Source organism: Vanellus vanellus (assembly GCF_965231255.1).
Source record: "Vanellus vanellus genome assembly, chromosome: 5".
In the NCBI taxonomy this organism is placed as follows: Eukaryota; Metazoa; Chordata; class Aves; order Charadriiformes; family Charadriidae; genus Vanellus; species Vanellus vanellus.
The window spans coordinates 53,132,206-53,188,593 of NC_138910.1; the positions used below are offsets into that span (position 1 = coordinate 53,132,206).

At 47.0% G+C, this 56,388-nt stretch overlaps 1 protein-coding gene across 1 annotated transcript; it reads left to right on the forward strand.

The window, feature by feature from the left end:
- Positions 1-32,743: 32,743 nt before the first annotated feature.
- On the forward strand, positions 32,744-43,408 carry GORAB (golgin, RAB6 interacting; the record flags this gene model as incomplete). The annotated part of the gene is made up of 6 exons (XM_082484022.1): positions 32,744-32,888; positions 33,119-33,274; positions 34,290-34,650; positions 37,041-37,142; positions 38,978-39,118; positions 41,739-43,408. 6 exons carry the CDS (start codon positions 32,744-32,746, stop codon positions 42,208-42,210), a joined length of 1,377 nt encoding a protein of 458 aa, XP_082340148.1. The 3' UTR covers positions 42,211-43,408.
- Positions 43,409-56,388: the final 12,980 nt, after the last annotated feature.

The window sequence follows — 56,388 nt, forward strand, 5'->3', positions numbered from 1 at the left end:
CTGACTCCCTTCGCTTTGGTGCTTTGGCTGGATCTCCAAACCACTTGAAAGGTGCCAGGGCTGTTGGTTGTTTCTGCCTCTGAGTCAGTGGAGGCAAGTGGGAGCCTTGAGGTTAGGGCAGAGCCTGTGAGTCACGGCTGCTGGAGCTGCCAGGGCAGCAGCTGGGTGCCAAGATACCTCTTGACAGAAAAGAGAACAAACTGCACTTGGCACTGAGAGAAAACCTGAGCAGGGCCAGGCCAAGAGGCTGCTTAGGGGATGGGAGGGGACAGTTGTGTTCCTCCCTGAAGGCTGGTGACTGAGGGAGATCTCGGTGCCTGGACAGTCCTGGTCTGTGTTGGTGTGCAAAAGGGCTTCCACCTCCTCTTCCTTCCCATTGACCTGCTGCCTTGGGCAGGCGGATGCATGGGGACCTGCTCCATTCATGGGGCTGGCCCTTCCCCAGGCAGGGTAAGCCAGTGTTTTGGAGAGAAATGGGATGTGGGGGAAGGTTTTACAGCAATGGTGGTTATTTTCTTCCTTTGGCCAGAAGCTCTTGTGCCATGGGAAGCCCGAGTAACTCCACAAGACATGATGTGCAATGAATAATCCAGCAGAGAGCAACAGTGCCTGAAAGCAGGGACTGGCCTTGCTGGTGCCAGAGCTGATGCTGTGGAGAGGTGTGAAGGTCTGCGTGGAGGTGGTTCAGGACCAAGCAGTGGGCGAATGTCTTGAGTGCTGAGGGTGGGTTGTGGATGGGATGAAGGCAGAAACCAGCCCCTGGGGCTAGTATTTGCTCTGGGAGACTTGATGGCCCCCAGAACTGGGGCCCCCACATGGGCCTTAAGCATGTGTTGGAAAGCTCCTTGTGGAGAGTTGGTCCCAAATATCCCTTGTTATATCAAAAGGGTTTCAGATGGAGGTTCCCAAGCTAGGCTGAAGAGGAGCATCATAAGCTTCATCCCCAGTGTGGCACCCACTGCTTGGTGTGTTGGGGAACTTGAATCCATCTTGCTGGACCATGGCACAGTCTTATTCCTTACCCTGGGGAGCCCTTCTCTGCCTACTGCCCTGCAACCCCCCACCCAAGAGATGTGTCGTGTCATCTGCAGCTCCCAGAACATGGGATGGATCTGCTCATGCCTTGGCCTTCAGCATCTGTGATTTATGCTCTGGGCAGGAGGCCTGTCACTGAGAGCACAGCTTGGCCATGATCCCTGGGCTGGGAGCAGACCGAGCGTCTCAGCCATGCCGAGTCTGACCTCAAGCTGACGGATGCCAGCTCCAGCGCTGTGTTTGTGAGACTTCAGTGTTGTGTTCCCCTAAATCCTCCTGAGCATGGGGAGGGGGTGCAGGATGTGATGGGACAGCTGCTGTGAATTAGTCCCCTCTGCTAAATTGCCTCTGAGCCCTCCCCGAAAGGCAAGCTGCAAACCCCTCTGAGTTTATGATCTGTGAGTTCATGCAGCCTCCATTAATTTTATGAGTAGATTTTCCTATATCTACTCTCATATATCAGCCACGGGAGCAGGAGGTGGTGGTGGCGGCGGAGGAGCATGACGTAAGCTTGGTCTGACACACATCACTGCTGGGAGGGAGGGCAGTCATGAGTGCCCAGCATCAATGTGAGCATCAGTCCTGCCTCTGTCAGTCTTCCCACCTTCTCCCACTGATGCAGGGAAGCTTTGGGGCTCCCCATGCAGCAGGTGACACTTCTGATGTCCCTGTGGAGGAAGAGCAGCTTGTTGTCTGAGGAGCCCTGGGAAGGCGCACTTGATACTATAGGGTGAGGGCTGTTGTGTCTGGTGTTCCATCCTGCAGGATGGGGGACTAAGGAAACCTCCATCCCTGCTCAAATCAGGATGAGAAATGAGAAAAGACCATAAATCATTCAGGAAAGCAATAGAGTTGGTAACCCAAAAGGCTCCAAGTCCCAGAGCACAGATAGCTGAGCTAAGCCTCCTCTGAGCAGATCCAGCTTCTGGTCAATAGAAGTGGTGTGACTTGTCCACCATGTGTTTGATGCTGCTTTAAAGAGACCTGTGTATGGTAGGAAGCTGGGATGATGAGATGGGTTTGGGGTGCCCACAGGAAGTGTGAGCTGGGGACCCTCCACAGGAGCTTGGTTTACCTTCCTTGGAAAAACTCTGGATCCTTCCCCAGAGGCTTGAAGGTGGCTGAGGCTCTGCCTGTGACCAGTGCAAGCCCCCAGCCACAATGGTGCTGGGGTGAGCAAGGGTCCATAGGACCTTCCTGAGGAGGGGATATGGTGTTACCAATCCAAAGGCTTGGGAAGGAAAGGGCTCCAGCCCTCCACCTTCAGGTGGCTGAGCAGGCAAGGGACAGCTTGGAGTGTCTGGGGCACAGCCCTGAGCACGCTGTTGCTGTAAGCAGGGTGGAGGGAATGGGGTGGCCATGCAGGAAACACATTTGATGTGTTAAGGTTAAAGTTCCAGTGGGTAGAAAAATGCCCCTTTTCTGCTTTAATTTGCCCAGCCTAGGGAGTGTAGGTGCCTCTTATACAGAAAGTGTTAACCATCCCCAGAGCCCCTGGGGGAAAGGGGCTGCATGGGCAGAATGAAAGTGGGATGCAAACCCCCCAGACCTCCCTATAAATTTGCGGGGCAATTGGCAGCATTGCACTTGCTATGAAACACAAGGAGGAGCTAAGTCCTCGCACAGGGGAGAGCTTTGGGAGAAGGGTGCAAGGGAGCCTGTTGGAAACCCTGGTTGTATTTCAGGCTCAGGTTCTCCTTTGCTTTCTCTTGGGGACCAGCTGCTTGTGTGGCTCCAGCCCAGGTGGGACTTGTTTCCCCCCTCCTGGGGAGGAGTGGCTGGGGATGCAGGTGTGGGACTCCCCTGATGTGAGTCCTGTGCCCTGGGAACTGCCCAAAAAGTCCTTGTCTGAAGCCTTGATTCCTCAAGTCACTCTGTGTCTGAGCAGGCTAATCCACTGGTAAATGCAGTTTAAGGTTTTTGGCAGTACGTTGTGCCCGCTGAGTTGTTGTGAGGGGACTGTCTTGCCATGGGGCTGCCAGGAGCTTGGGGTGGGCTGGGGCTGGGCTGTGCAATGGGGCAGGTTTTGGGGCTGCATCCACAGCACTGGGAGAAGGCGCTTGGCTTTGCTCTGCAGCATTTGCCCATGCCACCTCTGAGGTGGTGGAGAGCCTTCTCCATACTGCTGGAGCAGAGTGTGTGTGGCAGAGATGAGGTTGGCTCTTTCCTAGGGGTGTCAGAGATTATTTTTTTTTCCAGCAGCACTGTTTCCACTGATTACCAGGGCCACTTTCAGCAACATTTTTTGATGATCCAGTCATTCTTTTTGAACAAAACCTGACCATTTTTGTTCATCTTGCCAGCGCTTTGTATCTGTTTCCCGATTGGCAACACTTGGGAATTTTTTAGCAACTTTATGTTGAAAGACTTTGGGGATTTTTTTTTTTTCCAGGATCAATTTTGCAGTGGAAAAATCCCATTTTTCATCTACCTCCATGCATTGACTCTGACAGAGCACCCTCTCCCAAACCAACAGTAACCAAACCACAAAAATTGTTCTCAAAGAAGCAATCAAAAAGGAAAGAAAAAGACCGACCAGGATCTCTTTCTTTCTATATTCTGAGAAAGCATGTGAATTATCCTGCTTCCAATTCTTCCCAGAACATCGTAGTAATGTTACAAATTTAGTCATAAAGCTGCGGTTGAATTATAGTTATCATTGTAAAACAATAATAACTATGCAGATACTTATTATGGTGCATTAAGTTACAATGATAGTAAATCTGTCATAATAACCATGGCAACTCTCTTAGCCGCGCAGTAGGGATCCTGCGATGTTATTGATAAAATCTGCTGAACTCGGCTGTCTTACCCTCCGCAGAGCCGTTGTACCATTTTATTGGAAATGGTGATTAAATGATGCAAACCATATCTCCCCCGGCAGTCATTTGTTCTCTTCGTTTGCGTGAAGCCCTAAAGACAAGGCATTACATGCTCTGTCATTTAACACATGGGACCAGTGATAATTGCGGACTCCGGGTGAGACTCGCCTCTCCAGGAGAGCGGTTTGTAGGATGGGCTCAGGCCGAAAAGAATGGGGCAGTGGGTAGGTTTGGCTCAACGAGTGCTTTTTTGGGGGATGGCTGGTGTTTGGCTGGGCTGCATGGGTTTTCTGGTTTTCTTGTATCTCTCATGCTTTGGGTGCTGGGGTGGGCTTTGGGGCCAGCTGCTGGCCCAGGGGTGGTTCTGTGGGAGGGCTGGTGCCTACACCTGAAACTGGGGAGATGTGTCATGCCCCCCCCTCCCCTGAAACAGCACAGGTGCAACCACTTGGTCTGGAAGATTCTGAGCCATCCTTCAGGCTGGAGATGGTTAATGGTGCTGGGTTGCCCAGGCCAAAGCTGGGAGCGTGCTGGAGGCAGGTCGGTGGTGATGGGCTGACTCAGGCTGTGGTCAGGCTCGAGTGCCCAGTGCAGAGGCATTGTGTGGCTGCTGCTCTGACATGTTTTATGGCCCTGTGTCATCTTACTCCGGGTCCTGTCCAGCCCTACCACTGCCAGAATAACCCACAAGAAAGGCTGTTCTCATGAATTTCCCTGACTTGTTTTCGGGTGAGGGAAGATCACACTTCTTTGGATGGCTCTGGGAGCCAAACCACAGCGGCTCCTTCCGAGTTTCCATCGATCTCGTGCATGTGCAGTCTTATACAAATGTGCGGGGCGATGCCAGGGTGGGCACCGGTTTGCCTAGGCAGGGATGTGCATGGAGACATCAACAGCTTCCAGCACCTCCTGGTTGCATCTGTCCCAGCTGTGACAGCTCAGAGACCCACCTGCAGTCTCTCCTGCTCTGTCCCATGTCAGAGTGGAGCCATTTTTATCCTAGAACAGCCTTCAGTTTTGTTAATCTGGTTTCCTCAGGACTGCGTGCTTGCTGTCTGCTTTTGGAGGCTTATTTCAGATGACCGTAGCAGAGGGCTGCAGTTTGCAGAGATGTGGGAGCCAGCGACTCTCTGGGGTGGCAGGAGGCTGCCTCCGTGCAGGGCAAGGGGGCTCTTGAGCCCAGCTCAGCTAGATTAGCCAGCGGAGAAGCCACATGTCTGTTCTGGGCTCCGCTTGAGCTGTGGCACGGCTGGCTATAAAGCTCGGACGTGCACCGGCATGTGCTGGCTGCTGTGCCCATGGGTGATGTGGGCTGCCTGGGGCTGAGGACCCAGGGGTGAGGGCAGGCTCCATCCTGTCCCCCCCTTCCCCCGCCACGCTGAGCTGGCTCTTGCTCCCCCGTCCTCCTCTCTGCCAGCGCTGCCAAAAATGGGCATGTTTCTCCTTTTGTCATTTTTCCATTGTAACGTTTCATGCTGGTTTAGGAAAAAAGGCTAATAATTTATCACCGTAATAAGGATTTTCTGGCTGAAGAAAAGCCCATTAAGGTCTTGCTGAGTATAGGAACCCTAGTTCTGTTGTGAGTGTTTATATTTTCTAATTACTCACAGATGACTCCAATTGTGTCGGTGTGCGGCTGGGTATCGGACTGTAAGTGCTAGCTGGTTTCTGCCCCATTTGTTTACTGGCTACTCCATGCAAGTCTGCCATGGTTGGGAAGAAAGTTAAAGAATTTGTCTGGAAAGAAGATGCTGGGATGTGCCAACCTTACCAAGCTGCAGTGGTCCTGCAGGGTGCTTTTGGTGTTTGTTCCTCTTTAGCTACCCTTTTTTGCCCCAGGAAGGGATTGTCCAGGATCTGCTGCTGCCTGAGCGCAGCTGGTACAGGCCAGTGAAGTTGCAATGAAATGAGGCGACCTCAGCTCTCACCAGGGAGAGAGCTGGCACTTCTGAGTAACACTTACCCTTTAAAACAGAGCAATTAAAAAAAAAAAATCCTTGAGGAAAACATCTTGTTCATTTTTTTTGGTTCCGAGTATTCAACCAAACTCACCCTAGGCTTGAAAATTGTGCTGGTGGGGCATTTTCAGTACTTCAGTGATTTTATTTAAACACTAAGTTGGGGGAAGTGTGTCTTGGTGTAAGATGGCTTGATCCATCCTTACACTGGGGAGTTTCCCAGCTCTATGGGAAATCCATCTGGATCCCTGTAGGTACCAGCAGAGCAAGTGCGCTCAGATCAAAGGTGCATTGATGTTGCTGGGTGGGAGTGGGAACAGCTCCCATGGGATATTGGGATGCTCTCCACATGCAAGCATCACACCTGCCTTTGCTCATGCAGGTGAGCGTGGGATTCAAGAGGTCTGCATAAGGCGTGCTGAGCAGAGGTAAAGGCTGGCAAAGGATGGTCCGGCAGGATGGATGTTGAATCCTTATCGCTCATGTTCTACAGACAGCGCCTATCTTCCCTTCTGAGTTGCACTGCGCTCCGCTCCCAAAGTTTCTCTGCAAATTTTGCTTTTGACTGCTGGAATCTTTTCAATTTCGTGTAAGGATCTGTGGACAGATTTTTATCTTTGGTTGTTGCTGATTGGAATCAGTACAATTACATGAACATATGTTTTATAGGTTGCGTATTAACACTATTAAATGGCAATCTGGTATTTACTGTAAGTTATAGTAACTGTTACTGATTACTATTACAACAAATACTGACATAATTATTGAATGAAGGCCATTTTAAATTGCAAACTCCCTGTATATGCCACTGTGCAATACTTCTCTCTATTACTGAACTGAGCAAAGGGACTTCAAGTACCCAGACTCCTTGATGTATTTATGTGGCTAAAGGCATGATGAATTTCATCTGTTGCAAAATCGGAGCTCTCATTTTAAAATAACTGGGATCTCCAGGTTGCCAGCTCTGCTCAGTACCTTCTTTCCTCCTTATCTTGAGTATCGAGAAACCCCCAAATACCCAACACACCTTTCACAGTGCCTGAACCCAACCAATATTGTGTAGTTTGGGGGTTTGTTGTTTTTCCTGTTTTGCCTGAGTCTGCAGACACTGTCTCAAGGGCTTTCAGTTCTCAAGGTAGCTTTCCACTGCATGGCAAGGACAAGGACAGATGTGCCATGGATAGGGAATATTGCCACAGAACATGATGGCCTCATCCTGTCATTGCCATGGGACTGTTTTAAGGTTGGGATCATCCTTGAGGTAAAACGTGTGAAAATGGGGATTGCTGTGGTGTGGCACTTCTCTGTAGTAGTACCCTTGGAGCAGCCTCAATGAGATGGTGCTTTCCATCTGGTCTGATGGGGAGGCAGGTCAGGGAAACTGGAAAGGTTTGGTACGTCAGGAGAGCAGACACTTGGGAGCTTGTTAAATTGGGGAAGGGGGGAAGAATATTGGTTTTATAAAAAGGAACTCTAAATGACTCAGGATGCAATAAAAGCTCCGTTTCCAGCTGAGTAGGTTGGGTTACACTTTGGGTTGCGGAGCTGGGGGAAAAAAAATAATCCTGTGCCTCTTGTTTGGATGTGTGTGCAGGGATGGGGCATGACCTTCTCCTGGGCTCACGAGGGCTTAGAGTGAGATGAGATCCGAGGGCTGGAGCTGCTCTCAGGATCTCTCCTGGTCCATCCGCATGCGGGATGGCAGCAGTGCAGCCTCTGATGGCTGTTTATTAAGGAATGTGCCTTTGATGATATAGGGCACCTGGGAGCACTAAATAATGACTTATAATGGGCCATATAAAAATAAAGACTCATTTTGTTCTGGCTTTGGCTCACAAATGGAAGTTATCATCTTTCTGGCTCTCCGAAGGGGCTGGGAAGCCTTTGCTGTCTTAGCAGTATGAAACTTTGGGTTGCAGGACAGGAAACGAGGGGGGCTCGGGTCTTGTTTGCTGGGACTACAAAGCCTTGAATCTCTGTTTTGAAAAACTTTCTTCCTTGCTGGCTCTCTTGGGGGAAGATGGGTCGCGATGATGAGTCTCCTGACTGTTCTGCTGAAGTTGCCTGGCAGGGACCGGTGGTGGGACAGCCATTGCAGGTAACTCGGTCACAGCTTCAGTAGCTGTATGGGGCTGCTCTGCTGGGGAGCTTGGGAAATCCACTTCTCCCCGTGGTTTTCCTGGCTGTGCGATAGAGCAGATGACTGAGGCAAGCACCATCCATCCAAGTATCCCGTCCATTAGGGCAGCTTGCCCAAAAGGTAAGGAGCACTAAGGCTTTGATTGTCTAGCAGAGACCTTCCCTGTAGGTTTGGCATCTTTAGGTTGCTGTGATAACCACCTTTGGGTGTCCTTGGCCAGCTGCAGGGGGCAAGTGCTGTGTGGAGAGGCAGCTCAGGCTGGTGAGGGGGTAATGGAGGAGCAGCCCTTGCTGTCATGGGAAGGCATCTCTGCTTCACCTGCAGGTTTAGGAAATCTTTTTGGACCAAATGAACCACAAAGGGGAAAAGGTCCAGCACAGCAGCATCCTTAGGATGTCCCCATCCCGGCCCAGGGAAGGAGCCTCCAGCTTCTAAGGTCTGACCAACCCAAGATGCATTAAAACCACAGCTTGTTTTGTGCATGCTAGTGCTGTAGACTCGTAGCTTGCTGTGCTTGTCCTGCATTTCCAGTCTGCTTTCCCAAGAAAATGAGACTGTTGCAAACAGCTTTCTGCCTGTTTTTCCCTTTTCCACCTTATAATTTGCTTCCAGATTTGACCTGCCTGACAGCGAGGCAGAGGTTTAAGCTTTCTATGAGGTGGTGAGCAGGGTGATGCTGGGGATGTCCCTATCAAGGGCAGGCTGGTGTGGGAGCTTGGCATCCATCAAACACCAAATCTCGAGAGCTTGTGCCCTGTGGTTTCAAGCCCTGGGTGCTGCTGGCTGTTGGGAAGTAATGTTGGGCTGCTCTTCCTCAAGCAAAACGCAGCCCAGGGCATCCACATAAGCCACAGGGCTCTGGAGGTGCTGTTTCCTCTCAAGGTGAAAAAAAAAGTTGCTGAATCAAGGGGACTTTACCGCCTTTAAGAAGGAGCTGCTTCCCTGCCTGCACCTTCTTCTCTTGAGAAGCATTAAGGTGTATGGGATAGACCTGCAGGAGAAGAGGACCTGCTGGCTCGGCTGAGGGATGCCGCAGGGTTAGCGTATCACCTGCCAGCCCTGAGAGCTTGCTAATAAAATATTTTTTTACATCTAATAGGAGCAAAGAAAGGCAAATGGTCCATGAGAAGAGTCCCACAGCATATACTATTGGAATAACAGATGGAAATATTATATTTTTTGAAACGTTCTTGCTGCAGAGCTGCCTCTTTGAAGTGTATTTGAGCAGAACACACCGTGCCAAGAACAGGGGGAGAAATTATTCGTGTCAGCAGAGCTGGGAGCTCGCGTGTCGCAGATGCTGCAGAGCCCCAGCACGCTGGGCCACTTGCCCTTGCCAGGGAGGAGATGAGGGTCCGGCAGGACCCATCCTCTGCAGGCAACTCCACTGGTTGTGCCCAGGTGAGATGGCAAATATGGGGCTTTCCAGAGATGTTAATCTCTGAGCATGGTGCCAATGGCCTGTGCTCACTAGTAGCGCTGCCTGATTATGTTTGCGCTTATACTTCCCCCTCACACAGAGTGATAAATGTCTTTGTGAGGAGGGGAAGGGGAGAGGATTAAAGCTTTGTGGGATCTTTCTCCAAAAAGCATAAGAGCACAGCTTTTCCTTCCACCTGATGCTCTTGTTCTTGGAATGAAACATTTCATATTCAGTCAATTTGAGGGAAGTTGAAGAGGGAGTGGGGCACCCACAGGGCCCTGCACAGGAATGTGGCATTAAATCGGAGGCTGTGAGGAAGAGATGAAGGAAATGGTGATGGAGGCAGGTTGCAAGCGCCCAGCACCATGAAGGGAATGGGCGGAGAGCTCTTCAACTGGGGAAGTGCCCCGTCACCCAGTTCCCACTGGGGTGGCTCTGTAGGGCTGGGGGACACCCAACACCAAGCACCTGAGCTGAGGGAGCAGCATCGTGTGCCCAGCTAGCCAGAAAGAGGTTTGGGTTGAAAGAAGCTTCCTCCAAAATGTGCAAGGAGGGAAGAAAACAAAGTCAGGCAGAGTGACAAGGCTCTCGTCTCTGTTTATGGGATCCCTTTGGGTGAATAAATACCGTTTTGCTCTGCGGAAGCTTTTTTCAAGACTTGGCTGCAGAGGAAGGTGGCTCTTGGTGCCAGACTGGTGGGTTTGCTCCAGAGATGCTGTTAGAGAGCTCCAGCCTTGGATGGCCCTGATCTTGATGCAGGTGTCCTGGGAGGGTTATCGTGTGAACCCACCATCATCCTGCTCTCAGGTGTGTGCTTGGTGTGCCTGCTGTCCTGGGCCTGGCTTGGCAGTGGGCACTGCTGGTAGAAGAGCAGCTGTGTCTCCTGTGCCTGGTCAGGAGAGAAATGGGGTCCAGGGGTGGGAGAGAAACAGTGCAGTGACTTTTCTTGGGCATGTTGAGCGGACAAGCACTCATCTCCAGGATGGTGGGAAGCAAGGAAGGCTGAAGCCCTGGGGAGAAGCTGTAACAGCCCTGTCTGGTACACAGTGAACCCACACTTAAACCAGAGGCACCTTTGCTCCTGCTGGCCAGCATGTGGGCTTGCTGGAGCAAGGAGAGCTTTCAGGTGCTAACTTTATTCAGAGCAGTCCCCTGGGGTTGCAGGGTAAATACATAGAGTTTCAAGGCAGAAGCAGTCCTGACACTTTGCAACTTCTGCTATTCCAGCCTCCTGCCACTCTCTCTGAGGATGGTCATGTGCGCTGTGTGTGGAGAAGCTGCATTGCTCTGGCTTGTCCCCAGATCAGCCTGGACAAGAGGGACACTGGCACTCCCCAGAAATGTTTCTGTCCTTCTGAGCAGACAGATGTGACTGTCCTTAGAGGTGACATGTGCTATGGGTGAATGGAAGACTGTAGGTCCTGAAGGATGCTGTGCCTCCCAGGGGTTAGCAGGAGAGGCTGGCTTTGCACTGGTGGGTTCCCTGAGTTGGTCTGGCTGTACAACATCAGGACAAGCATACGCAAGTCCTATCTGTCATGCAGCTTCAACATGTTTTATCTTCACAGCATGGAGCGGCGCTAGCTGCTGGGGGCCGTCTTCTGACAGCAGGCTGCAATGCCATCCCGTACCTGTTTGATCTCATGGTGCAAAGACGTGTGTGTTATGAGCTTGTGATAAAGTTCCTGTGATAAAGCAGTGAAGATGTGACAGCTCCAGACAGGCCTCCACCCCATCCCACACTCTGGAATACAGATGTTGGCTGTGCCACTGCACACGCTGCCGAGGGATGTTCCCAGCAGAGCTGCACTGAGAAGAGCATTTAAGACTTGCAGAGGTATTTGGAAATTTGGTTCTTTTCTGATGGGAAGTGAAGATTGTGATGCTCTAGGGCTCTCCCTGAAAGGAAGCAGAGCATGAGAGCTGCTTGTGGAGTTGCCCTGGCATGGCAGCCACGGGCCCTGGGTCCTTCTTATCCTTCCAGAGGATGGGCAGAGGAGCCTGGAGAGAACAGACAGTTTTCCATTCGTGGCCTGGGCTATGCTGCTTTTTAGCAAAGGTTCTGCTACTTCAGCAAGGGGGATTGATTTGGATGAGGCTGCAGAGTGTGCATTTGCTGAGGGCTTCTCCTTCCAGCTCTGACTTGCCTTCCCCCTAAGGGATGGGGAAACTGAGGCACAGGGACTCACCGATGTCTCTGCACTGCCAGCAGGCACAGAGCGAGGTCACCCATGTCCTGCCTTGGCCCACGCAGAGGAGTGAGGGGATGTGGCTGTGCTCTGAAGGAGCCCTGGTATCCCTGTGCGCTCTGTTGAGCTCTCAGGCAGCCGGAGCCGTATTCGCTTCCACTGGCCTGATGGCAGTTCCGCTCCTAATAAGTTAATCTGATGGGTTTTGTCATGAGCAAAACAAGAAATCACGTTTTTAATAATAAAAAAGGGTCCTGCATCTTGTTAACATCTGGAGTTCAATCATTTCTGTGCTCAAAACTGTGGAATGCTTCAGCACAATATAAATCTTGCCACTTGCTGTACATGGGCTCCAGATGGGGAGGGAGAGTTCATGTTCACTTGTAACCCATCTGGGTGCTGGCAGCTCTGAGTGGAGCCACCACAGCATGCGGCTCCCCTGGTCCCACGTGGGGGGATAGCAGTGAACCTCCCAAATAGGCTCTGGCACCGCGTTCGGCGCTGGGTGTTTGCATTTGGTGTGGCAGGGTTGTGTTGTGGCACTCCCATACCCACAGTGCCCATCTGAAGAGGGGTGAGGTCTCTCCACCACCCAAAATCTTGTGATGCTGAAGGTTTCCCGCTGCCATGGGGCCATGGAGCCACAGCCCAATGGACCCATGGGACCAAAGCAGAGACCAAGATGGACATCTCCGCTGGGCGATGCACAAACTGCTCCCAGGAGCCAGTGGCAGGGCTGGAGCTGTGTCCCCTCCTGATGGCACCTGTAGCCATCAGATGGGACAGCCTGTGGTCAGGGTGATGGGACCCTGAGCCCCATGGGCTTGCATGGCCTGTGGGCATTACCACCTTATTTTTCATCACTAATAAATATATTAAACCCTAGAGCAGATCTGTGGGATGCCCGGCTGTTAACCTAATGTGAGGCTGAGAATGAGGTATTTATCTTCACTCTGCTCTTCCACCAGGTTACAATCTGGACCAGTTTCTTCCCTTTTGCACAGCGACTATTTAATTTCCATAATAGTCTTCTGAGGTGGGCTTTTTTGAAGATACGAGAATAGCCATCACACCATGAATGTTTTTAATGAAAGCAGGAGAATTTATTCTCTCTAGAAGTTTTCTTTAATTTTCATTAAACTTGAAAATTGCATTTTTTGGTTAAAACCAAGATTTTTGCAGCTCAAGGCCAAAACTTGGGTGTTTTTTTTCTAGATTTTTTTGACATTTCAGACAAGCCAGGCAAATTTCCACAAAAAGGTTTTCTGTTTTGTTTTTTTTTTTATTTTATTTTAAAAAGTTGCCTTTCACTGAAAAATGACCTGCTAAAAACTGTTTAGATGGAAATTTTTCCAGCAGCTGTAGTCAGGGCACTGATGTGAGAAAGGCAGTAGCAGAGCTGCAGGCAAGAATAGGAAATGTGTGCTCGGATGGTCGGGGAAGCTCCGTGCTGCTTGTGGTTTTGTCAGTGTTATAGGTGGAGCACGGCGGTTCAGTTTCTCCGTGTTTCTCAGTGCTTCTGGTCAAACAACTCTGGGCAGAGTTAAGATGAGGGGAAGGAGAGGAGGGAGGCTGGGGGTGATGCACGACGAGTGTGGGTCCATGGCTGTCCTGAAATGGCAGAGTTTTGTGGCTGCAGGGGTGGATCTGGCCTCCCTGGTTTTGGGAATGTCCAGAGTGGAGGTGTTATCATTGCATTAATAGATGTTGCAGGGCTTGTGCCACGGGTGAGCTAGAGGTTGGGTTTTCCCTTGAAGGTGGCTTTCTATGGCAACATGAAGTTTTACAAGCCCTGACGCACAGCACGTGTGCCTAAATCTCTTTTCGGGAAAGCCACTGGAAGTGTTTTTTTTTTTTTAAGGCACACGTGCACTTCAGGACCCTGTTCACAAAAGTACGTGAGCTCTTTCTGTTAAAAACCTTGTGTGCCTGAATAAGTTCTGAGGGTCTGGGTTTTACCAGCTGGTATCTAAGTCTTATCTGTTCCTTTAGGCATTCAGAGATCTTTAAAGCGGCTGGCCCTCAGTTCCCAGTGGCTTCAAAGCAGACTAGAGATGTGCCTGCCTCCTTTCTTAAATAGAGATGCTTTCCTGAACAAGGGCTAGATCAATGTTCTCGGTGTGGCTTTGACAGATGACCTACCACTCTGACAACCCCCTTCCCCCAGTTTCCATCACTCCCGTATTTCTGGGGAAATACAGAGTCCAGGCATATGAAAATCATTTTTCATTTTTATCAGTTTGGCTGGAAAACTCAATCTGTTCCTACGCGAGGGCCAATGCGAATTCAGCGCCGCTTGTAGGCAGCTCTTGGTCAAGAGGACAACGGTGATGTGAGGGTCTCAGGGCTGGATGGGTGCACGTGCTCCATCCTGATGGCTGGGAACTCTGCTTTGTTTTTTGGGTGGTATGAAGAGTGTTTTGGGATCTGTGTGGGCTGAGATAACCCGTGGTTTTTAAGCAATGTGTTTTCCTGTGTCAGGGCAAGTCTGCAGAGGAAGCTTTTGAGATCTGCTTTCAGGTGTGGAGCTGTTCTCACCTGGGGCACTTTAATTCAGGTTGATTGATGCCAGAGTGATGGTAAGGAGGGTATGTGTGTCCCTGCCACGAGTGGAAGGGGGATGCCAGGGCTTTGGCATGAACCTGGTGGAGATGGCTCTAGAGATGTGTGAGGAGGCAGATGTTGGTTGCCAACAGAGCCGGACTGGTATGCTGGTAAACACTTGGCCTTTGAAACTCCTTTTCCCCCCCTAGAAGGCTTGACTTGTGGCAAAATGAATGTTTCCATGTAAAATGTCAGTCCTCTTTTTGAAGAGCTCCAGTTTTAACTGGGAAGCCAAAAAGAATCAAACTGGAAATGAAAGGACTTGGGCTGGGAAACATTAGATTCCCAGAAATTTAAAAAAAAAAAAAAAAATCCTGAATTGTTTTGGTTTCACTTCCCAGCTTTTTTTTACCCTGGGAAATGAACTACCCCTCGTTTGACAGGAGGAGAGACTGACAGGCAAAATAAATCCATGGCAATCTCTGCCAAGCTGATCTAGGGGAAATATTCCTTCCTGACCCTAAAATCAGAGTTCTGGTAGCCCCAAATGCTACCAGGATGGTCACCCAACCACCGAGGGGGTTCCCCAGCACTCCAGGACTCCCAGTAAACCCCCTTAGCACCTTAGCTAAGACCCCCAGGAGGGAACCAGGAGAAGATGGATTAGAAATCATCTCCCTTGGATCAAAGCACTCTGGTGTCCATCAGGCTTAAGATGCAGGCATTAAAGTTTTATCTGCGGCTCCTGCAGTATGGGTTTGCTGATGCTGATTGAGCTCTGGCTCTTCCATGGACCAATAACCAGGTGAGGAGGAAGGGTCCCGGCTTCTTCCCTGGATCTCGTAAGTGAGATGCAGAAGGCAACTCTCTCGGTTTGCTTTTCCCCTTGTCTATGGTTGAATATCTGTTGATGTTGTTTGCTAAACAAGAGCGCCAGTGGCAGAGGAATTAGAAGAAATCCCTTCTTAATTGGAAACAGTGAGTTTGTGTATTTTTTCAGTTGTCTATTTTGGGCCTTGTAAAATTAAAGTTATTAACTGTAATGCAGTGGTTTCCAGATTCCCACAGCCCTTTACAATAGCAGGGAAATTCATCCCAGGTCACTGGGAGCCTTTAATGAATACATTAAGGCTTATTATTAAAATAAAGTACTTGCAGCTTTATGGGAGACATCTGGCAAGGATGCTTGTCTCTCAGAAGGCAGCAAGGCTCCCCGAGTGTCCTCTCCCGGCGTGCACTGCGTCTGCCCCGGCAGAGGCTTTCAGGAGCAGTGCCCCGCACCAGAATTCCCACTGGCGAGTCTGGGAGGCAGTGAGGACCATTGGTGTATGTGGAGAGCAGTTGTGCCAGACCTGCCCCCGTGATAGCTCCGTTGATCTGTTTCTAGAGCTCAGCAGACCCTCGCTGGTGCTGCAGGTACTGGTGTGAGCCCTGCCAGGATGCTTGTGCTCAGTGGAGCAGTTGTAGTGGGGCAGAACTGCTTCATTCACCAGATAATGTGATGTGCAGGCAGAGCCGAGCTTGGGCTAACCCCAGGCGAGGAGAAGAGGAGACTGGGCAGAGACAACTGACCTGGATGCAGGCAGGTCAGCTTGGAGCCAGCTGTTGGACAGCTGTGCTTGCCCAAAGTGCTGAGCTAGCACGGCGCCGCATTGGATATGCGGCTTTGCATCGCATCGTGCGAGCTCACTGGTGTGGGTGCACCCATGCAACACCTCCATGCCGCATGGATATATCCTGAAACAACAACTCGGCGTTGCACGGAAAGCCAGGAGCCAAATCCCCAGAGCTTAGTGCCATAAAGCTCCCTGGCCCGGCACTGATGGGAGTAGGTAACTTGCAGCCAGGGCGTTCGCGTGCCGATGAGAACAAACCGCAGCCGGCAAGGCTGCGAAGGGGTCTGGAACAGCGTGCGATCTTATCGCTGCTTTATCTCTATCCAGGCTTGATCCTGGCAGAAAGCAGGGCCACGTGGCAGTAATTGTGTTAGGAAAACAAACTAATCTCTGAAGGGACAGAGAGCAGCTGTTGGGCTATCGGTGCTATCGGGGGAAATGGATGTGGTCTGCCAGTTTGCAGCGCGGGGCTGCTTCCCTGCTGGGGCCAGGCAGGGGGTAGAGGGGGCAAAAAGGGAATAAAAATAAGGTTGGGCTGCTAGGAAGGGCTGAAGGAGCGTTTGTCATGGTGTGACCAGCCCAACATTACCTGCCCTGCTTTGCCGAGAAGCCCTTGGCTTTGCCAGAAGGTTTGTGAAATGTGGACTGGTGGATCAGGCTTAGGAATGGGGACAGCTGGGTCTAACCTTGGCAGACTGCTCTTCAGCATCTGCCCTGATGTCTCCTCTGTGCTCCTTGTCTAGTTAGGCAGCAGGTTTGTGGATCTGCATCTTAATGTGTTTCGTACAAGTCTTGCTCTGTGCCCCAGGCACACCCCAAAACCCACTGCTGACCCCGGGCTGGGCTCACCCTCCTTCCCCACCCCATACTACTTCTTCAGCCTGGTCTGGCAGCTCCAGACAGGCTCTCACTGGCAGAGCATCACCACGGCATGGAGGGGCCGGACCCTGAAGGTGTGCTCAGGAGATGGGAGAGGCTCTTGGTTATGTGTGTGGAGACTGGGTTGCAGCAGGAGGAGCCTCCCTGTGCACCCCCTCCCCAAATTTGCAAGGGAGAGGAAAGGCGTGCTGGTCAGGCTGGTTTCAAGCTGGTTATCTTCTGTGAAGCTGATGGCAAGAAATTAATTACAACGATTCTGTATGTGTTGTGCTTGGCCCTCCCCACACCTCTCTGTCCCTGGGTCTCCAGCCTGGGACCTCGGGCACTGCTGTGCAGTAAAACACTACCACAAGATGGGTATCCCCTCCACATCCTCAGCATGAGCATCTTGGAGGTGGTGGAAGCGGGGAGGAAAGTAAAAGGCAGAGGCAGGTCAGCGCCACAGGTTACGCATAAGCCCCCCCCCCTCCCGACAAGCCAAATGAAGCCCCTGGTTTAGAAAAACCCCAAACTTGGGGAAGGTTAAAATCCAGCTCTGAAGTGTCTGGCTCCAACCCAACACAAACATTATTGTTGTTTCTGGATTATGTAGTTTAACAGAAAAGAAAATCCTATCATTAAGTAATGCCAACAAGATACACACTTGTGTCTTGTATTTAGTCTGTCCTATGAACTCTACTAAGGCTCCCATCAAGACAGACTTTAAAAAAAAAAAAGACCAAGCCCAGAATTACACAGCTCCCCAAAGTTTTCCTGAAAATAAATTTTTGCCGTGTTCCTCCCCAGCAGTTAATTAAGACTTCTATTAAATGCTGACAGATGCTTGATAATGTTATATATTGCAGCAGGCTCTGTTCGTGGTGTTATAATTATGGCAGTAAAACAGTTTCCATTCTAGCCTTTCTTTTCATAAGCTAATAACTTTTGAAAACATTCACTTTTCAGGTTGAAATTTTTGCATGCCTGACCCTTACCCAGTGGGGAATTTTTTTGGAAACTCTGAGCAAAATCCATCTAGTCTTTTTTGAGTTACAGACTAGAGGGGGAGAAAAAAAAATGCACACTTTTTTTCAGTGGGAAGACAGGTGGGGGGGAAAAAAGGTAATGACATGATTTTGCTAAATAGATGGATAGCAAAAGCACGTGATACCTGATGCTTGCTTTGGGAATCGATGGGGTAGGCTTTGCAGAGTGCCTGGGGCATGTCCCATCCAAAAAAAAAAAATCCTATCTCTGATTTAAAAGCCCTGGTGAAGCCAATGGCAGAGCCTTAAGAGAATTTGGTTGTCACCCAAGAGAAGTGACTTTTGGTTGCAGGTTAAAAATAGAGGTTGGTAATTAATAACTTTTTCCTTCTGGCAGCATTTTTGAGGTACTGACAGTATTTCTCATCTCTCATGGGGATGAAGAGTCAGTCCTGAAAAATTTTGTGAACTAAAAAACCAAAGGGTAATATCCTTTTAGGTCAATGAAAATATTTTTCTTTGATAATTTCAAGCTTCCTGTTTTGATAGTATTTTTTTTTTTCCTACAAGCAGCCTAATTCTGAAGAGAAAAGACCTTTTCAACTAAAAACCCTGGGATGTGTCACTGAAGGAAATGTAAAAGCCAAACATTTGTACAATTTGGAAATGCGTGTCAATTTTTTTTCAAGTTGAAACAACTGTTCGAACCACCCTCGCCTGCGAAAAGTTAAATAGGCATTTTCCCACCAGCCCCCTCTCCCCTTTCTGAGCCACTCACACTGGGAGTTTCCCAGCTGGCCCATGTTAGATGGTGGATAAGGCACAGCGATGGGGCAAATGCGATGGAAGTGCATTGGCAGCAGCAACTTTGAACCACTCTGAAACCTCTCTGGACTCTTCATTTGAATTGTCCCATGGCAAAAGCCCTGGATGGCTCTGAGACTTTTTTCCTCCTTCCCAGTCACCACCACTGGGGTCCCTCAGGAGGAGCTTCAAAGGCACGTGGATCCGTTGAAGATACAGATGAATGTCTACTGCAACCTTCAAAAGCATCTAGGGTGATTAATAGTCTATCTCCCGATGGGGCCTTTAACCACACTGGACAATGGGATTTAGGTTCTTAAGTTGTTTCCGTGCTTTTGAAGAATACTTGTAGCCCTCATCAGGGCTTCTCAGTTGACAGCAGTGATAAAGGAAGGACATGCGAGAGTGGGGTTGGACAGCAGTACATCTGGAGAGCAATGCTTCTGCAGCATCATGTCACTTGGTGCGCTGGGCTGGTTTTCAGACAGAGCTAAAAGGTGTCCTGGAAAAGGATGTGGGGGATGAATGGAGGCATAGATCTGCTCAAGAGGAGGGGTTTATCCCTGAGAGATGGCAAGTGCACTTTGGCAATGCTAATGGGTGATAAAGCAGAAGCAAATCAGCCATTCTCAGTCTCCTTGTATTTAGAAGTGGATCAAGAGGACATCTAGACTGCAAACGCATGGCAGTTACACATTAGTTTTTTCCTCCTCTGTAAAATAGGGCATTGACTGCTAAACTCAGTTGCGTGCTGATATGCTGTTTCACGTTCCCCAGTGACGGATGCAGGGCATTTCCAAAGATCAGCCTGGTTTTCTGCAGTTCCTTTCCTAAGCCTCTGCAGAAGAGATAACTGGTTATGCCCAGTTATGCTCTGGCACAGCAGCCAGAGGTGGGTCTGCAGCCTGTGCCACCCCACAGCTGGCTTTCCCCTCCACTGTGGCCCTGCACCGGGGGTGCAGAGGGACCGGTGCCCTCCCTGACGTGCTGTGCGCAACCCCTGGCCAGCCCAGCTGCTTTTTTTGGCATGACAGGCGCTCTCTTGGCTCTGGCAAAAAAAGCTGTGTCTTGACACTGATGTAATCAAAATCCAAATATCGCTGAAGGAAGCTTGTCTCCAAACGTGCCCGGCTCTGGAGACAGCATCCCCAGTGCAAGCCGGCTGCCCGAGGCACCACCAAGGAGGGTTGCATGGGTAGTGTGGAATAAGTCGGCTCAAAGCGATGGCTTGTGGGCATGCCACTGCGACCTAGAAAGGAGATTGGGGCTGGAGAAATTTGCCTTGGCTGTCAGACCCAAGGGTTGTCACTGACCTGGACCCTTTGTCTTTAGGATTTGCTCCCTGGGGCTTTCCCAAAGGTCTGCCTTGTCGAGGTAGCGGGTAGCAGAAGGGACACGTGCCCCAAGTGCTACCCAAATACCCTCTCTGGGGTGGCTCCAGCAACTCCAAGGACCCCCTAAGACAGAGGCGATGGAAATCTTGCACTGGGTAGCAGACCTAGTGTGTGTCCTTGCTAAGGACTGGAGCCAAGGGGGGATGTAGGCTGCTAGGTAGGATTCGGGCCAAATGCAATCCAAGAAGGAAGAAAAGAGAAAAATGTTCCACTGATAGAAAATCTTGGAAATGCCCAGAACTGCTGTCTGTGAGTACTGAGTTGCACAAAAATGGGATGAGCAAAGAGGGATCAGCAGGTAGGAAGTGATATCAGGACTGGCGAGAAATTTTGAAAAGACTTGTGAACACTGCAAAAGCATTGGGTAAAAATACCACAGGCGTGGGATGGTGGAAAGGAGGACCTGCAAAAGGAAGAATGTCAGAAATGTCACATTAGGTGTAATCAAAGGTTTCTGGTGTTCATCCTCAGGCAGCAGCAACTCCTTGGAGATGAAGCATCGGGGATGGAGCATGTAAACTGTGATCTCTCTTGTGTATGTGCTCCGAAGGATGGGTTCTCTAGAGCCAAGGGTTGCACCTAGGCTGTAATTTTCAGGCAGTTCTCAAAAGATCAGCCTTCCTCAAGTGTGAGTCCATTCCTCCTTCATCCCTCCAAGCCATCCTCTGGTGTCAGATACAATGGAACACTGTGTCTGCAGGAAAGAGTCCATGTTTTTTGTGCCCCTGGCAGTGGCGCGGTGTTAATTTTCAGCTTCTTACCCTAAATTCCCAACAGAAGTGGAGGAAGGAAACTTCAACGAGTGCTGTTCTTGATAGGTCCATGTCACTGGTCTCAGTGTGCTCACAAGGGGTTTATCGCTGGGTGCCTCCCTGCTGCAGCAGCGTCCGGGCGCTGGGCTGCTTGCGAATTGCTTGCTGAGCATCTTTCGAGTACGAGCTGGTGCTGTGCCGTGCAGTTGGGTTTGGACTTCCCTGCTCTCCAGCTAACCTGCTCCCTCCACCCCGATTGCTTTTCCAGACTGCGGCGATAATCGAATGTGCAGAGGTAGCAGGGCACGGATCTGTGTCTGAGCCCCGCTCGCCTTCAGTACCCTGGCGTGCTTTTGGGGGAGGGAAGAGGAGAAGCAGGGGGATGGCTTTTATCCCCTTTTAAAAAGCAGGAACATGGCATGTGCATTAGGCTTTCTTCTCTGGAGAGCATTTCTGCATTTTGCCTCTCGGAGCCGTCTCTCGAGGAGCGCACACCCCGCACCCCTCCCCGCACATTCCTGCACAAACCCCTTTTGTTCACTGCCCTCAGCCAATATACAGGCAGCAACAGCAGCCCAGATGTTCCCTATCAAACTCAGAGCCATGCCAACAAACTTTGGCACACATGAAAGTGTGCTGAGGAATGGGCCTCCGCAAATACCATTTATTTCCCCCAACCCCCCCCACCCTCCCATTCCTGCAAGTATTTTTAAACACTAATGGCTTCCACGCCGCGACAGCCGGCGGGGGGCTGCCAAGCCGGGCTCTGGGGGCGTCCGGCAAATTAGCGGTTCAGGTATCCCCGGCGCCTCGTCGGGGCTGTGCTAACCTTGAGCCCCTGCCTTCTATTTTCCCTGATGGCTTTCCAAGGACAGGGCCAAGCCAGCAGTGTTTTCCCATGGGCGATGCTCTGTTGGAGGCAGCGACTCGCAGCCCAGCCGATGGGGAGAACGCAGGCAATGCTTTGGGGGGGATTTGTGGTAAATCTGTTTTCTCCTAGCACCGTCAGGGCTGGTTTGTGATGACCTAGAAAAGCATAGTTAAAGATGCCGTGGGGGCTGAGTGGCCCCTTTAGGCTCAGTGTTGCCATAAACCCAGTGCTTGGTAGGTGCGTGGGAGAGCTAGTTGGGTTTTGGCCAGTGTGGGATGTAGTTTTTGGTTGTCTGTTTCTCAAGACCTTCCCTGCAGGCAATTCCTGCTGCCATTGTGCACCTCTGTGCCCTGGGTCATGGAGCAGACGGGGCCACCATGCTGCCCAGGAGCACTGTTGGTACCACGAGCTGCTAGAGGTCACCCAGTGCACACCAGGGCAAACCAGGAGCCAAAGAACATCATGGCCAGGACTCGGCACAACAGACTGGAATCGAGTTGGCTTTGTCCATGTGTGGATGGGTGAGAACACAACTGAAAACCTTCCTCTGTCTGTACAAGCAACAAATCTTCTTCTGCTGAGTAAAACACAATCTTGAGGCTGTGCATGCATGTGCTTCAATGGAAGAGCTCCCCATTGCACCCTGGCGTGTAACTGTGGTTAAAAGCCACGGCAGGCAGGAGCTGCCACCTATATATGCTCCTGTGCAGGCTCAGCTCTGCCCCTTGCTGCAGAGGTTTCTCCTCCCATCTCAAACAGCAGAGACATGTCCCACCTTCTCCAGCTCTACCACTGAACCCCATGTGGTCTCTGCCAGACTTGGTGCCCGCCAACCTGGCTGCAGAGAGATGGGCTTAGGCAGATGGCAAATGCCACCCCTCACCCAAGCCTGCGCTCGCTGAAGCAAGAAAACACCATTTCTGCTTAGAAGATCCATTCTTGTCTGATTTAAACAAGAGAAGCCCGTTTGTTTCAGCACCAGGGCTCTTCAAAGAGAGCCTGAACACCTTTTGTTTCCCCTCTGCTGTAATGGCAGCAATGCCTTTTTTCATTCCTCTCTCACATTGTAAAGACTAAAGCATTTTTGCTCAAATTTAAAAAAAAAAAAAAATCTCCCATCTGGATGAAGACCAGACCTTGCAAAGTTTCCACAGAGGGTGGCGAACTTCTCTCCCCAGCAGTGGGCTTATCTGAGATCATCTCCTCAAGGAGCGCGCCAAGATTTCCATACTGGAAAAAGACCCTTCTTGGAGGGTTTTGCACAAGAAGGGATGGCACGAGTCATCGCATGGTGAATTTTGGCTAAGAAAGGAGGAGGTAGACAAGGTCCCAGGGGAGGGAGAACAGCTACATTTCCAGCCTGGAGTTGAATGGAGATGAAGCAACGATTGCAGAGAGGTTCAGAGAAACAGCCCAATGTGCACACAATAGCCAGGACTGCAGAAGGGAGAGCAAATGGGTTTGCACAATCCAAGTGCAGGAGACAGCTCTGGCTACAAAAACACACTCTGACGGCAGCAACGGCAGCCGCTGCGGAGGAGCCTGACTGGGTGAACTGGGCAGCATGCTGGTCTGGATGAGGGCAGGGGATGTTTTCAGAGGCACATACACACAGCCCCAGGCTTGTGCCTCTTGCAACAGTGGCAGTGATCCTCAAAAGACAAAGTCAGCTGCGTCCTCTGTGTCCTTGTCCTGGCCATAGACCTCGGAAAATAAATGTAACCTTGGAAAAAGGGTTAAGATAAAGAGGTAGTGGAAGAAAAATGGTCTGAGCTGATGAAAGCCCCCGCGCGCGCTCGCTCTCTCTCTGAGAGGAGAAAGAAGGGGAAAGAGAGATCGTGGTTATACTTTTACAAAGGATTTGTAGGGACTATTTCTAGAAAGCAGGAGAAATTGAGCACCAGTCCCTGGTCCCCCATCATTAAGGAGGGAAGGCAGCAAAATGAATTTGCCATTAAAATAGCACTAATAATAATAAAATCTCCATAGCTCCTAAATTATCCTATTTTAAAATAAAAGAAAATAAAAAAATTAAGAGGTAGTTGCCATTTCACATGTGGTCTGGTTTAAATCCTGGGAGCAACGTGGCTCCTGAGATCTAACCTGTTGGAGCAGATCCCTGCTGTGTTCAAAGGCAATGGCGAACCCTTGAATTTGCTTTCAAACTTGGGCTGGGGTTGCGAAGGTTTTTTGAAGCCTTGAGCAAGAGGAAGATCTCTTTTCATGACCAAGCAGTCTGTGGGAAAAATATATTGGTAGATTTGCATGAAGGGAACGGTTTGGGATGTGAGGCGAGTCTCTCCAGATGTTTGTTGGATTGTTTTGTGGCTTATGCAGAAAGTCTGCAATCTTTGGGGCTTTATATAAAACCTGGAGGACAAAGGTCCTCTCTGTAAGCACAGACGCGGTCAGATTCCCCCAAATGAGGCCGATTTCAACAGTTGATCTTCATTTAACACTCCCAAGCCAGATGAAAAATTGCAGCCTGAATCTGACCATGTGTACTTAAGAGGGTTTTCTAGTTGCTGGTGCACAGGTGTTGCTACAGGGAGGATGCAGACGTACCCTGATATATGCTGGCTAAATAATCTTACTTTTCTGACTTGGACAATCCATATTGGATTAAAGGGTAGTGCTGGCTTGTTCTCAGCTGCAAAACTCAGGATATCTGTTTGGCCTCTTCGGCTCATCTTCAGTTTCTCTGTTTGCGAGTGCATTGCTCACTGAGCACGCGGACAGGGACTGCAGAGCCTTTTTTCCTGCTAGGAGGGGAATCTGGAAACGATTACAAGCTGCTCATGCTTAATCACTCGGGTAAATCTTAAATGCCTGTCTTAATATTTTGCAGGACTGAAGATGGCATCTGAATTTTTGCAGTGCGCAGGTTACACAGAAGAGCACGCTGACTTTGACAGTTTTGCTCTGTGCATGTTTCAGGGGTTGCTGGACCTGAGGACCCCACAGCTTCTCTGAAATTCAGGTGTAATTTCAAAGAAAACCTAAAATGCAAAGAAAAAGAAAAACAACCAAGTGCTTGCCTGATATTCGTTTGGTCATGTTCATATGAACCTTTGCTGAACCTGACCATTTGTACCTCGAACTGAACTGCAAGAGTATTAAATTAGTTTAAAAAAAAAAAAAAAGTAGTCCCCTGTGAGAATGAAGGCAACCAAAATAACTCACAAATCTGGGCTGAAGTCAGTCAATGACAAGACAAAACAATAGAAGTGCTTCTTTCCTTCCTTAAATATTGAAATGTTTCACTTCACCATTTTCAGGCTGAAGCAGTTTGCTTTAATGAAGATCATTTAGTTTGAAGCCTTTTTTTTTTCCATTTTCAAATGAACCTAATTTAAAAGGAAGAGTTATGGGGTTTAGTTTGACTTTAAAAAAAAAAAAAAAAAGATTAAATCATCTCCAAACAAACCAGAACATTTTGTTACTGGTCAAGCAAAATGTTTTTGGTTGACCCAAAAGGAAATAAGTTTTTCTCATTGTATTGAAAGTCCTTCCTCTTCAGTTCCCCTCCAAAACCAGAATTTTCCACCACTAGAAGAAACCAGTCATCCTTGTTTTCACCTTATTGCTGCAGCAGTACCAAGGGTCTAATTTAGATTGCCCCTTTTTTAATCAGAGTTTGCTTTATGAAACTATCCGTTTATTGCAGGCTGAGCTCTGTGTGGTATCAGTGTTTGCAGCCAGGGTGTGGTACAGATCGCTCTCCAACTATCTCGGATACCTCATCAAAGAGCTGCTAAGTCTCTTTGGCCATCAGCCTGCTTATTTACAGTCTTTATAGCTACAGTTCAAACCCTGCGAGTGACACCGACACTTGGAAATCTTCATCAGTACGTGGCCATGGTAAGCCTTTTGGGTGTCAGTTGGGCGTGCAGTCATGGCAGTATTCTAAAACTAAAGAAAACACTCTCCTCCCAGAGAAACTGCTGAAAAACATCATCTACATGGACATTGTGAAAGGCAGCTACAGACCGACGGGCGTGATTTTCCAAAGCCATGGAAGGAAGTTACCTACTAAAGCCTCGGTGAGAACAAAGCACTCTGCAACTCAGCGATCCTTTGAAAACCTCTTCCCAGATCCAGCCTCAGCAAGTACCAGTTGGCTAAGAACACCCATAAACACATGGGGGTTTACATCTTTTTTGTGGTGCTTGCTGCAGAGAGAAAGCATCAACATTTTGTGAACTTTATTGCAGGAAAGACATAATGTTTCATCTTAAAGACTTCTAAATCGTAGCAGGCATTATCTGTGGGGTGGCTAGTGGCCAAGGCTGCAGGTGGAAGCAGAAAACCATCCCTCAGAGCTCAGTGAGTGCTCACGGAGCTGGCCGGGTGCAGGCACTCCCGACATGGTGCACCACAGGTAGTGTTGGTTCGAGGTGATGATGCTGGAGTGCTGCACACAAAATTGGCCATGCTATCTCAGACCACCCATTTACGGTGCTGAGGATACCCTGGCTGACTTGGGCTCCCCTAACCTCTTGTCATGGCCGCAGGGCAGTACCAGGCAGCTGAGGGGACAGTGAGGTCCTAACCCTGCACATCTCTCTGTTGTAGCTTAAATGTTTGCAGGATGGGGAGGTGAAGCAAGCTAGTGCGTGTCCTGAAGAGGCTGCAGCTTGCTGGTCTCCAAAAGGGTTCCTTTGCCATGGGAGATGCTTGGTTGTTCTTCCTTAATATTTGTGTTACAGACACTTCTAGAGACCCTGAACAAGGAGGAGTTGGTTGTGCTCTGGACAAGACTCCATGGAGAAATGTCCAGTATCTTACTGCAAGGGTATAGGAGAGGTGAGGGGACATCTTGTTTTGCAAATAGGTAGGTGTTGTCATGCATCCTCCTTTGGCACTGAATACATGACCTGACCTGTTGTCCCTTCAGCCACCTGGGCTGAAAACAAGCCAAAACAGTGTAAACTGGCTCAGCACTATGTCTTCATCACACGAGTGGCAGCATTTCTGGGGTACCTTGTGGGGACGCAACAGGATGGGAGCAGGGTCCCAAGTCACTCCCTGACGGTCACCAGCATTTCACTTGCGGAGGGGAGTTGTCTCATCCCAGCTTGCTGAGTTGTGGTGGCGTTGAGCTGTGAGAGGTGAGAGGACAGCATCCTCCAGCCACGTGGCTTGCGTAGCTGGAAGGAGATACAGTGGCCCTAGCACATGTTGGACTCGGCTGTCACATTGGGAATATTTGGCACTTCATGGTAATAAAGTGATTTTCACATCATATAATACTCTACTGCAAATACATATTACAAGCACTGCTGGCTCTTGGGTTTGGCAACCATCTGTCCTTCTGTCTTGCCATGAAAAGACGGATGATTTCCCACACAGACTTTTGCAGGGGTGGCAGGAGCTACTCAGCTGGCTGGTACCAAAAGTGGTACAGCTGGTGGTGCAGATGCATGCACCCATGAGAAGGGTGATGGGGCCATGGGAGCAGTGGGAAGAGGTGTGAATGGTGTGGGAAGCATCAGAGTCACAGGAACAAGGCTGGGAGAAGTGTCAGCAGCTGGCCAGTTCTCTCAACTGGCAGCCAGCACACTCCGATGGGATAAGGGTTATCTTGAATGGGCCAACAAAAATGATTCAGCAAAGCAGGGTCAAAAATGTTGCACAGCAGCCTGCACCCATGGGGTGTCTGTGGGTCCCCATCTCCTCTAGAACCTGTGTGGGGATCCACACACCCAAAATCACCAAAAATCACATCTTCTTGCCCCAGGGCTGCGTTGACTTTTCCTCTGCCTTGCCCAACAGATGTTTATTGTTAAAACTATCTGGTGATGGAGACTCTGTGGTGGTCTTAAGTCAATTCTCTCCATGTTTTGCTGCCCTGTCTTTTTTGCCAGAAAGCCCCTCCTCATCTCCAGCCTCGCTTTCTTCTTCACCTATCCACCATGGACTCTGAAAACACATTACCCTTGTCTCTTTACAGCTGCGTTTTATATATTTAAAGACTATTGTCATGTCTTCTCCCCTGCACTTCTCTCCCATCCAGACTAAACAACTGCAGTTCATTTACTTGACCATGTAAGAACAATAGGTTTGTTTTGATGAAAATTCAATTTATTTAGCGCAGTGGTTCTAATCACTCATGTTGTGCCAAAGATAACAAACATTTAGCAAATTTCTCTTCAAATCTCTAGTTTTATCAACTGTTTTGACACTTAGATTATAATTTTTGCACAAATGGTTAGAATTAAAGCAATTGCTTTCTAATTTTTCTATATAAATGTTTGAATTATGACTTTTACATTGAGCAATGCAATTAAAAGCATTATAGAACTTCCATGAAATTTTTAACTAGGGTTTTTAAAAGTATTATTTTAAAGATATATAAAATTATTCAGAAAGTATCTTTTTAAAGTCCTTAGCTGCAAAAATAATTCTTAAGCTATATGAAAATATATGTCAGTAATTGCTCATTTCCACTTGTTTTACTGCTCAGATCTGGTTTTGCCAAAGTGGTAAATTTATAATCTTCAGGATGTTTCCAGTCAGGATGAATTTTATTTTATTTTACCAGGTTTGTTTCTTAAGATGCTTTTATTTAGCCAGCTTTTAATCCTGTTTAGATTTTTTTTTTAATGTAAATATTTTAAGATGAGGAATTTCTAAGGAATATTTTTGTCTGTATGGAAAATTTATCTTAAATAGTCTCAGTGACGAAAGAAAGGCAGACTCCAAAAATGTCAGTAAGAATTTTAATTATTTTTTTTTTAAGAAAACATTCATATTGCATGCTGAGCTTCCTTTCAGTTCATATTTTATTTTCTGGAAGCTGAACTTAAGGAAAAAGCTCAAAAGTTGAAACAAGAAAACATTGGGGGGTGGGGCTTAAAAGCGGAGGTGTTCTGAGGCTCAGTTTCAAGGCAAACACATCACCGTAATGAGAAGTGTCCTGGAAAAACACACTGCTCTCCCCACCCAGCTCTGCTTGTCACCAGCCCTGCTCGGGATGCGCAGAGGAGCAGGATTGGTCCCAGTGCGGTGTGGAGCCCCTGTGCCTGTGGGACCATCTCTCCCCCCAGTTTGGCTGCTGAGAGCCCTGGGCACCCTCAGGAAGAAAAACATGGTGTCTGCAGCTCTGGCTGGGGAATTTGCAGCCTGCTGGGGTCCATGGCAAAAATCATATTGATTTCTGTAGCCCTGCACTGACTCTTTCTATGCCCTACCCCCAGCTGTATTGGGACTTTTTCCTTTGGTCCAGCCCCCACCGGTGCCGCACAGAGCCCTGCAGCATCCTGCAAGGAGAGGAGAGATATCTGCTGGGAGCCCTGCTGGGACATGCCGGCTCTGCACTGGGATTTCAGAAGCAAAATTCAGACCTTTAAAAGTAAAATAGCTGTGGTTTCAAACCATGGCCTTAGCCCAGGGGTCAAGAGATTACCCCTAAGGTCTCTGTGAAAAGTAACTCTGAAGAAGCAAGGTCACAGCCTTAAACTTGCTGTATGAGTCTGTCTCTTCACTAGAAAATGTAAAGAGATCCACAAACCAAAAGATGATGAAAACTATTGGTTTATATGGTTTAAAAAGAAGGTTTCCAATATAATTTTTTTTCACTCAGTAGCTCTTCAGGTAAGTGGATTTTTGTTTCCCTCTAAGAAACTCTTACAAACCAAAAGACTGCCTTGGTCCCAGAAATGACAGTGCTGACTTAATCCTACCTATGGGGCAGTTAAAAAAAACAGAAACTGGAAAGACAGAATAATGCTGTATTTTTAAATTCAGTTTTCTCACCTCACTCCAGAATGAGAATAATTCATTTTACAGTGGAAACACTATTTCTATTAGATATACCAGGATTTTTGCATAAAACCTCAAGCCAGCCCATTGCAGTATGGACAATAACTGCAGGCCAGCGCTAAGGCTGTGTTCTCGCAGTGTTACAGGGGTTTGAATTTTATATCCAGAATAAAGCAGCCAGGAGGCAGAGTAAAACACACAGCACCCACTGTTCACCTCCTCCAGAGCTGAGGTGCTGTAACACCATTGTATTATCTCATTGCGCTCGGAGCCCCAACCTGCCATGGGCTGAGCTCTGGGCTCCTGATGTAGCGATGACCTCAAGCACCTGGTTAGGAGCAGGCTGGTGCTGCGCCAGGCATCCTGGCACTTCCCTGGATCCACCCAGTAAGGCCCAATTAAAGAACAGGGCATCAGCACATGGCTGAGGTTAAAGACAAGCTCATGTGCTCTTTCGGATCCGGGCCTGGGGGCCAGGCTCAGCCAGGCTAATTTCCACCTTGGTTTCTGCATCTGGTGTTGGCTAATGGAGAGGTCTCAGCCCTCAGGGTGTTTAACCAGTGTAAAACGCCATTGCACACAGAGACCAGTATCAATACAAGGCTTGAGGTAGACTCTAATCCACAGCCCACTGAAAAACAGGCAAAACCAGATTGCCTTCAACAAGCTGCAGAGAATTTACACCCCCATATGCAGGCGTATGCAGCCTCAACACCTGAAGTGCCCTCTTGCTTTCAAGCTATGCTAAGAAATTAAATCCCTTATCTCAGGCTTGGAAGCTGCCTGGACACTTCAGCAGAGAATCAGCAAAAGAAACTTTCATAGCGTGGATGTCAAAAGCATCTTTTAAAGGACAAATTAAATAATGAGTTATTCTCAAACGACAGGACTTGCTCCTTGTTCACACAGTATCCCAGCTTGGTTGGATACAGCGGTTCTTCCTGAGCCAGCCTGCGTTACGCTCTGGTAAAAGATGGGATAGTGTTGACATGGATACAGTTTGATAAATTTTTCATTAGAAAGAGAAATAAACAGGTTGAGGAAATTTTGGCTTTGCTTCTTTCAGGATGTTTTCTCCCCTGGCCTCTTGAATTATATGTCAAAGTCCTTGGGAGCTCGCAACAGGGTCTGAAACACAAGTAGCGGGGAAACTTTCCTTCCCTATTCATGGCTCTCCCTATCTCGCATCAGGGCTCAGTCTTTCACTGGGAAAATGTTGCTTTGTTTGTTACTGTGACCGTGCGGAGAGTGGTGAGTAGAATTGGCTTAAAAATATATGTCTAAGTCAGGGAGCCCCTTGCTTGAAGAGCTTATTTGGCTCTTAAAATCCCCCGAAGTTTTCAGTGTGAACTAAACCAATGCAAACTGAAGTTACATCCTGGTACAAATTGTATCTGTCCTAGGTTGAAATGTTATCTGAGGTGACCTGGAGAGACCAATTTGCCAGCCACTGTTGATATTTCCACACTGATTTGGGAAATGCACAAGAAAGGATGTTTTTGTGATCTGTTGGCCCTTGCTGCTTCTAGAGACTCCAGGCCAATGAGACCAACAGAAAATTGATACAGCAGTCACAGAGGTCTCCAGCTCTGCTAGCGAGATAACAGCTCTTGAAGCACAAAAAGATACAGGACTCAAATCCAGCCCCAGATGTATACGAAAGGTTTGTGGTGTTGCTTGGGATGTTGTTCCAGGGGATAGAAAAATGAGTTTCTATTTTCTCTTCATCTGGCCTTGTCCGACTTGTGTTGTAGCAACGTTTGCTTGGAAAATACTTTATTCCTGGGTGGCAAATGTTCAGTGCCATGTTACGCTCACAGAACTTCAATCAGCTGGAGAACACAGCCAGCCTCCATTTTCTAAGTCTGCTGTTGGTAAATGCCCCACGAAATGACTTCACTGCATTATAATTGTTGCTGAGAAAGTTGGCCCAACGGCTGGTAATTAAACCTTTGGCTGATGGAAACTGTTAAAAGGGATCACTGCTTTGCCTATAGCGTTATAGTTAACAACTCAAAAGTCTTTATACTTTTTCTATAAAACACGTGGGAGTTTTATGCCTGAATATCTGTGGCAATAAAGTGAATACGGTGCTTCAGTTTTGTTTCCAGCATTAAAACTTGGAAGAGAAGAAAGAACAAAGGTTCAAGAACAAGATCTGGTGTTTGTACTGCATGAAGCACATTCGGTTGATATCTGTGAGTCTGGTACAGCCCATTACAGTGATTTAGCTACCAGGGCAGGTTTAGACTCCCGATTCCTGTACAGGCATCTAAAAGGGAATTAGGTGCCTACACCTTGTGGGGCTGGCCAACACTGGTTCATTGTAAAATTCAAGCTGACACCTGGTTCTGCTGTCTGGACTCCCCGGTGTTTCAGAGCATTTGAGTCAAGGTTGGTCTATGGTTCTTGTTCAGCTCTCTTCTGTGCTTGGTCAGGTTTCCCAAGGAAGCCATAATCCCATCTGAAGGGCCACTCGGCACCCCTCAGCCCCAGGCTCACCCAGGAAGGACCTCCTGGTCAGCACCAACAGAGTCAGGATAGCCATGCTCCGCTTTGCTTCGTGCCCACGATGCCTCCGCTCGGTGTCAAGGCCTACAGCTAAGCCATGGGTGAAAAATGGTGGCACTTCTGTTCCCCAAAGGTGCTCAGCCAAATCCGATCAGAAACACTTAACGCCTGCCAGCAAGTGGCAGCTCAGGGCTGCTTCTCCTCTGACCAATATTTATGGCTTGCGTTAGTCACGCAGGAGCTGTTAAAAGTGCTGCTGTGATAAATTGCAAAGTCATACATGGTCATCGAGTTATGAGTTCGTTCTGGGAGACAGTAATACTTCAGAGCTTGACTAATCCCTTACAGATTGGAAACGGGGAGGGTTGTGGTTAGGCACTGAAAAATGTCCCCGTTTTACTGCCAGTGATGTATTATTTAAGCCTCCAGTATCCTGGACTGCTTCAGCTAAGACTGGGGCTCGTGCCCTTGTGTTCCAGAAGGCTTTCTCCCAGTGGGAGGTAAGATTGTCTGCAACACCTCTGATAGGCTTAAAGCGGCCATAAGAGTTTGTGCTGGATGGAAAAAACACTTACTTTTATGGCTACTGAAATAATATTGCTGTATGTTGCAGGATCTTTTCAGTTTATACCTAAGGAAGGAAGGAAGTAAGTGTGTGCATCCTTGCGCATAATGGTCGAAGCAGACCTTCAGAAACATCAGTATAAGCAAAATACTACTTTTCCTTGGTGGTTTCCTCACAGCGGTGTCACTGTAACTTGTGAAAGCACATCAGCAGCGAGATCTGCAGATGTCCCTGCCTCACAGCTCCCTTACTATACAGGTCCCAAAGACGTACTCTGTATACCCTGCAAACGCAGCTCTAGATGCACCACAGCAGGCATCCCACCTGCTCTTATAACTACCTAATTACAAATTATAAATGACCAGGGGGTCGTGGTGATGCTCCTTGAAGCTTGCTTTACTTGGGAGGAGCTCCTCCCCTTCATTTATGCCTAATTAGCTGGGACTCATTATCCGGGACTCACCGAGCTCTTTATGGCTTTACACTCTCAGGAACTCCTGGGATGTGCCCCATGCAGTGTGCCAAGCCCGCGGCAGCCCTGCTGCACGGCCAGCTTGCCCTGGAGCCCCGCGTGCTGCGCCAGGCGCACGGCGGGCGTGACTGCCCGGGGCGCTGGGCCTGCCCGCCCGCTGAGGAGCCCCGGGGCTGCCTCACTGGTTAGCGGCAGCCGGGGACGGCCTGCAGCCTCCGGGCCCTATCACCTCTGGAGCCCAGCGACCCACACCTCCCGAAAGGGCCGGACCCGCTTTCTCCGACTCACGACCCCCCCACCCGCGGCCTAACCCCCCACGTCTCCTTAGGGCGCCATCTTCCCCGCCCCGCCCCCGCCGCGTTGCCATGGAGACACGAGGCCCCCTCTAGCGCTGCCAGCCGGGGCTGTCCGCAGCGTTCGCCTGCGGCGAGCGAGTGAGCGGCGGTGGCGGGGCAGCCGCGGGCCCTGCCTGCCACGGCGCCCCGTCAGCGGAAGGAGGAAGCGCCATGGCCGAAGCCTGGGCCGGCTTCTCGCAGGAGGAGCTGCGGCGCCTGCGGGGCCAGCGCCCAGGTACGGACGGCGACCGGGCTCTGGCGGGGGCCGGGGCTCGGGACCGGGATGGCCACAGCACCCGCCCCGGTTGGCGGGGGGCAGCGGGGCCAGGCGCGGCGCGGAGAGCCTCCGGGCCCTCGGCACCCCGTCACCTCCCGCGGCTGCACCTCCGTCCGTCCGCTCAGCCGCCCTATCGACACCTCCTTCCCTCGCCTCAGCATAGCTGTCCACCCCGGCCTCTACGCATCCTCCTTAACCCTCCGCATCCTTTTTCTCAGCCTTGCCATCCCCCATAGCTTCCTACCTCCTTAGCCCTCACATTCATCCCCCCATCGGTCAGTCCTTGGCCTCCTCATTCAGCCTCTCAGCTCCCTACATCCACACCTCTATCCATCCCCTCAACTCATTCAGTCTATCCCCACATCAAACACCTCAGGTTCTCCGGGCAGCCCCTCGTTTCCCCCAGCCAGTCTCTTGGCCTCTCCCATCCAGGCCCCATCTCACTGCTTCCCTCAGTCTTCCATCCAGCCCCACTGTCTCTCCTCCCGCAAACTCTCCAGCCCATTGTCCTGCACTACATCTGTCTGTCCACTATCCCACTCATGTTGCCAGCCTTCTTTTTGCCCGCCTGTCACCTTGTTCTTCCCCATTCTTCACCTTATAAATCCCCAGTTCACCCACCAGACTGCCTGGGACCCTTCTTTAGCCCTACATCTGTCTCTCCATGATTTCCCCAAGGGTTGCCTCCAATCCTCCCTAAGGTTCCTCCTTTAGTCTCTCAGTCCAGGCCCCTTATTCCTTCCTCTCATTTTAGATGCTCAGATTCTTTAAAACTCCTGATTCTTAGGCTAACAAAACATTTACAGGTTCCTGGGTTTTCCCCCACATTGCCTTCCCTTGACACCCTGGTATGTCTTTTTTCCTTAGGTTGGTTTTGCACCAATTTGTTTTCTTGCCCAGAAAAGCTAATTTACAGAGTCTGTCTTTGATCTTAAGATTTGTTTTTAGTCCTGTTTCTCTCATCCACTGACAGATTTGTATGAACCCTCGGAGCAGCAGCATCGCCCCCACACTGTGAATAAGAGTCGGAAGCAAACGCAAAGAGAAAAAGCTTTGCATCAGCAATGTCAGAAGCTGGGACTGCAGGGTGGAGCAGCCTCTGTTACTCCTGAGCAGTTGCTTTCTGTACCAAAACACAAGCCTTGTCATCCTCAGCAGCCTGTGCCACCACCTCATCCTCCTTCAACAGGAGATCAAAGTAAAAGTGACAACCGAGACCAACAGAAGGAAGTGACACCAGTAGATCCCTGTAATGGCAGTGACAATGCCCAGACCTGTCCTGCAAAGCCAAACTCCAAGGTGGAGAAAAAGAAAGTGGAATTGTTAGTAAGTCGGTAAAATCAGGGGTTGGGTTTTATTATTCTGTATTGATTCATTCTTTTGTTGTGAAGTAAAGTGGACTTTTCTGTATCTAATAGGAAGGTTTGAGACATCATGCTTGCTTCCTCTGCACTGAATCTTTGTTTTTCATCTCTAGTTGGGTTAAACCTGATTCAGGATCAAATTCTGTAGTGTAACCCGTGCAGATACGCACCGTGCTGTCTTCAGATAATTTCCTATGGCAGTGGGACATCATATAGTGCTGAAGATGTAGGACTGTATTAATGGTTTATGAAGACTTAATCTCATCACAGTGATGCGTAGACAAGCCAGCAGCCACAACAAAAAAAGCCCTTTTGGAAGTAGATATGTTATGATTTGTGTAACTTGGTGTTCCCCTTTACAATATTGCTGCAGATTTGTTAATGCTAAAAGTGTTGGTAAGGAGGTGAAATTTCAGGTTAAAGCAGTTCTCTAGCTTTTATGATTCAAGATGAGACCAATCTCAAGGCTCTCACCCCGTGCATCAGCCCACAGTGGGGTGCCTGTCTCCCTCAGAAGCATCAAACTGACATGTGAGAGAGAGAAAGGAAAAGTCCTGAATATGACTCTCTGGGACTCTGATAGAATGTGGCCATTACTTAGCTCATCATCCAGAATTCAGACAGTAGCCTATAAAAGGACGCTGCTGTCTAAATGCTAGAGAGGGCAGACATTTCCAATATGTTTTTACCTCTTCATGTTTGTTTTTTTTGTCTGTATCCAAGTGCTAATTTGCTTTTTTACCTCAGCGAGCAAAGCAAAGCGTGAAGGGCAAAAGAATGAATTGGTTTTTTTACGGCTTATAGTTTATTTTAAAAACACTTTAACAAAGCTGCTTCAGCCCTGAGTTCCTATGCAGGTCCAAACTTTTCTGCCTGATATAATCAAAAAACATTAGCTGTCCACCAAACTTCCATGCATCATTTGTATTCCACCAAAACAGGGCTCAGCAGCTTTCCAAGCGTGGTGTGCCAGGCCTTATCTCTGGTTAGATCTGTCTGTAGGATCTCAGAGGGAGCTGAAGGTGCTTTCTGCTGGAGAGACAGAACTGTGGCAGTCAGCATCACTTGTGTGGAGAAGCAGCACGTGGCTTCTCTTGAATTCAAAACTCAAAAAGGATCCAGGAGGTTCTGTTTTGCAGAGATGCGCCTTGAGAGGCTGCAGCTGCCGGCCATGCTGCCTGCCATTTACCTGCCAGGCTCCTGGCTGGGATCACCTACCTACAGATATCTGTTCCTTCACCAGAACAGCAGCACTCTGAAAAGCAGTGCCAAATTCCTCGTATGGGTGCAGCTCACCAGTAGTACCGGCCGTTCATCTCCTTCCTGGTGGTGAAAAATACAGCCATTGTTTGAAGAGAAGATAGCTAAAGCTTTGCAGAGAATTTTTTCACTCTGCAGGGAGCAAATGACATTTAGCTGCACCAACCACCCCCTGAATCTGCTGAATTCATCTCAGCCTGTGCACTTGAATTTAAATCTTATTAAAAATGTTTCAGTGTATGAGATTTTAGGCGTAGGGTGATGAGGAGAAGTCTGAAGAGATAGTCTTGTCTAGAAATGGTTGTTAAGATTAACGTAGCTGAGTTACCTGAGTATTTTTAAGCTGATGCTTCTTGAGAGAGTGCATGAAGAACACAACAAGGTGGAAAAGCAGCAAAGCCGTTTTGTTTCTCCTTAATCCTTTCCAGTTGTGTTGATGCCGGTTGTCCTCTCTCACCTGAGACCTTGCCTTCCATCCTCTGGGGCTGGTTGTATCTCTTAGTAGATGTAGCATAGGAAAGGGAATCCATATAACTCTTTCCCTGGTGGCAAAAGTGAATTCTTGTTCTTCCTCGTTGCTCATTTTCATTGTGACTTTTACCAGCCTTTCATTTGCATCAGTTTAATTATTTGGGGGCTGTATTGTAAAGCAGACCTGTGAAAGGATCTGTTTTATGGAAAAAACATTTCCAAAAAAGAGGCTGTGTTGGCAGACTGAACAGATGGTGACTTGAAGCAGCCAGTAAGAAACTTGAAACTGCTTCTACCTAGTGGGGAAGCACATCCTTTAAATGAAAAATTCCATCCATTTCTGAAAAAGTGCTGTATGCTCTTTCTTCCAGCAAAGCCGAATTAACCAGCAGCTTACTTGCTTATGAAGATTTTTGTTCTGATCAGCAGATTTCATCTGGAAATGTTTTATTGGTCTGAATGACTTCTTGCAGATGATTCTTCTTTCCTCAGAACTGAAACCTGTTTATTGTTTCTTTGACATTTTTAGAGTTTGCTCCAGGAAATATGATGGTGAATATTTGTGTCATTTGGGGAACAGGGAGAGAAATGAACTTTCTATTAATTTTGATCTTCTTGTCAATGAGCAGGCAGGAAAAATCACGATGGGAAATCCTCCAGCAAGAGCAGCGGCTAATAGAAGAGAAGAATAAACGCAAGAAGGCACTCCTGGCCAAAGCTATTGCTGAGAGGTAAGGGGCTATGCTGCAGCATGGGCAGAGGCTGAAGAAGGGATTACTTTTCATCTGCAACCAGTTGCATATCTTCTATTTAAACCTCATTTTTTCCTCCTCTCTGCGCTCTGTATGTACTGCTCCACAAGTGAGCAGCTGTGATCGACATTTCTCTTTGATGACAAGTGCTGGCTAAGAAGTTGTGACAAAGCTTTTCACACTTCCAAAGCTGCAGCTCTGTGCGCAGATGGGAAAGTTATTACACAATTTGAGAATTAGCTGAAATCCTTGTGCCTTGTGCCTGTGCCTTGTGCCTTCCACACACAGGGCATGTGTGGAAGCTGGGGTGCTCAGGTGCTCATCCTTGTTCTATTCCTGATTTGTTTTCGCTGAGTTTGAGGAAAGTTTATTTGATTTCTAGCCTATGAAGGGAAACTATAGCTATTTCTGTTTGGGCTTTTGACTCTTTCTTATTATTATATGAAAAGTGTTGAAAAGAGAAGACAATCAACTTTAAGTTTGAAAAGGTACCATTTTACCACTAGCTAATTAGAAATTATAAAAGTTCGCATGTTCTCACAGTTGTTAGCTCTTGCTTTTCAGGTGACCAGACTTTAAGGCATTGTACAACGTTGTCCACCAAGGCAGTTTAAGACTACAGGAAAGGCAACATTTGTAGAGAAGGATATTGGAGCAGCTGGTAACACTGGATCAAGAAAGGAGATGCAAACCTTTCAGGCTCACAGTGGTCTCCTAGATGTGTATTGTGTTCTGCCCATCAAAGCTCTTGGGTAGCACAGGTGTACATAGTACTGTGCAGAAGATTCTCTTTGAGGTTCTGAAGATTTTGTTTTCCTTTGCCAGGCAGAGATAAAACACAAGTACATTTGGTCTGAGTCACTCTAGGACAGCAAACATGGGTGTGACCACCAGACTGGGTTCTTCCGCCTAGAAGCAGAGCACGAGGAGAGAGAAGACTTGGAAGGTGATAGCTAGGGAGTGACGTCTGGCATTCAAAGGCCTTCTTCAGGGTCTAAGCAATACTACAGGATGTCTGTTTCTCTCCACCTGCATCAGCTAGTCTAATGAGAGATGGTGTCTTTGCCTACACATCTAGTCTTGCTTTCAAGTACCTGCTTTGGGGTGTAAAGCAGTGGCTGAAAAACATATATTTTTTTTTGCTGGTTTTGCTGGTGGTAATGAATGACAGCAAAGTGACCTGGTGTAAAAGCTTGTTGAAAGTTACTTAGCTTGCTTGGGAGTGAAATCCATCAAAGCTTGCTGCCCTTAGCAACATATAGGTTTCAGAACTTAGGAATGAATAGGCTGAGTTGAAAAAGGTTACATACAGCTTGATTGAAATCCTTTGTGTTTGATGTAAAACTTTCCATTGACTTCATTGGGATTTGGCTAGGCCTTTTGGGAATAATTTTACAAAATGGAAATCAAGCTTAGGTTAGGTGACTTTTTGGCCCCTACTAACTGGGCTTCTTTGAAAGGGGATATTTGCTGGGCTAAATACCCTTCCCCCTCTTGCTGCCCCCCAAGCCATTTCCTGTTTCCTTACACTGAGAACTACTTAGATACAGCAGCTTCTTGTGTGTTTCCACAGTGAAGAAACACAATCCGTTTTAGGCACTTTGATTATAGTCATTACGTAATTTTGCCGTAGTCCTTTAATAGCAGGCATTTTAGATCCCTGTGGATATTAAAAAAGATCAAAAGTCTTAAACCATAAAGGAGAAACCTTCTGAATAGCTCTTAAAGAAGTTGCTCTGCAAATGCAATGGAGCCCATTATGTCAAGAAGAGAGGCTTGAAAAGAAAAAAAAAAAAAGCATCTTCCTTTTGCAGATCCAAAAGAACTCAAGCTGAAACAGTGAAACTGAAAAGGATTCAGAAGGAGTTACAAGCTCTGGATGACATGGTATCTGCTGACATTGGCATCCTGCGGAACCGCATTGATCAGGCCAGCTTGGACTACTCCTATGCCCGGTAAGCGACAGACGGGGAGGAGGGAATAGCCCTGCCTGAGTGGAGGGAGAAAATGCTGTTTCCTGTCACCAAAGTAGTAATGGAGTTATGTCATTGTAATAATGTGTAGTTAAAGCAGTCACAGTCTGGGGGCCTTTCAAATCTTGAGGTAAAAGTGTGCTTTTTATTTCCTAGTTTTTCCCTTGGAATGGGGAAACTGAAGCAGGTTTTCTGACTGCAGGCTGTGCTCTCCAGCTTCATGCTGTCACGAGACATACTTACTGCTTTAACTGTGCAGTTGTCCATAAGCCCTGCTTTATTGTTTCAAGGTTGTTTATTTCTTCTCAGGGGGAAAGAGTTTTTTAAAACTCCTAAAATGAAAGTCCTTTTCAGGGAAACTTGCTTCTTGATGACAGCTATGGTCCTGTTGGAATCAATGGGACCAATTAAGCTTAAAACTTATAATACTGCTGAAGTGCTTTTGGAACTGGGACCAAAAATTGAAGGAAAAAGCAAGCTTTCACCCTTCACAATGTGCCTTTAATCACTCTGGTTCTGATGAGTTCCTTAAATGCAAGAAATTAATCGGAACACCCTATTAGTTGTGGGTAAACCACAACATCAGTAGATAAACATCAGCATGTTTATGTAGCCGTTTAATAAAATGGAAATGTTCGATTGCGGTTTTTGGTTCAATGTGTTAAACGTGCATTTCTCCTTATGACTTCTGCTATACGTTGACCACAGGCCAATAAACATGGTAATTAGTCTTTAAAAAAATAGCAGCGGTAGCTAAAAAGTAAGGATTTCTTTTGTGTAATTATCATTTGAAAGATCTAAGATTAACTGTAGTTTCAGTAGCTGAGTACATATGTATACAAAATTTCATATCCTCAAGAGGAAAAACATTTCAATGGATTTCAGGTTTAAGTCTGGTTTCTAAAACCTTTAAATGCTCCTGGAAATTTCCTTACCAAAATTTTGTAATAGTGTGTCTATTTGAAATGCTTAATGGCAAAAGAGTGGCAACAAAAGGGGCTCTGATGGTTGGAAAGCAGTTTTTAATGAAGATAACAAAAGGGGATGCTGGTAGGATGAAAAGGATAAACTTTACAAAATACTTAATGACTTTCATGAACTTACTAAGCCCTTCTTTTTGTGAGGGAGGAATGTGGAAATGTGAGTTAGATACTTTCAGTGTTGTAGTTTTGATGCCTTATGAGTCAAAGCTGATTTACTTTTAAGTGGTATCTTTTTAAGCATTTTTTCCATCCTTGTCTTATATTTTAGGGCTAAACCACACATAATTTCAGTGGGTCAAAAAGTGCAATATTTAATAGTCCTAAGCAAATACATAGTTAGGAGCATTTGACAATTGCTGTGGAATGGAATTTTTGTAAATATGATGTGAAGAATATGTATGAATTCAGCCCAAAGGTTTAACTGTGCAGAAGTTTCCAGCATAGCATTAGTTTTTCCATTTCAGATGCCTGACCCAGGGAAATCTTGACTTTCTTGTGAGGGAAACATAAGCAGGCATCTTCTGCCCACTGCAGACATTACTTTTACAGCTGGGTCTAAGTTTTGTGATTATTATATAAAAGAACTTTTCTGTGTCTTATTTCCTTCTGTTTCCTTAAGCAAAGGATCTCTTCTATTTTTCTGTTGCTTTGTTTAACCAGATATTTGAATCTGGTTTTATAAAACAGCTGGATTCTTTATTCATCCCCCTTACTAATATTAGTTTTATGAATGCTCTGTAAGGTACATTGCATAGTCATTCTGCAAAAGTCATTTGCATGTTCCCTTTCCTGATGAGCAAGGTTGCATCTATCTTTCTATTAATTAACTCAGAATTAACACACAGATTCTCTGAATGTAGTGGAAGATGCATCGCTAATGTGGACACTAACCATTAAAGTGCTAGATATCCCAGATGTGTTAACCTCAATAAATATTTTGAATGTTTCCTTTTTGCTATGTTTGTCGTGGCAGGAAGTGCAAATTGGCAGGAGGTGTGTGTCAGGGGGATGCTTACTATAAAATTCGACATCTGTTGCCACACAAAAGTTGTGATCACTATTGATGTCATATGGTGTGTCAATCTGTGCTTCTCATGATTTTCTGAACAATATATGGGTGGCCGGAAGAGTACACTTCTAGACCAGATCCAAAAGTAAATGTATATAGCACCATTGTAACATCTGTATCTGTTGGGTGGATGGTTGGGTTACAAAATACACAAAACTGTTTTGCAGTGTTTCAGTTCACTAGATAGATAGGGTTTTGCTAGAAGTGTGAAAACGCTATAATTTTTGATGGTTTCTTTCTGCTGCTAGTGATGCATCTCTTAGAACAGGCAGTAAAAATGCTCATTCGTGATTCAATCTGTAGATTTCAGAGGAGCAAATTAACTCTTGGCATACAGCAGCAGTGGAGTCTAATGTATCAAGAGGAGAAGATATGATCAATTCAGACTTATTTTTTTCCTTTTTAGAAATGTAGCAGCACCTCATGAAATAGCTGGCATAATGTACTGCAGAACACATTGCATTTCAGGGATGCTTGAAGTATCTATCCGTGTGTCAGATTGTAAAGTGCTTTGTGAACTAACCCACTAGAAATGATGATGATTTTGCAGGAAGCGGTATGATAAGGCTGAGTCGGAGTATGTGGCAGCCAAGCTGGACCTCCAACACAAGACAGAGATTAAGGAGCACCTCACGGAGCACCTGTGCACGATCATACAGCAGAATGAACTCCGCAAGGCCAAGAAGCTGGAGGAGTTAATGCAGCAGCTGGAAGTGGAGGCAGATGAGGAAAATCTGGAACTCGAGATAGAGGTGGAGCGGATGCTGCAGCAGCAGGAGGCAGAAGCGGGGAGACAAGCCAGCCAGTCACACAATCATGCTGGGACAGCTAAGGAAAACCCTACTCCCAGTGTTACAGCACGGGAGACCGAGCATGCTAACCGTGCTGTCGCTTCTCCTGCTATTTCTGAACAGTTGGTTCAATCTGAAAACTTCGGTACCAAATCCCTCTCCAATATGGACAGCCAAACTCAAGCAGTAAATGTGACTCCAGGAAACTCCCCAGCTTGTTCTGATACATGACTACTATATTCACATAAGCCAACTGGTTATGGATGATGTGCTCTCTGCGGGCTTATGTGATGTATGTTATATCTGATATCTGCCGTGCCAGTAATATGCACTTCATTTCTCTTTTCCTTTAATATTGTTTTCAAATTTTAGAGGCTCTTTTTTTTCACAAGACTCTCACTTGGGGTTCACCATCTGGCTTCATCATTCTGGTTTAAATTCATATTCTAATGCCTAGCTCTTCGCGGGGCTTTGTACCTTCCTGAAACAGGATATTTGGAAGTGACCAGTAGGGTTTTTCAAAAGGCTTTCAACATACTGATATCACAGATGCCTGTTCCAAGCAGTGGGCAAGAGATATGTATCTACAGGAGGAAACATCAAGTTTTCAATGGTTTTTAATCCTGTGAAACCCAAGTGCTTCCGTTAATTATCTTTGTAGCCGATACTCTTTCCTGTGCCTGATTTAAAGGAAATTTGCATATTGATGCAAATTGCAAAGTCAGTTCTAATATTTCCTATTTATCACTTTGCCTGTTTCTTTCAGATCACGCTAGATCACACAAAGCTATGTGTTGTAACATTATTATCTATGAAATCACAGCAGCTATGATTTAACAAAAATGATGGGTTACAGTTGAAGACATTGTAGAATGTATGATGTAGAAGTAGAAACACACAAAAGAGACTGTGTTACAATTAAAGCTGTTCCATTACAAACATTTTTTTCTGTTGGAGTTGCCTCAAAGTTTCAATAATTAGCCAGGGATCTTGTAATGAATAATCTCCACTGTATATTGGAAGTGAGCCCATTTTCATATAATATTCAATGCATTTTCTTGCCTGAAGAGTGGGTTTGTACCCCACAAGAAGTTCAGCTGTTTTGCTCTGTTGCTGTTGAGAGGCTTTAAAAAGCTATTCCAGGTGGAGAAAGTCTCAGGAATTAAAATAGAGGACTTAGGAAAACCTCCCATAGACCGGTGCAGCTGCAAACCGTGGGGACAGTGTTCATAGCTGTCCACTTTGTAACAGAGGAAGGCTGCTGTCATTGTGGAAATGGTTTCTGTAATACCTGACCTGAGCATGTCAGTCAGAGTTTATGAATGAGTTACTGAATGATGCAATCAAGTATATAAATGGGACGCTCATTGTCTCTATGGCTTTAATAGTGGAAAAACATGTCACTGTATTTCACTTTTATTCTGTTAATAAATCAGTGCATCTTCTACGCAGTGTGTTTACTTTCACTTATGATATCTGATACTAATACATGTATCCAAGACTGTTTTTCCACAGGAGGTGATAAATGACAATATCAGATATGTCCTTTGGCAACTTTCTGCTGTGTGAAAGTAAAACCTCGAAAAAGGCCGTTCCAAAATACGGAAACTGAGGAAGCAAAGACACGGCGGGATAGAGCTTAGCAGGAATCTTTTCAACTAACCGTGGCCCAAGGCAGCAGTGGAAAATCTCTACTAGTGCCTCCCATGCACAGGAGAAAGAGGAATAAATGTGTCTCCTAGCAAAGCCGCTCATAATCAGGGCTGATGGAAGTTAGAAAACGCCAAAGTAACACTTGAGATACGTATGAAGCATTGCTCTTTTGTTGCTGATACACTGCATTCCCTGTTATTTTGCTGGAAGATCTGGTGTAAAAGCTGAAGATTTGATTGCATTGTGAGAAAATTGTGACTGACTTCCTTTGCTCTGTCTGCAGTTGCAGAACAGCTTGTAGCAACCTGATTATGGTTTTCAAAAGTGGATACCAGAAAGTGCAATAATAATTTAATTGTACCATTCTTGTTTCCATCTTCTGCAGCTGTCCCCAGTTGCTCTTCAGGAGAATCTAAGTCCTAGTGGATAGGTCTGTTCCTCATTACAGTTGTATTCAGCTCATCAGGGAACATACAGAAGAGCATCTGACAGAAGAGTTAAATTGTAATGGTATTTACAGGAAGCACATGCATACCATTTTGCATATAATTTGTGGTTCTCTAGTAAGTTAAAATGTGGTTGAAATAGTCCTACTGATTGCACCTTGTTGTTACGGGTAAGATTATTGTTTGATCTTCTCAAACCAAAAGAAGGAAAAAATTACAAGTCCAAAGATCTTTTTGACAACTAGTTGAGGATATGAGTTCCCTAGCAGGGAATAAGTTTATATCCAACAAAATTACTTAAAAGCTGAAAAATTCTCATGTGCCATCCTGATAGTGCTGGCGCTGTTTCTGCCCGACAAGGAAGATGCTATTGTTAGAATCAGCAGTTTCTGTTCTCTTACAAGTCCCTCATCGAAGTTCTGGCCAGTTCTATCTGTCTTTAACTTCTGAGCTTGCAAAATGAAGTGAACTGGCTGGAAGCCACATGAAACAGCCATATGAAATAACAATAGGCAGCCTAGCATTTGGTTGCTCTCTCTGAACAGGGAGCTCAAGAGTTAAACTGTTTGATCTGAGTTATGAAGCCTTTCTCTGACGTGTGATATAAACCACTACCATGGTGTCAGTTCCACTTTGGAAGTTCGCAAATGTTTTGATGGGTGCCAGTGTGCCGGTTTAACATTCCCCCTATGCCGGAGCCAAGCAGTCCAGTCATAATTATAACAACATGTGTGCTGGTCAGAAATGCCAGGAGATGATTTTGGTGCAACAAAAGGGTTGGGTTTTTTCCTTGTTTTTCCTTGAAGGAAAGAGAATGGTTGGAATCGAGGCTCTTCAAGCAAAAGCCATTTCTACCTTGTAGTAGCGGATGCATCTTACAACGTTTGGCTCTGCTGTCACTGGAGTGCACTGAAGGCAGGTGTGCTGTCCGCTCAGCTAGTGTGTTGTATCTCATCAGAAAAACGATAAAACCAAAAGTTCAGCACAGATCAGGAACGGGTGGGCAGATTTTTAAGTGAGGGCCTCTCGCAGGTAGAGATAGAAATCTGAATGTGAAGCGTGCTGGGGTTGAACACCCATGGCAGGAAAAATACAGCGATCTATGATGTCTGACAGTGACACTGCAGGGCTCATCACAGGGAAATTGCGTTCTCCTGTGGCAATGTAGCCATTTCTGTGTTGGGCCGTCGCATTACCATTATGGAAAGAAGTGGAAAACACTGATGTATACCACTGTGAGAATGTTACAAAGCACAATATAATTGCCCATGTTGCAGTTTGGCCAGGATGTTGGGATTAACACTCCCTCCTCTGTCAAGAAATGTTTAAATGAGCACAGATGGTCATGGCTCAGCCTGGGGTTCCCATGGATGTCTAGTGCGTGGTGTAAAACACTTGGACAATCCCCAATCTGATTGTATATCCAGCCAGCTGAAGTTGGACTCTCAAGAGGTTTCGGCTTAGGGTAGCTGTCTGGGGAGAGACTCAAGTTCTCCATCAGCCATTCTTCTTCCTAATACCTTCTGCGATGCAGTGAAGTCTTCCCTTTGAGCCTGTATCCCATCTAAACAGAATGAGGAGAAACTAGTAAAAGGGAAAAGCAGTGACTGGCCTAGTGGTTGGGGGTACTGTGTTTCCTGACCAGCTTTATTGAGAACATGCTAGAAAGGATTGCGTATGGGAAAGTTACCCTATCCTGGGGAAGTTCTGGAGCTGAAGAAGGGGGCAGAGCACTATTCGAATTGCCTCCCACGCTGGGATTCACTCCATTCTGCGTTTTCTGCTTAGGACAGTAGGATCTATTGATTTTCTGTTGCTAACACCCTTTTCTCAAGGTTCAAACTTGAATCAAAACCCCTGTCATATGTATTGTCCCAACCCAAGGCCTGGTACTTTACCAGATGTCCCTTATGTAGGATCTTAGAGCAGCTGTTGGTCCTGGGCTGAGTTTCATGTGATTCTGTGTAGTAATAGTCTCTTCAGTCTCTGTGCTCCGCTCTTGTGCATGCCATAGCTGTGTATGTTGCTGACAGCTAGATACAGTTTTTCTGCAGGCCTGATCCAACCCAGAAATCATATGTTCAACACTTTGGTATTATATCATGGTTCCTTTCTAATTCTGTGGATATAAGCAGGTGTGGTGCGAAAGGGACAAAGGGTTTTGCCAGTGGCAATGCAAACAGGGTGTAGAGATGTGGGCTGGTATAATAGAAACCACATGCTTGTTAAGTGCCCCTTTTAGGCTTGTCTGCATGGTCCTATTAAAGCGAGCGTTGGCTCCTTTGATGGGGCACGAGACTGGTTTCCTTCATCATTTCCCCTGATTTATGTCCCAGCAGCAAACTTGTACGTCAGTGGGGAAAGACCAAGTAACGAGAGAAGTTAGCCAAGCCTCACCCCCTCGGCATGATAGGACATCAGATCCTTCAAATCCTTGCATTTGGCAGCCTGTGAGTTACAGGGTTTAAATCATGCCTTTTAAGACACAGGTAGAGACACTAAAAAGCTTGGGCCTTTCTGAATTAGGGCCTGGATTGTGTAGTTAGAGTCATTTTCTCAATTAGCTAAACATAAATCAGTATAACAAGGCGCTTGGGAGCACTGGGCAGGTTTAGTACCTTGTCTCTCCTGCCTCTGTCCATACCACTCCCACCTGCTTGTTTGGCTGATCGGCCAGTGATTTTGTTTTTCCGTGCTGCTAGAGCTGAGCAGTGGGTTTTAATGTCTGAACTGGTTTTCACACCTTGCACGTGTGTGCAAGGTGTGAGAACTGGGAGAAATTGCTCTTCTGCAGTAAGTAAAGCAGCCCTCATGCATGGCAGAGATCTGGCAGTCTCAGCACCCCGTGCCACACCATCCTTCAGAGGATGGGGACAGTGTCCTACTGAATAGGCAGTGGTGGGTGGTGGCATGAGTGCAGAAAGTCTAGCGGCAGTAGGGATGCCATTCGATGTGATATCAGACTGGAAAGCATGTGTGGGGGCCAGGCACTGCATTTGTACTCTAAAGCTGGGTAGCCAACCCATGGCTCCCTTTTCCAGCACTACACCACGTAAAGGCTGTGCTCTGTGTTCTGGAGACTGCCGCATAATTGAGATGGGACAGGTTGCCCTGCAAGCCCAGTTCATCCCAGTCCTCTGGTGGACTGCTGGGATCCATTTGAGTAGGCGATAAGAGAAAAGCTGGTGGTTCCTCACAACAAAGAATGAAACCCCAAGAGCTGGAATAACCCACTTTGTGATCCCATTGGAGTGGATATAAATCATCCAATATGAAGGCTGCAGTGCTAGGGACACCTCTTCAGTCTCTTGTCTCATGAAGAATGGGGAAGGATGTGGAAAGATGGCTGAATGAAGGAACTATTCACTGTTCACCCAGACATTGCATGGGCTGAAGCTGTGACCCTCCCTGAGTCTGGTTTTGAGGGTTGGAGATGAGTATGACAAAAACACCCAAACCAACCTTGCTCTGTGGGTAACAAATGGGAAACATTGGTCATAAATAAATCCCTGAATGATGAACCTCTTTAACTTTCCTTATGCAGGGTTTCTTGCTTTTCTCTGAAGCAGTTGGCAGTGCTGGTGATGTATCTGAACATATGATCATCTGGTGTGATCCTCTTATGTTCTTGTTATCAGTGCTGAATATGACCCTTTCTTTTCTCTGCAGTGAGCAGTAATGAGTCTTTGTTCTGGTTTGCAGGTGTTCCCTGAGATGCAGGGCCAAATTGAGCCCAAGATCTCAGTCTGCTTGTTCGTTGGGACGGCATTGCTCTGAACTCACTGTGACTTGGGAGCTCTTAAATACCATGATGAGTTTATAATGGAACAGCAGCAATCAACGTCTCACTGATACGCATCAAGAGTAGCTCCAAATGCATAATTGCTGACCTCATGTTGCTTCTGCACTAGTACCTAAATATCCTGAAGGAGACCCTGTTGAGTTATTTCACAGACACAGCTTCCTCCTTCAAAGAGCCAGTAAAGGAGGTAGTAGAACAAAGGACAGGGTCACTCCATGAACTTCAAGCTTAGCAACGTCATAGGGTAGCTTGCTAGCAATCGATACCAAGTGATGCCCTGGCTGCACTGCAGTCATAAGGTCCGGCAGCAACAGACATAGAAGCCCTTCAGCTACCTACTGTGTAGCTCAAGGGCAGCTGAACTTCTTGACCATTGCCTCCACACAGCTGTGGACCACCATGTGCCCAGAAGAGCTGAAGGGATGGAGAGCCCTGGGAGTCATTCCTAGGCAGCAGGTAACAGCAACTCACTGTTGATGTGACTCCTTTGCTAAAGGATGGAGCTAGATGTCCTGCAAATGGTGTCTCAGCAAGCTCAGCAAGCAAGGCATTATCTTGCTTCCTTCCTTCCTCCATGTGGAAGGGTAACCCTTTGCACTACCGCAGCTCTAGGAGGTCATGATCGCAGAAAAGGTACCCCACTAGAAGAGTTTGTTGGCTGCATATGGTATGGCTTAAGAGTCAAAAATTGGCTATCCCTCAGATTGTTAGTTTGGGCAACAAACTCTACAGACTCACTGGAGACCCATGCTGTGAGCATATGCTGAAATCTGTGCTGAATATACTCAGTGCCATTGCAACATGAGCTAGGTAGAGTGAAACAGCTGTGTCTTTGCAGGCCCTAGTCACTTTTCCCAGTCCAGTGTAGACAGATCTTGTCCCAAGGAAGCGTTAATCCAATTCAGTTTGCATCTGGATTAGGTTTCTGAATATCACCCAAAACCCTGCATCATGTTTTGAGTAGTTCTGTAGCTGTTTAGGTGATGACTCTTGTTGCTGATTGTGCATACTTCATTGTCTGTAGTGCTGATGGTGTCCTAGAGGTTGTGTCTCTGGCTTTGCTATCGTGTGAGCTGCAGCTGGTCCCACGTTTTGGTGGTTAGCTTCACGGCAAAGAAGATGATACTATTTGGCATGAGGATGTGCTCATAAAGAACCAGGTCCATTCCAGCATTTTTCTAACATGCTTCTCTGATCCTCCAAGAAGAACATCTTGCAGCTGTTTTAAAAAGTCATGCCTGGTTCTCTGTAGGATTTTCTTCTTGCTTCCAGATCCTTTTTTTTCCCCGTCTGCTAAAATACCAATTGTTTTCTTTTCTGCATTCCTCAAACCAAAATATTTAGCGATGGACTTTTCTCCATGACATCCCACTGCATCCCCTAACTACTGTGGAGTGTTCATCAGTCTCATTGACATTAACCAGTTCTGCAGGAAACAAGCACTGCCGAGCAGGCAGGCTCCTGCTCCTTGACTTGCTCAGCATATCTGATATTGTCAGTGACAGTCCCTCTGTGAGTCTCTTGGGGGTGATGCTCTCACTGGCAGAACCTGAGAAGCTATCAGAAAATACTTTCCTTGGCATAGCAGTTGCACTTGGACACTCATGATGCTCTCTTCTGGCCTTGACATCCACAAAGCTATATCTGCTTTTCATAGGGGGGAATCACGATTTGCTTTTCAAGGCTTAGTCCATCTCCTCTGCTGCAACTGCCTGCAACACTGGAGTCTTTCATTACTCAAACCCTCCCAAGCCACCAATAAGTTTTCTCTTTCTATCCTTCAACCAGTTTCCCTTCCTCCTTCCAGCAGCTGCCGAGAAACTTCCTGGACCCATCTGTCCTCCAGGCTAGGCAAATAACCAGGGCTCCTCCGAGCCACCAGGCTGAGCAGAAGGTGGGTGAGCACAGGGTGGTACTGGAAGTGCTTTGACTCACAGAATTAAAACTCAGTAGGATTAAACTCACATCCAGTTTCAGAAGTCCAGGTCCCTGCTGTTCCCACTTCTCACAGGCTTTGGGGGTTTCAATGTTCACCGTTAAACCCTAAACACTTGCACTCAGAAATCTTTGCGTTCACCTACCGTGTCTGTGACCCCAGAGGTGGCTGTGTTTGAGTTGGTCACCTCTGGAGAGGTGACAGATGATAACCCATCTGGGCATTCCTGGAGAGAGCCAGAGGGAGACTTCCTGATGGGAGTGAGGCCTGGGGAAGGCATTTGGGACGGCTGCCATCCACAAACACATCAAAGGTGCGAACGGCTTTTATCAAGAGGCAGTAAAACTTTAATCCAAAGCCCACTTTAATGTATTTGCCACATATTTAAAAGGGAACTGATTTCAGAAATGCTTTCGAGAGTTTTAAAAATTCTCCTGGACCTGTGTCTTACAACTCTCTCCACTCTGGAAACCTGATGCTTTTGTTTCTGGGATCCCAGATGTTCAGGACTCATGACCGAGGGGAGAAGGAGAACTAAAACCATTTCTAATCCTCTTCTGAAACATGGGTACAAATAGCTTTTTTTCTGGCTCTAAACGTCTGTTAACTCTGATTTTTTTTTAATCACAGACCACGCTTACAGCGAATACCACCTCCTCAGTCAGAAAGTGAGACATCTTCCCATTCAGTTATCAAAAATCCCTCATTTCCAACTCAGTAAGGCTGCAAGACACTGGCCTTTTGACCTGCTGGGGTGCTTGCCTCTAATCTGGAGCTTTAGGCCGTTCCTATTTTGCTGGAAGAAATCTACCTTTAGTGTGGAAAACAGGAGCAATTCCCTGACAAGATCAGAGGAACTGTAGCCTTTCTCATTTTCTTTCTTTTTTTTTTTCTTTTTCTGCAGGAGAGTTTAAACATTGCTGCTTTCATTTGGAAAGGGCGAGTGATTTTCCCGTGCCGTAATACCCAGCAAGTGTTGAGAGAATGTGGTTACATAAAACCATATTTTTAATACAACCGACAGACTGTCTTGAGAGCTAAGTGTTTTTTGACAGTTTTTATGCACCTGTTAATTCAAAGCTCTTAACATGTGCCAGTTAAAAAGAGCCAGGCACTAAAACATCCACCCTGTGGACAGCAGGGGCTCAGCTGCACACCAGAGCACTGGGAATCCGTGCAAGGTAGAAACTTGGCTTCTCTTACAGGACCGACTGGTACATGACTGATTCAACTCAGAGCTTTTGTTTCCCAGTCCTGCGTGGCCTTGAAGATTCGTGCTTCTGCTTTGGACCTGAAGAACAGCTGACGTTTCTTTCAGTTTCTTCTTTCTGCTTTTCCCAGCTATTGTAGTTATCAGAAAGAAAAGATGCTAAACATCCTGTCAGGGCTATGTCCTTAAAAGAGATGCACTGACAATACCTCCCCAGGCTCCGCTGCTAAATTTGTGCCTCCTTGTTTTCTGGGTAGTGGGGTTGCTTCTTATAATCAGTGCTGAGACAGGCATTGGCAAAGCCCGGATGGAAATGTGCCACACAGTCCTCCAATGTGTCTGCTTGGGTATATTTCCGTGGTAACTCCATGCTCAGAGGGTGTAGGTGGTCTATTTAGACACAGCCTTGCTATCAGTAACATAAAGTAAGGCTGGGAAGTCCTCCTCATCTCCTCTAAAATATTTCTTCCTCTCCACACCTTCAGTATTACCAAACTCTCAATTTAGAGGTTTTTCTCAGGGTCATTTTAAACCTCTCTCAGCCAGATCTGCCCTCTTCCTTCTAGGGCTTTCTCCCCACACCTTATCTGCTCACATCCCATCTCCACAGAGTTTTGGCTGGTTGTCCACACTGTGTCACCAGTTGGCCCCATCCCTGGGCAGAAAAGCTTGAAAACTCAGTATCATCTAACATAAAGGCTGAAAAAAACAGAAGGCAGATACAACAAATACAAGAAAGCTTGAGAATTTTAAATGCTTGCAGGTGCTGACACAGGAGTTTCTATGGTAGAAATGACCAGCTAACCCTGAAACGAGAGGCCGCTCATTTTTTTGTGCAAGTTCTAGGCATTTTCAACTGTGAATTTGGGATGTGTTTCTGTGTAAGGTAGGGTTAGCATGCCAGTGCCACTTTCCTGCTGTATAAACGTAGTCAAGCCTTCATCTGATAATTGCATTGCCTTCAGGAGATGGGGCTGTGGCATCTCTAGACCCTTGCTTGATCTTAAGGTCAAGAGGCATGATGGCAGACTCTCATGTTAAGACCAAAGCTTTGGGCACTGAAGAATTGGGGGACAGCAGAGAGGTGTGTGAAGGCCAGGGACAATTGTCCTGCAGGGTCGGAGATACGGGTTGGAGGGAAAATGGGAAGTCGGGGAAAATGGCCCTGACTTCATTTGCATGCCAGGCCTATTGGGGTGTTTGAGGTAAGCTGTGGCATCCATTCTGAAGTGGAGGTGAATCCAACACTGCTGTCCTATCTGGGTTGCAAGCGGGCAGCAAGTTCGCCTGGGGCAATGGGGGTACCAGGCGTTGGCCCTCACCCCAGCTGAAGGGGAAGGTGCTCTCAGAGAACACAACAGCTTATCTTTGAAGGACAAGGGTGTCTTGGTACATCTTGCATGTTGAGCCCTAGCTGAGGAGATCACTGCAAGGTGGTCAGTGGAGCCATTGGGACATGCAGGGCATGCGTGATGTCTATAGCCAAAGGTGGGAAAAAGCCCTGCTAGGTCCTAGCCTTGGGCACAGAAGGTGTGCTCGATTTGCGTGCTACGTGATGTAGAGCCACAAGTTAGTAAGGACCTGCCTGAAATTACAGCTCGGCTAGCCTGGACAGTTGGCTATGAGTGAGCTCTAGTGCCAAGAGCAGATCAAGGGTTGCTTGTCTCATACACTGCTGATGTCTGCTGTCTGTCTCATACAGAGCTGATGACTGGGACTCTTCTGCTGTATGGTTTTCTGTAGTGGACTGAATATCAATGTTCTGTCTTGCATCTCTACTAGGAGGCACAAATCCCTTTCCCTACAGGCTCTGTTTGTAGGCCTGGTTGCTTAAGAGTGGGAAAACTCATAATGAATATCTTGTCAGGACGGTATTAGTATCTCTGAATGCTGCACGTGAGCTTGAACTGACGTTGGGGCTTTTTAAGTGGGAAACACTAGATGAGGGCTTGTCAGGGCAATAGATGGGGCTAGGATTCCACATCATTAACACTCAGTCGGTGTATTGCAAAATCATGTGGCAGGACAAATATGATCCAGATCAGGTGTGTGCACACTGTTGATTTGTGTTGAATTAGCTAGAACATGCTATATACTGTTTATATTGGCTTCATGTTTTACATTGACTGCAGGAAGACATATGATACCCCATCTGGCATGAATTCTGTTGGACTAAAGTTACCCCATAACAATTCATTGGATAAATTTGACTATGCAGAGTGGTATACACTGCATCAGTGTTTTGCTGTATGGGGTTACAGCAGTTTTAGTCCAGCCCTGGGTACCCTCAAACAAAACTTTCTGTCTTGGTACTGCTTAACTATGCAAGTATGTGTGATGCTCATGGGGATGTTTCCCTGAAGAAATGTGAGCTCTGCTCCTGCTGAAAGGTTATATTAGTGTTATTTCTTAGATTACTACTTCAGTAGCTGCTGTGTGTGGATTTGACCTGTAGACTGTGTCTTTTTGGGGTGCACCTTCCAAGCAAGATTAAGGTGCAGGTAGGGTGACCTCCTGTTCTGGAATGACAGAACTGGAAAGGATCTCAAGATGTCCTCTAACTCATAGCCGCAACAAAGTCCACCCTGTCTGTCCTGACAGATAATTGTCTGATAGAATCATAGAATTGCTGAGGTTGGAAGGGACATTTAAGATCATCAAATCCAACCATTAACCTACTCTGACAAAAACCACTTCTAAACCATATCCCTAAGTACCACGTCTACCCTTTTTTTAAACACCTCCAGGGATGGCGAATCCACTACCTCCCTGGGCAGCCTATTCCAATGTTTAATAACCCTTTCAGTGAAAAATTTTTTCCTAATATCCAATATAAACCTCGCCTGGCATAACTTGAACCCATTTCCTCTTGTCCTATCACTTGTCGCCAGGGAGAAGAGGTCAGCCCCCACCTCTCTACAACCTCCTTTCAGGTACTTGTGGAGGGTGATAAGATTTCCTCTCAGCCTCCTCTTCCCCAGGCTAAACAACCCCAGTTCCTTCCGTCGTTCCTCATAAGATTTGTCCTCCAGACCACTCACCAGCTTTGTAGCCCTTCTCTGGACACGCTCCAACACCTCTGCACCATGCAGTGATGGAGTATCTGTCCCTCAGCAGTAGAAGTTTACCCCAAGATCTAACTGGAAACTCCACTGCTGCAGTTTTAACCTGGGTCTTCCTGCCCTGTTAACTGTGTTTGAAGAGAATGTTTTTTCCTCTTCCCAAGGCACAGCCCTTTTTCTGTGTTACCCTTTAAAGCATTTGCACAGCAGGCTCTGCAGTGAGACAGGGAGTGAAGTATGCATGGTGGGAAGCATCCAAAACTTGCTCAGATCTGCATTGAGTTTCCAACACTAATCGAGCCATCTGTGACTCATCTTCATGCTTGTGCGTCAACTCATGTAGATATCCTCAGAGCAAGCGAAGCACTGGATCACTGCATGCTCACATGGACAACAGCACCAGGTTTCATGGCTGTTGTCCTCATAACGGGACAGAGCTATGATGCAAGATAAGTTCATAGGAAACGTATGGTGGTTGTTTACAGCTATATTTGAACTCTGAAACATGCTCAATTTGCAACTACAAGAAAATTATGAGAGTCATAATCCTTGCTGAGAGCCTAACTACTTTTGAAAACAAGTTGTCTTTCTTTCCATCTGATTCAAATTTGAGAGAACCGCTTCATGTCCCAAAGCTGAATGATTTTATCACCTCTTCACCAGCCAGAGTACGTGATGACAGATTTTTTGATCAAACTAAAGAATAACTTTGCTGAGAGATATCCCAGTTTTCACCCATCTGAGAAGCCCTGATGTTTCCTTAGAATCCACTCACCCTTTCGCTGCAGAGGTGGCTTGCTCTGAGAGCAAAACAGCTCTCTAGAGCTGGAGAGCAAAGGGAGGCTGCAACACAGCCTCTAGATCAAGCTTGGAGATAGGAGCTTCTTTCATTAAGCTGAAAGAAGATGTGTAATATTTTTTTTTGTTTTTTTTTCTTAAAGAGTGTGCTAACTGCATTCAGTTAGAAACACTGTTCATGGGTAACGTGTAAACCTCATTTAGGATGTTAAAACGGCTATATTAATTGTATTGCTTAAAAACGTGCAGAGTAAAATAAAATGGGCCTTTTTTCCTGGCATGCTGTTCTTTGGAGAACTTCCTGAAAAGCCCTTCCTTGGATCGGTGATTGTGCACCGTCTTAGAGCCAAAAAGTGCTTGGCAGAAAGGTAATGTGAATGTGACCTTAAACATCAGAAGGCAGCTAAGTACTTGAAAGCTGATGCACTTTTCCCAGCTGCTGCTGACAAATTAATTTCCAGGGCAGATGCAATAGCTTGGACAAAGGTTTTCCTTTCCACAGCCATGTGCAGTAATGAAAACAGCAATTTCCAGTGGTACTTTCTGCCCAAGAGTAGATCTGTTGTGGACTTCACATCCCCTCACTTGAGGTATCTCTGAGTCCAAACCGAACAGCTTGGTTCCCTCTAAAATCAAGTGGTACGCTCAGAGTATGACTTGTCTTAAGGATTTGGGGCTGGGATTTCTCACCGGCGGCTATAGAGGGAGCCTTGATGAGTGACTCAGATCTGGAAGGGACTTCAGCACAATAGGAATTGCCCGGTTTGGAAGGAAATTGAGTAGCCAGAGCTGCAGGGAGAGCTGTGCTGATCTACTCCTTAGGGTTTCTGGCCAGCCATGTCCTGGGGTGAATGATTGCGACCTAGGTGAATAAAGGATGCTTTGTACTGCAGTCAATTCAGATACCTGGGGGAGGGGATCAGGGAATGAAGCAATTCTGTTTGTTTTGAACCAAGACAGTCTTAAAAAAAAAAAAAAAAAAGAAAAAAAAAAGATAAAATAAACCAGAAATATTGAGTCAACTTAGGACACGGTATTTGATCTGAAACACAATGTTCCATTTTACAGTTTAATTTCATTTTTTTCTAAAGTCAGGTTTTTCAATAAAACCTCCAAAAGGCTCATTTCAGAAACACCTACATGAAGTCAACCTCTTTGCTTTGAAAACACTTTGGAATGAAATGTTTTGAAGTTTAAAAAAGAGCCTCCTGTATTAGGCTTGTTGGTTTTGTTTGTTTTTTTGGCAAAAGGTGCTTGTCAAATTCAGCCCAACTTTGTGAATGGTTTATGTCCCTCCGAAATTAAACTCTCGTCAAAGTTACTGTTCACTGCACAAATTCACCCACTGTATCTATGAATCTGCCGAGGGCAAAACGGAGTCTGTGATTCAACCCGGAGCCATTCCACCTCCTTGGAACCAGGGAGGAGAACCCAGGGTGTTTTCATAAAGGAAGCGATTCAGCTCTCAGTAATCAAAGCCTAGGTCCTGCTTCCTTTCCAAA